The sequence below is a fragment of the Archocentrus centrarchus genome, chromosome 24 (genome assembly GCF_007364275.1).
Source record: "Archocentrus centrarchus isolate MPI-CPG fArcCen1 chromosome 24, fArcCen1, whole genome shotgun sequence".
Lineage (NCBI taxonomy): Eukaryota > Metazoa > Chordata > Actinopteri > Cichliformes > Cichlidae > Archocentrus > Archocentrus centrarchus.
The window spans coordinates 13,610,641-13,682,729 of record NC_044369.1 but is presented as its reverse complement, the minus strand read 5'-3'; the positions used below and the strand labels follow the sequence as shown (position 1 = coordinate 13,682,729).

General features: G+C 39.1%; 1 protein-coding gene across 3 annotated transcripts; it reads left to right on the top strand.

Moving 5' to 3' along the window:
- The first annotated feature begins 28,203 nt into the window (after positions 1-28,203).
- Positions 28,204-69,012, top strand: fndc1 (fibronectin type III domain containing 1). Of its 3 annotated transcripts, none has more exons than XM_030720890.1 (22): positions 28,204-28,298; positions 34,438-34,632; positions 35,888-35,956; positions 42,037-42,288; positions 43,646-43,744; positions 44,642-44,759; positions 44,899-45,086; positions 45,656-45,763; positions 46,167-46,355; positions 47,271-49,934; positions 50,089-50,204; positions 52,321-52,432; positions 52,810-53,166; positions 53,921-53,995; positions 54,943-55,086; positions 59,097-59,333; positions 61,895-62,003; positions 64,888-64,967; positions 65,291-65,320; positions 65,628-65,789; positions 66,778-66,900; positions 68,269-69,012. In XM_030720890.1, exons 1-22 carry the CDS (start codon positions 28,226-28,228, stop codon positions 68,382-68,384), a joined length of 5,616 nt encoding a protein of 1,871 aa, XP_030576750.1. In that variant the 5' UTR covers positions 28,204-28,225; the 3' UTR covers positions 68,385-69,012. The 3 variants fall into 3 exon arrangements, with proteins under 3 accessions (XP_030576750.1, XP_030576752.1, XP_030576751.1); XM_030720891.1 differs by having other exon boundaries at positions 28,226-28,298; positions 34,441-34,632; XM_030720892.1 differs by lacking the exon at positions 53,921-53,995.
- Positions 69,013-72,089: the final 3,077 nt, after the last annotated feature.

The following is a 72,089-nucleotide window of genomic DNA, read 5'->3' as shown; positions in this document are numbered from 1 at the left end:
TATGAACAATATGTTCTTTTAAACTCGCTCACTACAAAGGTTAGGAGAAGTATGTTGCACTCACATTAGGAGCATTTTTCATGCAGCTTGTAGTGTTAGTTCAAACTTTGCAGGCTTGTTGCGAACTAATGATGTTGCAGCCCTCAAAACTTTGATTCCACAGGCTTTATTCTTAAAGGATAAAAGAGAAAAGAGTGGATTGCTGAAAGAAGGCACCTTCTCATTACAGCTGCATTGCCAGCAGGCTACATATGCACCAGCTGCATCTATGTGCTGTGGTATTGATCTTCTCCTGATGTGCCTGTGTGAGTCCACCTCTACATGAGTATATCACTGAAGGCTAGAACTTCACTCACCTACACACACAGTAACTTAACATTACATTTTCAGTATTTAGTTTCTTTTAGTGTGATCCTTCTTTCTTTCCTGTCCATTGTGAATTTGATTTCTTTTAATCAAATATAAGTATTATCATCGTGGAACACGTGAAGCTTATTTTACTGAAAGTTATCTTAACAAACATGTTGCGTAAAAAGAAACTGATGTTTTTTGTAGATTAATGCTAAGCGTATACAGTAGGCTACTTTTTCACAAAATATACCCTGCAGTTTGTATGATTCACTGCTACATATGACATAGTAATTTATATTACTATGACTCTTCAGTAATTAATTAGGTATGAAATACCTGAACAAGTTTAAAACTATTTATGATCAAGTTGGAAAACCAGTTATAGTTAATATCAGCCTCTGCTGCACTTAGCTAAACTAAAATCAACATTTGCTGTGTCTAAGAACGTAACACTGACAGGTATGGCTACCGTGGTTTGATTTACCTAGATCACACTCTTATGGTCCAGGGATATGAGTTTGTAATGTGTCATTCTCTGTGGTTGCCCTTGGAATTGATGTGATCACCAAAACTTTTCCAACCAGTAGGAGGACGATCCAGCACATCCAGCACATGGGATGATGCCAGTCTGCAACTTTTCATCAGGTATTGACATTACTTGTGTTGTAATGATGTCTGGTATTCATGCATGTTATGCTGTTGTCTTCTGAAAATTGTGCCAGGGTGACAACAAGTGTAAACTGTAAAGAGCTCAGCTCCAAGAATGACACGCAGACTTTCCTGAAACTGTAACGCTTGCTTGGTGTTAAAGCTGTTAATCCAAAGGAAATGAACAAGCTTCTTAAAGGAAATGCAATGAGTCACTATTACTGTATATAATATTTAACATACACTTTGGACAAAATAACCAACATGAGCAACAAATTTCAAATTGCTCTTTTGAGCAACTTTTGCTGTTTATTTTCATTTACAATCACTCTTTGGTTAGGTTTAGGCAACAAAACTAATTGGTTAGGTTTCTCTGTATTATTGTAGGGTCTTTACCCACAATACAAAGCGCCTTGAGGCGACAGTTTGTTGTGATTTGGCGCTATATAAATAAAATTGAATTGAATTGAATTGAATAAAGCAAAATACTACATTTTTTTCAAAGCTCCTCTCCTTTCTTTCAGAAGCATCTGTGGTGATGACATGAAAGGAGGTAACGTGACTGGAGAGCTGATGCAGGGATGATAATCTCTGCATCAATGCCAGGAAAACAAAGGAGATGATTTTTGATGGATTTCTGGAGGGGTAGAAACTCCCCTCCACCCCTGCACTTTGGCGTTGCGGCTGTGGAAGTGGTCGCCAGCTTTTAGTACCTGAGTGCGCATCTCACTGAGGACATTTCCTTCCTGGTTAAAAAGTACACCAGCACCTCTACTGAGGCATGCTCAGTCCTGAGCTTATTCTACAGATACATCTACACATAACCGTATTCTACAAACACACTGTTTGCCCCCCTCCCCTTGGGCAGGAGGATGCAGAGCATTAAGAGCAGAACCACCAGACTGAGAAACAACTTCTTCAAAGAGGCTGTAAGACTGTTGGTGCTTACAGCGATTGTAGTCTCTGCTGCTCCCAGCTAAAGGTCAAAATCACGAGAAACCTCTTGTCTTTGCACTATCCACTTATTTATACTAAATGACATTGTAAATAAGCTTTCTGTTCCTTGCTTCTGTATATATATTGTTCTTATGTTTTCTCTTTCTTGTTGGCTTGAGTGTAAAATTTAGTTTCACCTCATATGAATATGAGTGTGTGTGTGTGTGTCTGACAAAACAGATGAAACAGCATCTCTGATGAGCTGGTTCTGCTGAGAAACTCGACCTTGTTGAAATCAGTGACAGCACTCTGCTTACATGCTCTCCTCATCACCACCAACCCAGGCTCAATTTACTTTTTCCAATTCAACCGTCACCAGTTTTCACTTCCACCTCAGCTCATATGTCACTTTCCCTGCATGCTTCAATGTTTCTACATTGATCTCAGTCTAATTTATAGCATGTGTCAAATAAAAATCCCATGCATGTAGACATATTGGCATTGATTCAGTCAGAAAAGTTAATTCAACCAGAATGTATGCATATTTATCAGTGATTCTGGTAGGCTAAAAACATGCCTCGGAAGTTGATGCTGTTTTCTGCTTTAATATATCTGAACTTACCTTTTAATTGGTAACACCCTAAAACTGTCACTGAAAATGTTGCTAGTCCTAAGAGAGACATGTTTTGCTCAATTTGAATTCAACTCTTGCATTTCTCTCGAAATTGAACTAGTCTGCAGACACCTAAGAGACTTTTATCCAGTTAATGCATTAAAGTCTTATTTTGTTTTCAAGCTGGACTCTGATAGAACTGCTCCTGGTTCTCTAGTTTCTGCTGCTGAAAACCAGATGGTGCAGAAATAATTGACCACGCACTTGTCAAGTAAAGGGCTTCACAGCTCCTTAAAAATAGATGCTCTTGTACTAAAAGATAGCACTCACGCATCTAGTTAAAAGTTTCTTTTTGCTGAGATGCAATTTTTTGTTCTTTTCAACAACAGAAACTTTACTCTGTGCTCATTCAGTGCACATTAAATGTGTTATGTAACAAATTGCAAAACAACATTCCCAATCTGAGAAAGAAATCATCATCTGTAATAATTAAAATCAGTGTATTGTGTTACTGCTACAGCTAAGCTGCTATAACACAAATTAATGTAAAATGTGCCTTGGTAATTTATATGGATCATAGTATATCAAATATACAAAATTTTACACTAAACTGAATGTCTGGGACACATGAGTACTGTTAAAACATTATTATACATTTCTAGCTCTCTTTCCAGTGATACCAGTGTAAAAGCAAGTAAAAATCCCTCTATCTCATCTGTCCACTGAGCCTGTTTATTTAAAAAAAAATATAAATAAATAAATTAAAAAAAAAAAAAAAAAAATATATATATATATATATATATATATATATATTAGGGGTGGGACTCGATTAAAAAAATTAATCGAATTAATTACAAGCTTTGTAATTAATTAATCGAAATTAATCGCATTTTAATCGCATTTCAATATTTGACATGAGAAATATTAATTTAAGTTTAGTTGATGAATGAATCAATATACATAAGCTTAAACTTCAAAATTTTGTTTATTTTCCCACCAGTCTACTACACAGACCAATGAAGGGTGGAAGTGCTCCTGTGATAAGCAAACACCTGAAATTAAAGTTAAGCATCATAACTGGATAGTTTTATTCAACATTAATGTCTCACTTGTTATAGTTGGAAATTAATCATTCTCTCAGCTGTATTCCTTGATGCTGAAATGTGTTATGCTTGTTTTAACAGCTTATTTTGAATTAAAGACTTTTGAATTAAACCACAAAAAGGAGAAAAAGTTCGTTCTCCGTTTAACCAGCTGCTTTTACACAGCTGTGCTTCGCACTCACGGTTGCTAGGCGACATGAGCTATGCAGAGGTGACGGCAGCTGATATGAAGGCTAGCCGCTCACTTCCGGCCTTTGTGGTGTTCGTGGGCTGCGAAAGACGTGGGCCGGGTCCTTCGCAGGATTCGGCCCCTAATTTGGACATTGTGCGTCGATATAATCTGTATGCCGGGAACTCGTGCACTGAGAAACGTTCCACGGTGCAAAGTGCGATTAAAATGCGTTAAAATTTTTAACGCGTTAATTTCCCCGTAATTAATTAATCGAAATTAACGCGTTAAAGTCCCAGCCCTAATATATATATATATATATATATATATATATATATATATATAGCCTGGGTTGTGTACAGTGGCTCCCACAGTAAAAGAGCCCTGTTTCGTTCTGCGAGGAGACATAAATCCCTTTGGGGTTGCATCAGGAAGGGCATCCAGTGTAAAAACTGCTAAATCAAACATGCAGAGCCAACCTCTGCATGTTTGACTTGTGGAGGATAGCTGTGCAAATCAAACTTCTTATTCACAAGCTCTCTTGTGAATAAGGGAGCAGCTGAAGATAGCTTCTGTTCTTGATATTGTCTAAATAAGCTACCTCGAGAAAATTAATCCTCAGACACACACAGTAAATGCAATAGAAAATAATTTTCTACAAGGTTAGCACTTGTAGAAAAGTGCTAACCCATTGTTCAGACAGCATGTTTTGTGTGACTTTATTTTGCATCCTTGATTTCTGTTTGTGTTTATGGAGGCACCTTGTCACTCCCAAGAGGAACTCCTTAAAGGAAAGAAGTTAAAAGCTGTAATATAAACAATAAAAGAAAACGAGTGACCATTTATCCTCCTTCTCCTACAGGCTCAGCAGACACTATGCAGTCCTGTAAAAGCTCAGATTCTATAGCTTGCAGAACCACTTTTAGCAGCAAAAACCTGAAGTACTCATTTTCTGTATGACTTGATCAGTGTCCCACATCATTGTGGCCAACTGTTCTTTAAAACAAGTTTGTTTATGCACAGCTCTCTCAAGATTCTTCCATAGCCTTTCAACCAGGTTGAAGTCTGGCTTTTGACTGGGCCACTGCAACACTCTGATTCTTTTCTTTTTATGCCAATCTGTTGTAGATTTGCTGCTGTGCTTGGGACCATTGTCCTGTTGTATAACTCAGTTTAAGCCAAGCTTTACCTGTTGGACAGATCACCTCACATTTGACTCTAGAATCATTTAGAAGACAGAAAAGTTGATGGTTGACTGTGACTGCAAGGTGCCCAGGCCCTGTGGCTGCAAAACAAGCTCATATGCTGTGTTTGGTTTTCACCAAACATGGTGCTGTGCATCATGGCCAAACATCTCCACTTTGGTCTCGTCTGTTATTGTTCCAGAAGTCTTGTGTTTTGTTCAGATGCACTTTGCAAACCCAAGCCGTGCTGCCATGTTCTTTTTAGTGAGAAGAGGCTTTCTCCTGGCAACCCTTCCAAACAAGCCATACTTGTTTAGTTGTTTGGTTCAAATCTCTTGACATCTTGTTTTTTTTTTTTTCCAGTTTCTCTGAGCATTGCACGACCTGAACTTGGCGTGACTTTGCTAGAATATCCACTCCAAGATTATAGCATTGTGTTAACAAACACTCAAATGCTCTTGACCAGTAAACTGCAAATAATTCTGCTCTTATAGAGGTGCACACACTTGATGACGATCAGTTAATCAAGTGCATTAGATTAGCAGCACCTGGGTGCTACTGAACCTCTTAGTTCCTACGGAAAGAGTAAAGGTGTGCTCAGTTTTTCACAGGATTACATAGAGTACTTTCTTTTTTCACATGACTATAACAATACAGCAATTATTAAACAAAATTATGTCTCTGTGTTGACCTACACTTCTTTAATCCAGCAGTTTTATAATTCATTCATATAAAACCAGTATGAATAAATAATGTAATGCATAAATCACACTCAAAACTAAGTCTTAAAATTACCTTCTACACTGTAATTTGCACCTATACAATCTATTTCCTATATTTTGACTGCTCAAAAGTCTACTTTGAGTGTCCCTCCAGCTCTATACCGGCAAAGAAAATGCTCAGGTCATCATTTATTCAGTATACTGAGAGTTGGGAAAGTACCTCCCTGGAGCAGCCCTGAATCTTAAAAACTGGTGAAGTTTATAATCTATTTTTAGATCAGCAGTATTCCAGCTTGTGTCTGCTCCTGGGGAAACTGCTTCTTCTCTTCTCCATACTGGTGAAACAGCCCTGAAATATGATCTTTAGCGGTGGATCACGGTGAATGCTTCAACTTATGTTTTAAGAGTCTTTTATTCTCAGGTGACTTACTGAATAAGAACTTAGTATAGCTTATATTAGTTTAAAAACCTCACCCTGACAGCGATACAGTATACTCTCATATAACAGATAGGCCTTACTTGAATACTGGCTTCCCAAACATGATTATCTATGAGCGGTAGGAAGTGGTTTGGAAATGAGCTCACTGTGGTCTCCTCCTACTCGTTTCAACACACCAACAAATTCAAAGAACTAGTCAGGCTCACCAGGATTTCAGTGGAGAAGGAATGCCACAAAATTAACAGCTGAGATTGTGTGACAGTAGCTGCCATTTCAGCAAACTCCTAAAAGTGACAAATGGGACAATGCCTCCTAGCACCTGTTGAAACTATGACTAATATTCACAGAGTGAACATGGTGGATAAACATAATATCAGAGGAGATACTGGAGTCTGTTCACCTGCATTTCAGCTAATGACCAACAGGGGTCAACTCCTCTGACTGCAAAGAGCAGTCAGGATGCATAAAAGTCTACAGATCTACGTTGGTGACCTGATTGGTTTACATTCCTAATCAGTAATTTCAAGTCTTCTTCAATATTGCATGATGTTCATTTTGAAAATGATGGCATACACAAAGTGCTTTATCGCCAACACCCCTTGTGGTTGGCATGTCGCTGCTGTCTGAGCATGCAGTGTCCTCACGTTCTCAGTCATTCGTCTGCATGGTTCAAATCTCTTGACATCTTGTTTGAAAACATAAAACAGTTAAATCTGCAGGGCCAAAACTGAACTCTGGGGCCATGTACAGTTCATGCAGGACTCACTGTTCTTTGCTCTGCTTGTGTCTAACTAGTCAGGGGGAAGCCCTGATGTTTTGCAGCTAAAAGCCCCACCATATAATGAATAATGAATTCCCATTCCAGTCCATCCGCATACTAGTTCAAAGGCATCTTTCGTTATGCATGGGCCAGGAACAAGCCACACAGCTCTATGCTAATAGCCCTTAACTCCAGGGGCTGGACAGAGCCTACTGAGCCATGCAAATGTTTTACCGCTAAGGATGAAGAAGACAAGGATGTGGGGGAAAAATGCAGGACTGGCCACCAGGAGAAATACAACACGCCCACATTTTCACAAGTGCACATTCACACAAACTACTGTAAGAACAAGCCATCCCAAGGAAAATCTGATCATGTTATTGATGTTGAGTGACACTAACTACCTCCCCAGCTCTGCAAGGCTGAGATGTGAGAACTGGGAGAGGTTGTCATAAGAAATCACATTTCAGCCCAGCCACTTAGTTCATATCAGTTACTGTATTATAGTACAGTCTCCAGAATGATATGCAGAGTCAAAGATATTTGGGGAATTATTTGTCATTTTTTTTCTTATTTCTTGTCTTATATAATACTAAAAAATCAATTTTGCTTCTGCATGGATTGTATATATACCATATGTGTGTGTCTGTGATTGTGTGTGTGTGGGTGTGCCTGTGTGCCTAGGCTGAGTTTGTACAGTTATTTAAGCTTTTTCCTGATTAGACTGAAAACAAAAGCCCCAGTTATCAGGAAAGGAAGCAGCACTCTGCTCGTGAGCCATCAAACGAAGAACATTTTTCTCTGCTAAAACCAGCAGCTCAAAACATGAGAAAAAAACTGATGTCAAACCTCCTCTGGGAAGGTACTGTATATGTTTGAGTGCTTTTCTATTTGTTTTTCATATTTCATTCCTTAGCTTTATCTCCTACCTCTGTTGTGTCTATTTGGCTTCTGCTCTGTGTGGATTTCCTACTGCACTTCTCTCTCTTGATCCCCCAGCCTTGGTCTCTTTTTTCTTTCCCCACCTCTGCTCCTATACACGAGTCTGCATTTGAATCCATCATAATGCTGGTTTCACAGTGCAACAGGAGCTTACAGAAATAGTATTGGGAATATTTCCCAGAATTTCAAAGCAACCAAAATCAGAGACTTACCACCCAGCACCCGAGGGGCTCAGGTAAAATCCTTTGTTTTCAAAGGGACACTCAGACAAATGCTGCTGCTCAGAATAATGCAATTTACTAGAGTTAAAGTGAAACAAAGAAACTTTCTTTTACAAATAAAATGAACTTCTAGGCCTGCTAGAAGAGATATTTAAGGGGCTGGCTTTTTCCTCACTAAAGCAGTGGAGCATGAAATGACCAGTTTAATTGCAACACTGTTCTGTATCATGCATATGTGAAAATCACTTCTGCCTCGCGTCTCTAACCTTGACAGGCTACAAGCGAACAGAAGAGGGTGATTAGCAGCCACTTGTTGAGACATCAGCAGCGCGCGAGTAAGAGCCACTCACGAATGGTTAATGATTTTGAATCAGAACAGTAATGAGGTGGTAAGACATGATCCTCCAACCTAGAAGTTAGCATCGGCACATTGGGAGTTATCTGAGTGTCTTGCATGAACATTAAGAAATTACAGCAGTGCGGTCTTGGTGACCCATTTCTAACTGAACCTTTCCACTGTTCTTGGTTGCACAAATCATGTCACACATTCACAACAATTAGCCTAAACACAAAATAACTGAAACTGAATTACCAATCAGTAAAGCAAACTATTTAGGCCTCACTGGAAGTGTGTCTATCTAGAACAGATAGATTCTAGAATTCTTAAGGAAGGGAGATGGGGAGAAAAGGATGATACGCCAAATTATGCAAGAACTGGGCTGAACATCAGTGGCCACAGGTCTGATGGAGTGATGAATCCAAATTTGAAACTTTTGGTTCAAATCATTTTCAATATGTATGGAGGAGGCCAGAAGAGAGGTATAACACTGAGTGGCTACAGCCATCTGTAAAACACAGTGGAGGCTCTGTCATGTTTTGGTGCTGCCAGTGGTGTTTTTTTCAAAATTGATGGTACTATGAACAGAGATAAGTACTGTCAGATTTTGATCCACCATGAAATACCATCTGGAAAGCATCTGATTGGCAACAGCTTCATTTTTCAGCATGACAATGATCACAAACCAACTACACAGTAAAAACATACCTGGATAGAAAAACACACAATGGAACATTATCAGTCATGGATTAACCTCCCCAGAGCCCAACCTCAACAGTATTGAAGCAGTGTGGGATCATCTTGACAGAGAACAGAACAAAAGGCAGCCAACATCCAAAGAAGAGCTTTGAATGTCCTTCAAGAATCCTGAAAAACTATTCTTAAAGACTACTTAAAGAGAGTTCAGGCTGTGTTGAAGAATAAAGGCGATCAAACCAAATATTATCTTTCAAGCTCATCAGAATTATAGAAGCTCTGTTTTTGCCTTATATGCTGTATTTCCATTGATGTTTGTGTCATGGCTCTGGGTCTTTTTCTTTTTTTTTTTTTGGCTCTTGGTCGTTTGCCCAGTGTTTTGGGTTTTTGAAGTTCTGTTACTGTTCAGCTTCTTCAGGTATGTTTCTTAGTTTAATGGACTTTTGTAGTTTCTTTATATTCGTGATCACCAGAGGTGGGAAGTAACAAAGTACAAATACTTCGTTACTGTACTTAAGTAGATTTTTTAGGTATCTGCACTTTACTTGAGTATTTATTTTTCTGAGTACTTTTTACTTTTACTCCCTACATTTTTACACAAGTATCGGTACTTTCTACTTCTTACATTTTCAAAACAGACTCGTTACTTTTTAACACGTCAGGGAGAAGTTTGCGTTTCCGGTCAGTGCGCCGTCAGTCATCAAGCGATCTGAGCCTAAACGGAGGAATATTAACATATAAGAGACAATCGTACTGGCGTATCCTCCATCACCGGGGCTTATCGGGTACAAAGGGATTAAATACACAAACCCATATAATTAATGTCTCATTTATAGCGCTATAATCAGGGGTCACAGCGGGCCGGACCGAATCCGTAAGTTATGCTCGCAGGACACAAACAGCTTAGCTGAAGAGGAGCGAGCATGAAGGGAGTAACGTGTGGCAGGTAAATGCAATGTTTTTAAATGCTCAACAAATATCAGCAAACACACAAAGTGTGTGCAGTTTGTCACACAGTGTGTCTGCTAGCTAAAAGAAGAGCTGCTGTATTTCAGGGAGAGCAAAGAGAGAGAAGTTCACTCAGAGATGGAGAAAGAGGACAGGAGAGGAAGAAGAGAGGTTAGATTTAAAGGGAAGAACTGCAAAAAATACTGAAGTATGCTGACTTTGTGTTATTCAAAGATTGGATGAAAATACTGCAGTTTAGTACGTAATAAATAGGTTATCTTGTTGTACTGTATTTACAGTAAAGCTCTGTGTTGATGGTCAGAGTTACAGGTTACATCAGTGCAGCAGAGATGAGTCTGAATCAAAGCTGCTGATGCTGAGATTCATTCACTGAATCCAACATTTCTACAGCCTGTATGCTGTCAGTGTAGGGGATGGAGATCAGCTCAGATAGCTGTGAAATACTGGGTTACATCTTTGTGAGTTCAGTTCATCCACACAGAGCAGTAAACCTCAGAGCAGCAGCAGCAGGTCAGCTGATCACAGCCTGCACACCAACATCATTTACTGCAGCTCACAGTAGAAAGTTGTGATTCTTCTCCCCATGCAGAGCCACTACAGCTGATCTTAGGGTTCCTCCACCTTCTGAATCCCACTGTAACCCCTGAGCAGAGGTGGGAAGTAACGAAGTACAAATACTTCGTTACTGTACTTAAGTAGATTTTTTAGGTATCTGTACTTTACTTGAGTATTTATTTTTCTGAGTACTTTTTACTTTTACTCCCTACATTTTTACACAAGTATCGGTACTTTCTACTTCTTACATTTTCAAAACAGACTCGTTACTTTTTAACACGTCAGGGAGAAGTTTGCGTTTCCGGTCAGTGCGCCGTCAGTCATCAAGCGATCTGAGCCTAAACGGAGGAATATTAACATATAAAAGACAATCGTACTGGCGTATCCTCCATCACCGGGGCTTATCGGGTACAAAGGGATTAAATACACGAACCCATGTAATTAATGTCTCATTTATAGCGCTATAATCAGGGGTCACAGCGGGCTGGACCGAATCCGTAAATTATGCTCGCAGGACATAAACAGCTTAGCTAGCGCTACTGAAGAGGAGCGAGCATGAAGGGAGTAACGTGTGGCAGGTAAATGCAACGTTTTCAAATGCTCAACAAATATCAGCAAACACACAAAGTGTGTGCAGTTTGTCACACAGTGTGTCTGCTAGCTAAAAGAAGAGCTGCTGTATTTCAGGGAGAGCAAAGAGAGAGAAGTTCACTCAGAGATGGAGAAAGAGGACAGGAGAGGAAGAAGAGAGGTAAACTGAATAAACTGAAGTATGCTGACTTTGTGTTATTCAAAGATTGGATGAAAATACTGCAGTTTAGTACGTAATAAACAGGTTATCTTGTTGTACTGTATTTACAGTAAAGCTCTGTGTTGGTGCACTTTGTGTTCATGGTCAGAGTTACAGGTTACATCAGTGCAGCAGAGATGAGTCTGAATCAAAGCTGCTGATGCTGAGATTCATTCACTGAATCCAACATTTCTACAGCCTGTATGCTGTCAGTGTAGGGGATGGAGATCAGCTCAGATAGCTGTGAAATACTGGGTTACATCTTTGTGAGTTCAGTTCATCCACACAGAGCAGTAAACCTCAGAGCAGCAGCAGCAGGTCAGCTGATCACAGCCTGCACACCAACATCATTTACTGGAGCTCACAATAGAAAGTTGTGATTCTTCTCCCCATGCAGAGCCACTACAGCTGATCTTAGGGTTCCTCCACTTTCTGAATCCCACTGTAACCCCTGAGTATCCTCATGTTGGTGTTTAGGTGGAGACACAGTCACCCTCTACTATGGAGGACACAGAGAACAGAGCTGTGTTTAAATTCCCTTTCACAGTTTGTGATTCAAGCTGAGTACATTCATTAGAATTAAAATTTAGATTGGAATAACGTTTGTGTTCTCATGTATTATTTTATATTACAATAATATATAATAAGGTTCAGTTAGCTTTACACAAAAATAGCAGGTAGAAACGTCCTCCAAAGAGCTACTTTTACTTTCTTACTTTGAGTAAATTTCAGAGCCTGTACTTTTTTACTTTTACTTAAGTAAAGAAGTTGAACCAGTACTTCGACTTTTACCAAAGTATTTTTTAACACAAGTACTTGTACTTCTACTTAAGTACAGAATGTTAGTACTTTTGCCACCTCTGCCCCTGAGTATCCTCATGTTGGTGTTTAGGTGGAGGCACAGTCACCCTCTACTATGGAGGACACAGAGAATAGAGCTGTGTTTAAATTCCCTTTCACAGTTTGTGTCCTATAACAGATTCAAGCTGAGTGCATTCATTAGGATTAAAATTTAGATTGGAATAACGTTTGTGTTCTCATGTATTATTTTATATTATTACAATAATATATAATAAGGTTCAGTTAGCTTTACACAAAAATAGCAGGTAGAAACGTCCTCCAAAGAGCTACTTTTACTTTCTTACTTTGAGTAAATTTCAGAGCCTGTACTTTTTTACTTTTACTTAAGTAAAGAAGTTGAACCAGTACTTCGACTTTTACCAAAGTATTTTTTAACACAAGTACTTGTACTTCTACTTAAGTACAGAATGTTAGTACTTTTGCCACCTCTGGTGATCACTGATTCATTTTATGTTATATTGTTTCTTGTATTACTCAGTGCATTTGTTTGTTCCTGTTTCATCTTTGGTTTGTGTAATTATATTTTGTGTGTTCTCCTTTTCCCCCTGTGTCTCTAGAGCTTGGTTCTCCGTGTGTTTTGTCCCTTAGTGTTCCTCCCTGCTTGTGTGGAGTCTTTTGTGTCTGTTTTCCTCAGTGTGTCTGTCTCCCTGTGTGTTGTGCCAGCTCTGTGTTTCTGTTTGCTTGTTTTCACACTTCCTGTTTTATTCTGCCAACCTCCTTGTATATTGTATATTGTATATTGCACATTGTATATAGTGTTATTATTATTAGTAGTATTAAGGTTAATATTGTTTGTTGATTTTATATATATTCTTTTCTTAATAGTGTGAATTATTATATCTTTATTTATATTTATAATAACTGCGGCTGCTGTTACACCCAAATTTCCCCTCTGTGGGACAATAAAGGCTGTTTCTTCTTCTTCTTCTTCTTCTTCTTCTCCTGTTCCGTGCATGTTGGCTCTGGGATTTTGTATTTCTCATGTTTTTGGAACTTTACAAGAAGCTTCAGTGTTAAAGCTGTTTTGAGTTCAGTGCTGTCTGCCCCGTCCTGTACTTGGGTCCTATCCTGCCTGCCAAGTTCTACATCTTTCAATAAAATGCTGCACCTTTTCCCCATTTTTACCAGCAAAATATAAAGAAAAGGGAGGGGGGGGTGGCTCAAGACTTGCACAGAGCTGTAACTGTACTTTATAAATGTGCATTTATATTGTTTAAATACTTTTCCTCAAAGGCATCTGCATTCACAGTATTCAGCCGTATTCTCAAAGAAGGGGTATTACTGAACAACATTTTCTCTATTTTTAGAGCAGTTTCTTACAAGTGTGTGTGTGTGTGTGTGTGTTTGTGTGTGTGTGTGTGTGTGTGTCTGTGCAGTGCTTCACTTTGTATCCACCTTTTGATGCAATCTGTATGCTGGTATAGTGTCAAGCCTGGTATAGAAAAAATGGACACAGCACAAAAAGGGCAAAATTTCTGCCTGTGTCACATTGCATTGGCGGCTTTTTGGGGATGAAAGTCTTCCTGGAGAATACAGTTGGCTAGTACACTCAGTATGACCAATGTAAGAATAACTCAGCTGAATCACTTAATTCAAATAATGGCTAGAATCCTTAAAAAGGTTTATTTTGCAATCTCTTTTTTCAATGTTTTATTATACAACTGTTATTGTTTTATATAGAAATGTTTCTGAAGATATTAACATCAAATTACTGATATCCTATACAGAGTCCTGATTGTATTCCTATAAATGTAAAATCTTACAGTACTCATTCACCCTCTATTAAAATTACAGACGCTTATTATAACTTTAATGTTTCATAATTGTGATTATTTTAGTCATTACCTACAATACATCTTTTATTTTAGCGACTTTTCCACCTTAGCTCAGGAACAAAACCTGCAGCCAGTGAAATCAGCTGATTCTTGATGATCATTGATTGGCCACTATTGACTAAAGTATTATTATATCACAAATCAAATCGAGATACTGACCTCATTGAAGTGCGCCACCTCCTCACAGTTTTCTGCTATGCGGCTGTAGAAGGGCAGACCTGAAAGATAAGGATGAATTTAGTCATTAAAACCTGGTTCAGTCATGCCACTGAGGCTGCTGTCATCTCACTTTGAGTGGGTGAGCTCAAAACATGGGGCATGTATGAAGCACAAGAAAGAGCAGTCAGTCCATATTTGCTTAAACCTGCTTTCATTATGAAACAAATCAGCTTTTAGTCAAAGAAATTACAGTAAGTAATTATTGCAGTTCAATAAGACTGAAAATGTCAGATGTCAGCTGTGATGTCTCACACAAGTATACTTGAGTACATCTCCGTCTTGCTGCTTATAACTTTACACCACTAAATTTCAGATGAAAATTAGACTTTTTTTTTATTGTTTGACAGCCACAGTTACTTAATGCATTTATTAGTTATATTAAAATAACCAGTATCAGCTAAAAAAGAAAAAAGAATGCAAAAAAGTGCAAAAAGCTTGCATTTCCCTAACCAATAACCTGTGTGTAGCTAGGGTTTCTTGTTTGATGTTGTCACCAACAACATTACTCTCTAAACTTATCATGTAGGGTTATTAGAATAATTATGAAATTATGAAATTATAATTATGAAATAATTGTCCACTACTTAAATATTGCAAAGAAAAAATTTCTTTAGTACTTCATTAAGCATCTCAGAACTGCACAGAGTCCTGTGAAAAAGGAAGTTTTCATAGGACTCTGTGCAGTCCTGTGAAAAACTAAGTACACCTTTACTGCTTCCATAGGAAATATGAGTTGAAGTAGCAGACTGGTGGTACTAATCAAATGAACTTTATTTGGTCATCAGCAAGTGCGACCACCGTTATAAAAGCAGATGTTTTGGTAGTTTGCTGCCCTGAAGTATTCAGGCATGTGTTAGCAAATGCATCTTCCCCTGAGTGGATGTTCCAGCAAATTCACCCCGAGGTCAGACCGTGCAATGCTCAAAGAAATTAAAAACAAATCCAAGAGCTACATCTCAGACTCTATAGGCCTCCGACAGGATGTTAAATAATAAAGTGTGTGACAGTACAATTAGAAAAAGACTGCACAAGTATGGCTTGTTTGTGTTGTCAAGAAAAAGAATCTTCTCTAAAAGCACGTTTCCAAAGTTGCATCTGAACGAATAACAAGACTTCTGAAACAATGTCCTTTGAACAGACTAGACCAAAAAGGAGACGTCTGGCCATAATGCACTGCACCACACTTGGAGAAAACTACACACAGCATGGTGGAGGAAGGGTGATGATTTGGGTTTGTTTTGTAGCCACAGGATCCGGGCACCTTGCAGTCACTGAGTTGACCATGTAAAGCTTGGCCAAAGTTGGGCCTTGTAACGGTACAACAATCCCAAGCACAGCAGCAAATCTGCAACAGCTGAAAAAGAAAATAATCATGTACTTAGTTTTTAACAGGAGTCTATGCTGTCCTGTGAAAAGCTTTTGTCTGGTAAAGAATGAGCTGGGAAACACTGAACTTAAAGACAGGGCAGTTAAAACAAGCTCCACTCCTACAACAATAAAGGTTTTGCTTTTAAACCAGTAAATAACAGTCCTGCAATGTATAAAATCATATGATGCCAATTTATATATTTAAAAAAAAAAGTTTCTGGAGAAGTACATTAAGAACATTAGGCTGATAATAATTTTAGGATCTGAATGGCTGTCAGATACAGGTTTATAATGGTGACATAAAATGAGCCTAGAGTACATATCTCAAAAAAAAAAAACTGTGAAAAAGACAAATTAAATTTTAAGTACCTGATAAACATAAATATGAAACAGCTGTCTGGAGTCACCAGAGGAAGAAACAAAATGCAGGCAATTAAATGATTACAGTATGACTCACTATGCAACACAGACAGAGAAACGGGCGAACAGAGACTGCAGAATTTAAAGTATACGAATGAAAATGGTATTGCTCCTTGGTTATTGCCAAAAGAATGATTGTGCATTGTTTTTTAGTATTCTCAAAAGCCCATGAAAGCTGTTCTCTATTCAGAGTTTATATAGGGAGAAGAACCTTTCACTGCACAGTAACCTGACTCACTCGCTCTGTTCTCACCTGGTTGCTTTGTGATGCTTATGAATGGTCCTGCACCACAGTGTGCATTCTGCTTTGTGCTGATAGTTTGCTTTGTGCATCTGAGCCTTTATGAGGGTCTGTTGATGTCTATTTGTGTGCTTGTGGGCACATCAGCTGCCATATACAGAGAGACACACACGCACGCACACAGAGACCTACAATGTTAATTACAGCCCCTGTCATTTTGGATGTAATAATAAGGGTAAATGGAGTAGATATATTTTGCCGGGCTCTGATATTTCAAATATTACATGTGCTGAAAGTATATTTTCACACATTCAAAAGCACACAGCCTTCAGGTTTAAGATATTATGCTTCATACAAGCTCATGTTATAATTTTACCAATGCAAGATGACAAATTTGACTCCAGTTTATAATCCCTCTTCTAAGTGTTCCTGTCTCTCTGTGCCTTCACTCCTACACTCCCTCAGACCTTATAAATCCCCAAAACCTTTGAATTTTTTTTTTTTTAAATAAACACCACTTCAGTGTCAGAGAGGGAGAGAGACAATATACCTCCTACATTATTGAAAACAGCCGCACTGCTGTCATACCACTGTTTTCATCCAACTAGATGTGGGCTTAGAAAAGTAGACCACGTGATGCTTATGTAAGGTGCTCCACACCAAACTAAAACAACATTCTGCTAATCAGGGTGGCTTTTGGCCTTGATGAGACAGTCAGAAATAAAGATTTAAAGAGCTGCAATGAAAGAGCTGAGCTGTAAGAAAGGAAAGGAACAGAGAGTTATTTTTCTTATCTCAAGCAGGTCGCTGAAAATTACAAGCATGTAAGATGGAGGACATAGTGTATGACTCAAACCTGCATGAATGAAGAGGGCACAGAGGCGCATTTAAGCTTTTCTTAAGTTTTGCGGGAATCTTGTTAAAGCAGAAAACTTGAGAGTTGAATAGAAACATGGAAACTTTTTTTTTTTTTTTTTTAAATCTAGTCGTATCTCTGCAACTCTGTACTGTGATTTAATTTTGCCTTATTTCCTGATGCATTAGGGGGCAATAAGTGGTATTACAAGTCAAATAGGTGCTGTAATTTAAAACTAAACATACCAAATATCTGTTTGTAGAATAAACTGCTGCATGGAGGAAAGGAATTTAAAAAATATCCACAGGATACAAGAAATTGCCCGAACCCCTGTTCCCGTCCTGTGAATCAGGAAGACTCAGAGTTATAAACACAAGAAAGAAAAAAAAACAGCTGTCCAAGCAGCAGTGTTAAGAACCTAAAGTTTAAAGAGAAGTTTGTTAAGTGGCAATATAGAGGAAGACAGCTTGGCTGAAAGAAATTGAAAATTAATATCTTAAAGCATGAAGATAAGGCTTAATCCATTCTTACATACAGAATGTAGCCTTGAACTGCGCCTGTATCGCTGCAGGCTACTATGCAGAGGGGCAACAACAGCCGAAGTGTGGCTCTCTGATAAAGCCAAGAACTGCAGATAACATAACCAGAATTCATCAACGAGTTGTTGGGAAATCAGTTACATTTTGAAGCCTCTCTTTTGAAGGGACTTGACTTCATTTATTGTTTTTGATATAAAATAATAACAACTAGATCAGACAGAGAACATCATAGTCTTCTTTAATCCATTTTACATGATGTCTTCATTGCACTGATTTATAGCTTTTATATTCTGAGAATTTTCTTGAATGTGTAATTCCAAACTAACATGTGCTGTCATATCATGCTACCCCCCCCCCCCCCCCCCCGACTTTCATACATTTCATGTGGATTCAGCTTCACATAGGTGAGGAAAATAATTTGTATAATTTGTCTTTAACATGTTATGTAGTAAGCATATATATATATATATATATATATATATATATATATATATATATATATATATATATATATATATATATATATATATATATATAAACTGGAACATGGTTGTGTGTTATAGTGCTATTTTAAAATAGAGACCTTTAAAGACCTTTGAATGGTAATTGTTAATTTCCATAAGCTACAAAGAGTTATTAAGAAATATCAAATAGTTTAGATATATTCATACCCTGCCCACAAAAGGCTTCCTAACTGGGCTTCCACACTTCCTAACTGTGGGTGCCAGACAACAATGCATAAAGCTGGGGTACCAAAAAAACAAAACAAAAAACATCCAGAATAATGGCTGAATGCTTTAAGGGGTTGGTCAACATCTCTTTTTCAGAGTTTATCATACCAGACGTCCTAAAACCACAGGTAAACAGAAGCTGTTCTGTAATGAAAAGTGGTCCAAAAGTCCTTCTGAACAAAGCACAGATCTGCTTCACAGCTACACAAAATACCAAAGGAGTTATTTTCCTGTCTGAGTGCTTCCTCTCCAGACAGGAAGTGTTCTAAACTCAAAGTGCTCAGGAAACTCCACTGACAGCCTGCAGAGAGAAGCATGACTCAAAAACCCACAGCAGTGGAGGATACTAGGAGATGCAAGACTGACACGCATACTGTGATATGGCACACAGTTGGGAAGTATAAAAAAATATTTGTCTTAAATAAATGAAAATCAAATGCACTGGAAAGAATGAAGAAAATTGTAAATGGGGGAAGAAATGATCTACAAATGGAAATGAAATTTCCTTTCAGTGGCTGAGTGGCTATTAATAAATCTGCATGAACTCTTTAATTGGAGAATTTTGAATATGCAATTACTCAATAAGAAACAGCAGTCAGTTTTTGGATGAAACCAAAAGATAGGTGCTACAGTGATTCACTGTATCATGGTTTGATGCTTGATCATACTCATACCCATCCTCATCCATCGTTCCTGTGTCTGCACTCTTCCTTCATATCTGTTTACTTGACAAAACTCGCACTAAAGGATCACAACAGAAATTCCTATTCAGGTCACAGACTGTAATGGGTAGCAGAAGAGGCGTAAGATCCTAGTGCAGCTAAAATTCATTTACATACCTTTTATGGGAGTGTCTTATGTATCACTGGCCAGCAACCAGAGAGAAGATTGGCTGTATTTCTGCTTGTTCGTTTTTTTTTTGTTTTTTTTTTAAATAGAAAACCCTCAGAGCTCATACAAAGTTCTGAATTGATGAAAATCCACAAAAGTCAAAACTAGAGCAATAATACTGAAAGTACAAGTACAAGATGTTCACACAAACTGAGTTATTTCATCTTCTCATAGAACTTTGAACTGGCTAAGTATATTACCTTCCAAGAGGTTTAGGTAAATAAAATAACCTTTAAACTATCACAATGACTGGCTATCTCTGAGCCCTGTAATGTGACTCTCTAATGTATGTCCTAAAAACATCCAAATGAAAACACATACACACAAAGATTTACTTTAACTTTTTGAAATTATAAACAGATGAACTGCATCTACCACGCTGACAGTTGGACTACTGGGGAAAGCGCAGACGATCCAGTCCCTGACTTGGAGGACACAGCTCATAGAATATCCAGACCTTGGTGCAATCACTGCAGCACAGAGCACAACACTAAAAGTTATCCTTTTTTCAGTGCACACACACACACACACACACACACACACACACACACACACACACACACACACACACACACACACACACACACACACACACACACACAGAGGAAAACACAGAGGAAAGGAGAGGCGGCCTTGTAAGATCTTCTCCAACTGTGATGCTGAGATCAACAGGGATTGAACACCTGTCATTGGACTGATCACTGTCCAGGGTGCTGAAAAGCACACGTTCCTCCTTCCTGTCTCAGTTTCACTCATATTATTTTACACACACACACACACACACACACACACAAAACCCCAAATGCTGAACATATGAACCATATGAATAAATCAGCTGAAATCTTTACAACTCTTTCTTCTTCTTCTTCTTGTTCTTCTTCTTGTTCTTCTTCTTCTTCTTGTCTCCTCTGAGACAGTGCAGGTCATGACTGTGATTCTGATCCTGTAGGAGCTGAATAAATATTTTTTAAATGCCATGGAGCTATAATGGATTGGTTATTAGCTCAAAGATCTGACACAGAAGACTCCATCTTTAGCCCCATCTTTAGTAATCTATGCCATCAGCTTAGTCAACAATGGTCTTTTGCCCTCATTGCTATAGTAAAAGTAAGTAAATAAAACAACTGACAATCAGTAATGCAAAATCAATGTTTCAGGGATGCCAAGAAAGTAAGTTTTTCTCTTTTATGGCACACTTAAAAAAAACAAAACAAGAGATACTGGATATATAAGCTGTGATTTTACATCCACCATTCTTGACAGAAATGTCAGCACAGTCTGTTTTTGTAGTACTTAACATGATGTCAGAAAGTTTTAGATCATACAATCATAACAGAAAAAAGAGAGAATGTCATTTATAAATATTTCACCATGTCAATAAATATAGTGAAATAACATGTAGGGTTTGGAAACTCGATGTATATATTTCCCTGTTTGTAATATACACCAATTTTTATGTTTGCCTGCAAATAAACTCTTTCTCTCTCTCTCTTCCAACTTTTTATGCAGTCTGGACGGCTAATTAGTTCTCGTCACATTGTGTAACACAGCGCAAATCAGGGCACAGCGCGACACACAGGCTTCAACACACAAAAGAAAAAAAAAATCCTTACCCCTGAATGTAACTTTGGCGATCCTGTCACCTTTTCCTCGCAGGTGAGCGACCGTCTTCAGGTGAACCATTAGAGCCATCATTAGTCCAGTCTGGTGGGGAGGGGAGTTATTTTACTCCACACAGATTAAACTTGAATCGATTTGGTGCAATCTGCGTTTAATGATCTCTAGGTGAGCCTTTCTTTGCGGCTGGAGTCGGTGGACCCAAAAAAATCGTTTTCTATCCGGGTAACATGAATACTTTACGTGCGTTTCTTTAAAAGAAAGAAACCAAAAACAGAATTAATCACAGGCTCCAGTTAACATTTCCTCCTACTCCGTGCTCCGTGGCTGCTGGGTCTATCGCACATCTCTGAGCTGGCTCTTGGTTTTACTCTGCTCGTTGCGCAGGAAGGGCGGGGGTGGGCTTCAACTACAGCGAGATGATGCTCTAATTGTTAAAAAATAAATAAATAAAAAATCAGACCAGGTTTGGGATTTGGAGAACTGCAGCCGACGTTTGAAGCACATAAAAAAAAAAAAAAAAAAAAAAAAACCTCCTGGCCAAGAACCCAGATTTAATGTACTTCATGCTTTTCGCTTTGCAATAAAAACGAAAATGATCATGTTGTTACAATAAACTATTTCGGAGACTTTGCTTCGTATGTTGCCAAACGTTCATTATAACCTTCCGTTCCCTTAGTATAGCTGTGGGTGAATACGGCCAATATGAGGGTGAGGTCAGCATTGTCCTTTTCTGACTTTGGCCCAGCAGTCACAGAAGAGGTGTTAGGATAGCCTCAAACAACACAAACATGCTGACTCACCTACCACCCGTTTCAAACCTACTGTAGGATATACACTCACCGGCAACTATATTAGTTATACCTGTTCAATGTGCTCCTTAACGCTCATATCTTATCAGCCAATCACATGATGGCAGCTAATGCCTTTAGAGATGGTCATTGTCCAAACCGACCATGAGAAGAAAGGCGATGTAAGTGATTTTGAACGTGGTTGTTGATGCCAAATGGACTGTTTTGAGTATTTTAGAAACTGCTTATCTACTGGCATTTTCCCATAGCCATCTCCAGGGTTTACAGAGAATGGTCAGGAAAAGAGAAACTATCCAGTGCGTGGCAGTTCTGTGAGTGAAAATGCTTCATTGATGTTAAAGGTCAGAGGAGAATGGCCAGACTGCTTCAAGCTGATAGAAAGGTGATAGTAACTCAAACCACTAGTTACAACCAAGGTACGCAGAAGTGCATCTCTGAATGCAAAACACATCAAACCTTTGAGCAGATGATGGCTACAGCAGAAGACCACACCAGGTGTCACTCCAGCTAAGAACTTGAAAATTGGACAATAAAAGATTGGAAAAACATTGCCTGAGCTGATGAGTTTCAATTTCCTGCAGGGCCTGTTTTGTAGGCCAGACATCAGTGTCCCCAGCTCCAAGGGACCCTGTTGGGACCATTAAGGTGCAGGGCCCGCAAGCACTGCATATATCTGGAGGGGTTATGAAATTGGTGGTACAGTACATGCTCTGAGCAATTTTCATGTCAGGCCGGCTCTTTGAGCCTCCAGAGTCAGATTTGCCATATGGGTTACTAGCCTCACCATTCTAAGTGCAGGTTGTCAAGGGTACCATTTACCTCCCAGTGATTAATGTAGGGACAACAGAGGTTCTTCTCCACCCATGAACAACCCTTGGGACATTAAGTGGAGTATCACTTGTCAGTCTCCCTGCAGGTGTCAGTGAGGGAAGTTCCTCTCCTGTTACAATCTCTACCCCAAGATGCTGCTGGCCCCATTCAGGATAAGACTGACACAACTGATCTGTCTGTAGTGGCAGAGCCAGAGCAGTGTGAGGTGAGATCTCTTTTTCAGAAATGTAGTTCTGTCTTTTGTATCATGATAGAGACTGGGCATCTAGTCTACTGGATGTGCTTTTTTATTACAACAGCATATCCCATCAGGGTACTGGTGAATCATTGTTCTTTTTACTGTTTGATAGAGAACTTAGACCACTGATTGCATTCTGGGTCGGGTTCAGGACCCTGTCCCTGGAGAGCTACAGGATTGGGTGGCTGAGCACCAAGCTAGGCTGAATATGGCTTTTGAAAGGACTCGTGAACGGTTGTTACCGGCTGCGCCATGACCATGAGGTCCATGGTGCACCTTTGCAGGTAGGTCAGTTGGTCTACCTTCAGGACCATAGTTCCAGAGGTCGGCACAAGACCCAGGACATATGGAGTTCAGTTGTGTATGGTGCTGAGGGCACCTCACGGTGAAGGGGCTGTGTACACTATTGCCCATTGTGTGAGACTTGGATAAGGAATAACATGTCCATCGTTACACATTGAAGGCACATGTCGGTCTGGGTTACCTGCACTCTGCCCTAGGGCTCCACCTCTACATGTTCCTGCTGAACTAGAGCGTGGCTCCCTCAGTGAGAACAACTTATGGCTGCTGGTCCTGGAAGTTTTCTTGCAACCCAATACATCAGCGCCACCTCCTTCTGATACCCTGGCACCTGCTGCTACATTAGTAGAGCTCATCCCCAGTGTACTAGTAGTACAGCCAAGCTCTCCCTCAGCAGTTCCTTCAGTCTTCTCTTGGTACAGGCAGCCTGCCTTTCACGGTGGGCCACCTGCAATATAATTGTGGGGTGGCATCTGCTGCAGCATAAAGTCACCCGAGTTTTGCCTTACACCCATTATTCCTTTGCCTTCTCCAGAGCGTGAGATGGCTGGCAGTGACTTATGAGATTAACCCAAGTGATTTGAATCAGGTTTTGCAACAGCTAGAGTGTGGCCAGCTCTTAATGTCGCTGAGAAAACAGCCATATAATTATCTGCAGTTGCAATACAGCATCCTTTCACACAGGTGTTTGACAGCTCTTGGCATTCAGGTGTTGTGCCAAAAGTTAAGATTGCATAACCTGCAGTGGCCACCATTGTGGCTGCCTGTTCTCTGAGAGAGCTGCTGTCTTGCCTGTGGAAGTTTGCTTACGAGGCTTGCTGATAGAGCTGTGGACTTCTGCACCTGTTGTTTTGTCTAGTGTTTCCTTCCAGTGGTCCGCCTATGATGGCTCAATGAACTGCCTACTTGCAAAGTTGCCTGGCTTGAGTAACTTAGTGTGGGACCTTTGCACGGATTTGTTCTGGGGACCTCAGCAGGCTTCCCATTCAAGTTACCCTATTTCCTGTATGGAGTGATTGTTGGGCCAGAGCTATTGGGTGTGAAACTGGCTTTATCTGCTAGTGTTGGTTTGTTTGTTTGTTTGTTTGTCTGTTTTTTAACATGTGGATGTTTCTATATACAGTAAACACATGTATTTATGATTTTAGGTTTTGAATACATTTTAGTGTTTTTGTCTGAGGTAAGACTGTTAAGCACTTGATCTTGGGCTGAATGTTCATGACTGTAAAGTCCAGCTTTTGTGAAATACTAATTGTCTTGTTTGATCCTTTTTAGTAGCTGGATTTGGCTGGGGAAGGACGAGCCAGCAGCAGTGTGGCCTCCTTGGTGGTGGGTCCCCCTCCTTCCACACTTCCTTAATTGTACAGCACTCCGGGTGTAGTCATAGTAAGTCAATCCCACCCTCTTTTACTTCTTGTTTGTTGATTTGAGGACACAGTTGGGCCAATAGACAGTGCTACAGTCATTTTTATTACTGCATCATGGTACATTACAAATGGGGAACTACACACTTTGAGTTTCCAAACCCTACATGTTATTTTACTATATTTATTGATAATCTCATTCTGGTTTCTTAAACATGGCAATGAGCTCACTGCACACAAACGACTTCTGCAGTCACCAGGTCTCAGTCCAATAAAGCACCTTTGGGATGGAATGTGTAGCCGACATATCTGCCGCAACTGTGTGATATCAATATGGACCAAAATGTTTCCAGCACCTTGTTGAATCTATGCCAGAAGGAATTAAGGCAGTCCTGAAGGCAAAAGAGGGCCCAACCCAGTGTTAGCAAGGGTTCTTTAATGAAGTGGCAGGTAAGTGTATATTTATCTGGAACAAGAAAAGATCAGGTTTCATTGGGTTCCACTTATCTGTACTTTTTGAATTTGACAAAGAAATTGATTCAGCAGGAGATGGTGTGATAAAAACAAGAGTACAACTGTATGAAAACATTTGGTTTGACGTGTGGGAGTTTTTTTTTTTTTTTAAATATTTAAGTATTTAAGAATACACATACTAAACTAAACATGCTTTAGATATGTGCAACTCTACAAACAATAGTTGAGGAACTCTACAAATGCTCAGCTCAAACAACGCTCCTCACTGCAGAAAACCAAAACCTCTGTGCTCCTTCTTCAGAAATGTCACTGTTTCTTGGTTGCACTGGTAGCAGTTTCTGTGACAGCACTGTGATGATTCTGGTCCTCAACATCCCAAGAGAAGCACTGAGCACACTCAGTTTTTGACAACTTTTGTCAGAAGAGAGTCAAGTCCTCCGCTAAGAATGGCTTACAAACAAATACATATATTGTATTATAAAACTGACAAAACAGCATCACTGTATCCTAAACTCAGAGATATGAAAGATTACTAAAACACCAAATTTTAAGCAATATCCACGACTGCTAAGTAAATGTTTTTTTTGTTTTTTCCCATCAGCTCTTTCAAAAAAATTATGGAAAACACAAAGACAATAGCAGACTGAAAGGGACAGTTCACTAATTCATCATCTTTGTATAAGAGTGACACAGATTCCCTAAGAAGCACCACCCAACATGTCATCTTTTATTGTGTAATAAAACAGGGTTGGAATCCTTCAGTTGACAAGATAATGTAACAAAGTTGACAAATGACAAAAACTATAAAGAAAGTAAAGAGAAGATAATGATAGAACTGGGACACTTATTATGTTTTAACACCCACTGATATAAACCTTACTGGACAGTGAGTCTCTGTGGATGCAGTGAGAAGGAGAGATGGCTGACTGCATTACGAACATCCTGCCTCTTCATGTGGCGTAATTGGCAGTACCTGGCAAAAACAGCCTCAGGCGTGTGTATAACAAGAGAGAACACCTTTCTACCACATAGGTTGAAGTAGAGTCTGAGTAGGAATCCAACATATCGCTCTGGTGTGAATGAGTGACAGTCCATAAGTATTTTTTGGTTTCAATTATATATTGTGGTTTGTACTGACTCATGCATGATAGACTCAATCACTAATAAAGAAACTAATACTGAAAAAAACAACTTAATCTGAGCAAACGACCCACAGCAGTACAGACATCAAAGCTGCACCTTGTTAAGAAAAAAAAATCAGATTTTTTTTTGTGCCACTGCTTCTTGACATCGGAGTGTGGTGAAAACCTGGTCCCTGTTTAAAACCCTATATTTCTCATGTCTTTTCCTCATGGGGCAGGGTGTCCAACCCATTCCTAGCAAGGTTCTGGATGAATAACTTTGTCTTTTACATCAAAGCCATTCATTCATAAATCGAGTCGTTTGCAAATGATAGACATTTTTTTTTTTTAGCAATATAAGCTTTAGCCAGCAGAGGGAGCTATTGGTCAACTGTTGGTTGGGCCCATACTGGTGCAGGTGGATACGATGATGTTTTCCTGATAACAGAATAACCTGCCAACCACTCAAAGAAACAACTGTGAATTTGGTAACTGCTGCTGCCATTATTGCTGCAGGTCTTAACGGGACATTTGCTTTTATAGCATTAAAGGTCAAGGGGATCTACAGCAAAACCCAGAGGACCTCTGGGAAATCTGATAAGCTCTCACATGAAAAAGAAATGATGCAAAGGCGTCCACTGGAGCAGAAAATCCTCCTGACTTCAGTGTGGCTGGCATGAAATAATTAATTTTAATTGTTCAGTTTTAAAAGAAAATAGGCATAAATTAGTTTACTGCAGCATGACATCATGTATATTACCTACACATATATTTTTAAACTATTCTGCTCACTGAAGAAGAAAATCAGGCAAAACATGTAGATTATATTTATTTAAAAAACAAACAAACAAACAAAAAATCGATATAAGACACACTATTACTAAATTTGTGTTTACAAAATGTAACAACTTGTTCCAGTTTTGTCCTCGGTGCATCATTTCACTGATAACAGCAGTCTGCTCCATCTAGTGGTTAAATTAATTCTTCGGAAAATTGATGTAATTATGAACTTAGTCTCACGAATTAGATCATGATGTGTTGGAATTTTGCTTGGCCCGCAGTTCTGTTCCTTCACACCTGCTGCACGGATGGTGTCATGGAAAGGTTTAATCGTGAGGTGGACCAGAAGAAGATTGATGGAGAACAGCTTCCATAAATGGTCGCATACAGGAAGCTTGGGAATAACATCCTATACAGTCTTAAAACAGTAAAAAAAGGACTTGATATAGTCTGTTTTTAAAAATGAAGTATCCATAGGTCGGATTTAATTTAGTATTTCTCAACTCCTCCCAGTTTTTCCATCGCTGTAGCTGCTACCAGCCTTTAACCTCCTGAGACCGTGCGTCCACATATGGGGACATTACATTTTGGCTTTGCTGCACCTTATACTTCATTCTGCTCAATAGTGTTTTATACTTTGTTAAGTCATGTTGTTTTTGTTGTTATGCTATAAAATAATCCCATTGTCCACATCTGAGGACATTTTTTCTCAAAAGTATGTAACAACCATGTAACAAAATACAGCTTCCTTTTCAAAGAGCAAGCTTAGTTTATATACATATCAGGTCCATCTAATCACAAATATCTAGGAGAAATTAAAAATGCATCGCAAACAGGAGCTCAGGTCTCAGGAGGATATTATGCTTTGGGTGAAATAATCGCCGTTCCCTCTAGAGGGAGACATTTTCTGAATTTTATTTTAGTATTTTTATATAAAAAAATAAATAAAAAAAAACATTAGCTGAACAGCGTGTATATTAAAAAAAAGATGAGAGCAGGGAAGGCCCACTGAAATATGTGAATGAAAAAAAAATCAACTTATAGGCATTCATATATATAAACAGTACTCTGGCCACAGTCCACCCTTTTTTCTGCTTCATAAGAACACTTGTTTCAAACTACAATCGACTAATAATACATTTAACAATGCGTTTATGTGTAGATTTACCGATATAAACGAGACAGAAATGAAACATTCCCATCGGCAGATGGGAGGGAAGAGGGCTGGTGTGTCCCAGCCCTCTGCATCCAGCTGGTGCGTCGCACCACAGCAGTAGTGCGCCACACTCACTATGGCTTTAGCCGCAAGCAGGACGCTGTTGGCGCTATTTCTTACGTTTTGTGGGCCAGGATGCAGCTGGACAGGTAAAATATTGATTTATTCTCTCTTTTTTTTTTAAGCAAGTGAAAGTTTTGCACTTATGTGTCATGTAATTTGATGCCAGTTTTCTCTGAGTATCCAGGTACCGTTGCTTTCTCGTCCATTCGTAAACAGAGAGAATTTAAACTGATGACAAAGTTCATGTGGTTTGCTACTGGATATTTAGAATGCGTTCAAAAGAATGTGGTCATGCCTAAAAAGAAGTAAAAAAGAAAACTAGAATGTGCGGATATCTGCATGTTTACATATCTATGCCCATATTTCCATTTGCAGAAAACAAAATAGAAAAATAGATTAAATGCAGTGACTTAATTCATTGGAATGTTTCATTTCAAGTGTGCAGTTTGAGTCATTCAGATATGAAGGATTTCATTTGAGAGCTATTATAGAAAATATGGAGTGACAGCATTTTTCACCCTTGAAACTTTGTGGGGGGAAACTATGATGCAGGACCGAGCAGTTATGGAACAAGTCCTTTCCTCAGTGGCCACATGCTAAAGTAACTGTGATGCATGGCTAGAAGATGATGACAAATTTCTGGCGACATCATGAAGTGCTGTGAAAAACACTGTGAGTGGTGTCATACCAAATTGGTGACTAATTTAAGTGAATATGGGGATAAATCCTTTAAAATGGACTTTGATCAGTGACTAGAAGTGAAGGAGTTGATACTGCATCCTTTGAGATGTCACATCATCCATCAGGTTTAGTCAGGAATGGATGGACAGGGAAATAAAGCCGATTTTGAACCCACAAGAGTATCAAAGGCTGGCAGGATTTTACTAGAAAAGCACAGTGATATATCAGATGTGCAGCACTTTTTTGACAAGCACAGAGGATGCAAACCACAGCAGCACATATGTTTTTGAAGTTTCTTAAGTGCTGTTTGTAAAATCAATTTTCAGGGAAAGAATTCAACATCCTCCAGACAGTGAAAACATTCAAAATATCAAAAGTGCCATAAAGCTCAAGGAGTTTCATAGAGGAGGCAGGTAATCCTTTTGGCTGGGTTTAAAGGCAAGACTCCCCCCTTGCCCCTTCCTCCTCGATTTTATTCAGTTCACTTATTTTGTCAGTTGATCTGTAGGCTTCTATATGCCTCCTTCTCAAATGTAAGCACCTAGTGCATGAGCTCATTGCTTTCACTGAATACAGGCAGCTGCTATTTGTTGTGGTCCTTTCTCTGAGTCATTTTCTTTTCCATCATTTTGGGAGCTTTTGCAGAGCAGGCGTGCATGTCGTCTCACCCTGCTTCACATTTATTCACTTCCACACATTTACACCTGGGAGCCACTGCAACTACAGCTCACTGCTGCAGCAGATTGTAGCAGTTTGGAGTTACTGTAAATGCCTCCCTCTGGGGCATATTGACAGCAGTTGTTAAGAGAGAGTAGAGTGTTATTCATCAACTTTCTCTGCTCACATGTCATCAGCTCATCATTCTCAAATTATTCATAAAAGAGGATGAATTGGCTCATGGGAATATCTGAACACCCAGGCAGGGGCAGTGCAGAGGGAATAGAAAGAAAATCTGCCTATCAACTTTTGGAATTTGCACAAAGTGCATGGAGAGTACGAGGGACAGTGAGTGAGGAGAAAGAAGGAATCATGTCCTTGCAGGCCACTGGAATTTCATTACTCTGCTCCAGTTCACATGTCAAGATTCTTCAGGAAACCCCACATGGCAGATTTCACCGAAACCTTTTAGGTGAAGACTTTCCACTTTTTTTTGCTTCAAGAAAACAGAGACTTAGTGAGAGCTGTTTTTTTTTCCTGCATATTTCTAATATTGCTAATGCTTTCCATAATCTTTAATCACTTGACCCTACGCCACTACTCACCTGCACCTTGGCTGCACATCAAACCTGCCAGCAACGGCATGTCTTGTGTCATGATGTCATCTCTGAGCATCATTCCACTTGCTTTAACAAGTACCACCTGGGCTAAAACACACCTGTCAAAGCTTGGCAGATTTGAGCATACCAAGTGTGCTGCAAGAAGACGGGCAATAAACTAACACTATAAGATGTCAGACCTCATCAGTGACTGCTTAAAATAATTGCTTAGAATACAGAGAAAGTTAAATACAGTATGTTGTTTGATCTTAAATGTTTGCTTGCTTCTGATTGTAGATGTCATATGCCATAAATGTCTTATATGGACGCATGTAACCTGCCCGAGCTAAGCGCTTACTTACTTCAGGCCGTTGTTTTAAATAAAATCTCTTCTCAGTCACAATTCAGTGGCAAATTAAGCTCAAGTCAAAACAATAAAGCGGCTGCATCAAGTCAGACAGTTCGGTTATTGGTGTGACCGACTGCAGTCAGAAGGCAAAGATAATCTTGGTTCTCAGTCTGCTGTTGGCTTTATAACAACGCTGATTACAGTAGAGAATTTACTGATCATCAGAGGTGAGGGAGTGCTGAAGCCGGTAAAAGAATAATGTAGCACTAGGCAAGATTTCACACCTCCCACATAGATAAATGTATTTTCACAGAGGCATCTGAAAGTCCTTTTAAACGTGTAAGTTCCATTTACTGTCTCAAGACTAACTATCAAAGAAAACGATGGTTAAAGCAATCTTCGGGCTTTCTGGGCAAAAAATCAGCAGTGACTTGGATAAGAAAACCAGTATTACACACGTATCTAAACACCATGTGGAAACACTTTTTGATACTGGCTCTATCCAAAGGTTAAACATCTAAAGACAAGAGAAGCAAGAAAACACTGTGTTGTTTAACTCCCTCAAATCTCTGCACACGTAAACACTTGTAAAAGAGGTTTCTCAGTCTTGAAGCTAAGCTTAACCATCTCCTGACTTTAGCTTCTTATTTAATCTGCAGGTTTGTGTAAAGCTGAACTTTTACACAAATATAAGAGTTGTCTTCCAGCTTACCGCAAGTGCCAACCGTTGGGTGGCTGTTGCCACAATTTTACACTATTTACTGCAATTTTTCGCCTCCACCCCAGAACAATTTGGATAACTGGAAATTTTGTTTGCGGTGCTCTCTCAGAATTTAAAAATGACATTAAACAGCACCTTTCCAGAATCAGCGTTTCATTTGTTGTGGATAAAACACAGAACCCACTCGAACAGAAAAGCCTTTGAATAAAACCTCTCACGGCAGGCTCTGTTGATTATTAACAGTTACTGGGACATTGTTTCTGAAAAGGCATCTGGTGTTCTTTTTTTTTTTTTTTTTTAATGCACATTTTCTGCTTATAAAATGGTATTTAATTTAAGTGGCATCAGAAACCTCAGAAGAAAACACTTGAAAAACTGGGCAAAAAAAACCCCCAAGCTACCTGCACGGCTCATTGTGATGAAAAATACTTTTTTCTTTTTCTTTTCTTTCTTTCTTTTGTCATTTGAGTGAACCAGTTGCCTCTTCCCAAACTATTTGAGCAACAGTTTAAACATGTGACTCATATCCCAAATTTGAAAATACAGCTAACCATCTAGACTTCACCTCAAACTTGAGTTTTGACTGCCACTTTCATCTGGCCATTCACTAGCGATTTTTGCTGTTGGCACAAGTTTGTGGAAGGAGACATTTAGTAGAAGTTAACAGCAAATTATTACGGGGTGAATGTGAGGTCAGGGCCTTCGATTTTGATGTGAGGTGAAAAGGTATTCTTGTAAAAAGTGGAGCCGGTTGCAGGTGTTTGAGCACAAGTATTTTATGGAATCGTTTTTCAGCAGTCATTTGACTTCGGGGCTTACCTGCGTATGCTTCTACACATGCTCTTACACGTGTGTGCGTGCCTGTGTGTGACTCTTTGAGGGTGCATGTGTACCACGCATCCTGTATCCATCTAACACACTCGTCCACTCTCTTCTAGACAGACAAACATCAAGAAGAAGACAGCGACATAATGACCCCAGGCCCTGCCCTCATTCTTCACATATTTAATACTTTCCACTGTCTAACTCAATCATACTCTTTCCATTTCACATTAACAAACACAGCACAGACGATGCTGTTTTATTATTGCTCCACTCTCCCATGGCAACTCACTGAAACCAAGCCTTTGCTCAGTAAGATTATGATGTTACAGCAACTATTGCATAGCTACTTCCCAAAGTGTTTATTCTTGGATAGCAATTGTGCAACTGCTGTCTTTGAAGGAGTCTTGATTTCCTGAGAGACCAAATCAAGGAGCGATGTCTGGACAGAGGAACGGATCCCTTTCTATGTAATACACAGCCTTATTAGAAGCAGCCTGTGTCAGTGGGGACTACCACGAACAGCTGATGAAACTAACTCTGTAAGACTGCATTAATGAGGAAATAATGAGTGTGTGTGCGCGCGCGTGTGTGTGTGTGTGTGTGTGTGTGTGCGCGCGCGCGCGCGTGTGTGCATGCCTTTTTTTAACTTGAAAAAACACCCCACTATCATTCTCATTTATGCCTCAGATTGCAAAGTGATACAAGCCTTTATTTCAGGACTTGCTGCTAGAGTAGTAATGGTGGAACTCAGTGAAAACAAATATGAGACTATCTTTTAGCACATGATAAAATCCCATTGAAGCTGAGACAACGCTGCAGGCCCCTGAACAGCTGTGGCCATCTGGATAACAAGAGATCAGGAGGTCTGAGTAGCAATTATGTCTGAATGTGAAAAGTGAAGATCCAGCTGGGAGAGGTGAATTTGTGATGATACTAAACCAAAAGCGCTCCTGTAAGCCTCCGCAGCCAGGACCATCATGAGAATAGCATGCCATCTATGTAGCAAATGCTCAAAAAAGGATCTTATGATATATTTTTAATAAATATTGCATTAATGACTGTGCATCTCTGAAAGGAGAATCTCTTTTTTTGTGTTATACGAATGTTTAGGCAGTTTTGCTTCATGCTCACTGCTCTCAAGTTTATAGCATCAGAACAGGCAGCTGATTTCACTGAAACCTGAATGAATGCCACCTGCCCTGGCTCAAACAGCAGACAGACAACACAGGTGTACACAATGAATTTTAGAGCTAAAACTTCCCTGACAACTTGGTGGATGCCAGACCTGAGCTGGAACAGGCTTGCATTTATTGGGTGGACAAAAACACTGCTCAAAATAATAGAAACTGTTTGTTACCATGCTGCCATGAAGTTATTAAAATATGATAACTAGTCAGTGCTGTACTTCTGTGTTCAATAGTTAGGATTCTAGATTAAAAATAAAAATCAGAATTCAGCTTTTGCAAAACAGCCACTGGGAGGTTGCATTTGAAGATGATGGGGTTGATCTGACTGAGAAACAGGACACTGTACAGTCAGATCCATAATTTGTTGGACAAAGATACAGTTTTTGTTCTCTCTGTACACCATCACAGTGTAACCAGTGGTTTGCACATTGTTGTAAACTCTGTATTTCCATTCATGAAGGCGTCTCTTTGTCGAAGACTTTGACATTGATATGCCTGCCTCTTTGAGAGTATTCTTGACTTGGTTAGATGTTGTGAAGTAGTTTTTCTTAAACATGGAAATAATTCTGTCATCATGCACTTTAGTTGTCTACAGTGGTCTTTCAGGTGTTCTGGTGTCACTGAGCTTGCCTGTGCATTAACAATTTTTTAAATTTCTAAAGTTTTTGCTATCTCATACTTACAGTGAAAAGCTACAAAATACAAATTCAGTACTTTGAACCAACTTCAGATGTTTTGTCTGGTTCATTAAGACAACAAGAGAGCAGGTCTCACCTGGCCGTGTCCAATTAATGATCAGCCTTTTAAAATGGGGGACTGTGTATAGAAATGGCTGTAATTTCTAAATAGTTATTATGAAATTTTTGTAAAACGTCTTGAATTCAAGCTGAAAATCTACACTACACTCTTGTATTGATTATGAGCTATGCCTGTTTTATTATGCATTTGATTCTAAATATAATACTAAATATATGAAATAGAAATGCTGCTTTAATTAAGACACCAGCAACAGAGACCTGAGTTTGTTTCTCGAGTTTGTAAATTAGGTGATAGGAAAGGATATTTTCTTAGGGAGACTTATTTTTGCTGGCCATTAAAAAGAATCCAAGTTCAAGGAGCTTCCACATTGACCGAATGCCACATGCTAAATAAACAGTGTTTATATAAAATTCATACAGCCAGAAATTGACATTGTTTGTGTTGCAGCAGAGAAACCCCTACGACCCCAAAATGCGAAACAAACATCTGTGGAGAAGGGCCTGGGGGATAGCTGGGAGCCTTCTATCCATCTGGACGGAAGACCTGTGGACCGCTTCACAATCAGCTCCAATAAACCCACAAAGTCTCATCAATTCACTAAAGTGAGCAAGGACAGTCGCTCTCCTCTGTTGGAGGATGTAGGTAAGACTCAATCCAAAGAAGTCCAGAAAGAGCTGGATGAGATGTTAAAATCAAGTGGTCATGATTCCATAAACCATGTTGAAGTTATGCCAGAAAATTAACTGGAACTAATGGGGATGTGAGTGTTAGTAGAGCTGCTAGACAAAAAAAAAAAAAAGTAATCCAGAAGGATGTAAATGGACACAGAGGACACAAATAAGGTTTGCCTTAAACCGTGAAGTGAGCTTTGAAATTTCACAGTTCTGCACTTTCTCAAGACAAGCGCCAAGAATGAAGCAGGGAATGAGAAGTAAAGTAGACAATCAAGATGGTGAAGTGTATAAACGCGCATGTGTATGTATACTTGATTAATGATGATTAATCTCTATCTGTGGATTAGTTCATAATTGGATGTGCTGTCCTAAAAGTTTGCCAGAGGGAAAGCACACCGGGAGTGATGTGCGTGACAGGCTATCATCATCCTAGCTCAGTAGGCAGTTGTTCTTTAAGGCTTCGGAAAAGGACCTTATTTTTAGGTCTTAATAGCTTCTTCTTGTAATTTCTAATCCCACATTGTAAACCTTAAGTCAGGTCCTTATGTTTCTATATACATACATGCATACACTATGGGTCACTGACACAGTCTAGCCTGCTTTTGTCATTATTTCATTTTCCTCTGTCCTTGGCACCGTACTTCATCAGCGACTTGAAGTCTGTAGCCAGCCCAGCCCTGCTCCTATAATCCTGTGTTGTGGCCACTTATTGTGTGTGTGTGTGTGTGCAGCATGTGTGTGTCTAGTGGTGGTTGTGGTGAAGGATAGGGTGGTGCCAAGTGATGAAGTCATGCGTTGTCTGTGTGTTTTCAAAAAAGCATCTACAGATGCCTGTGTGTTTGTGTTCCCGTGTGCTGCCCAATACAACTTCTGGTGGCCACTGTGGTCTCTCCAGCTCCAGCGCAGTTCACCATAAATCTAAAAAAATCTGGCAACCGAGCCGAGTCTCACTGTTGCCTTTCCAGAAATTCCTTGCAGATCATGTGTTGTTCCCTCAGGAGCATATGAGAGCTGCATCAGCTGTCATAAATAACCCCATACTGTTTGCTTCCACATCATTAATGTGTCTGGTTGGCCGCAGCTAGAGCAACAGAGACTAAAAGTTGACCTGATATGATATCGACTCTGTAAACAATATTTAGAAAATCTGTGTTTTCTTTTTTATTTACAAAATGCTTACTTACTAGATAATTTATCCAGATACCCTGTGTTTTTGTTTTTAGACCCTGAATGGGTTAACCTGGATGGCTTTGCTGTGTTGGGCGGTGCACCTGTCAGCAATTTATCAACAGGTAAACCTGATCTCAGAGCATTATTACCAACATAAAATGGGAATGGTGCATCTGAGCTACATACTGTGTATCAAATCATTTGGTAAAAATCCTTTAGAGGCAACTTCCGGTAATTATTAGCTGGCATTGTATCTGTAAAATAAACCCTTGAATTCTCTGCCTTCAGGCGATTGTTCCCTCTTCCCCATGGGATCAGTAGAGGAAACACTCAGTTGTCTCTGACATGCCCATTTAAAGCCATATTTAAAATCTGTTTTGTGGCATGTTAGATTTAATGATGTATGCCATAGTAATTATCAAATATTCTTATGTGTCAGAGAATTCAATAGACTGAAATCACAAGAAATCAATAACAGACAGACTGCTGTAAGCCAGGTTTGCCTGAATATACATAAAGTGAGCACTTTAAGTGTTAGGTATACTGTAAGTGCTCTGTCATCTAGGCAAAAATTAACTGCCACCCTTCATTTTTTTATATTTTGCTTCCAAGGAGGCAGATTTTTTTTAAGCGGTCTTGAACAACAGTTCTCCAGGTTTCCTGTAGGTCTTTCTAAGTTCTTTCTTTGGACATTGGCTGCTTTTTCACTAATTTTCAGTCCAATCCATTGTCAGAGGAATCTTTTTTGTTTGTTAAATCCCTAAACACTGATCTATGAATCATTCAAGCATAAAAAGGCACCTAACTGTGAACCAGTTAACAGCTTAGCAAAAAAGCTATTTTAAATTCTACCTTGTGGCATTTTGTCACTAGCAGGCTGTCACAAAAACACATAATTTGTTCCCATTTCTTTAGTTCAATCTGTGAAAAATGCCAAAGATAACACATTATGACAGAAGAACTGTTAGCTGAAAACCCAGCATATCTCAACATAGTATTTCGTGTGTCTGTAAAAAAATATTTGTGGAAACTGGACGAGTGGAGGACAAAAGAAGTGGCAAAAACCAATCTACAGCAGATGAACAGTATCTGAAAATCATGTCCTTAAGATATAGTAAGAAATAGGAAAAATCCAAGACCTGACACAGGACCTGATGGATGCATCTGACCCTTCGGCTGATCCATTTACTCTTTGCCAAAGTCTTATCAGAAATGGTCTTAGTGGAAGGGTGACTGTCAAGGAGCCATTCTTTAGGAAGGGAAACAGGGGGAAAAGGCTGACGTATGCCAAATTACACGAGAACTGGACTGAAAATCAGTCGCAACAGGTGTTATGGACTGATAAATCCAAATTTAAAAGTTTTGGTTCCAATCGTCATCAGTATATACGAAGGAAGCAACAGTGAGTGTCAGCAGCGACTAGTACAACATGGTGGAGGCTCTGTCATGGTTTAGGGACGCATTTCAACCAGTGGTGTTAGAGATCTTGTTAAAATTGATGGATTTATGAATCCAGAAAAATGCTGTCAGATTTTGATCCACCATGCAATACCAGTCTGGTTGCAAACAACTTCATTTTTCAGCATGACAGTGTTCCCAAACACACTGCCAATACAGTAAAAGACAGAAAAACAAACAATGGAACACTATCAGTCATGGATTGGCACCACCCCCTCCACCCCCAATTGCCTGGACCTCAACATTATTGAAGCACTGTAGGATCATCTTGACAGAAAAGGGAACAAAAGGCAGCCAAAATCCAAAGAAGAACTTTGATTATCCTTCAAGAAGCTGGGACAACTAATCCTGAAGACTACTTAATGAAATTACAACAAAGCTTGCCTAAGAGAGTTCAGGCTATATTGGGAATTAAGGTGGTCATGAAATATATTAACTTTCAAGCTTGTTGGAACTGTAAAATCTCAGTTTTTGCCTTACATACTGTGTTTCCATGTATGTTTGCACGTTTCAATAAATCACTACACCAAATTCTCATTTTCTTAGGAAAGAATGAAGAAATGAGGGTGGCTCAAGACTTTTGCACAGTACTGTACTTTCTTTTATGCAGCCTTATGGGGGATTTGAGCTTACAGTATGTCATGTAAATACTCTCTAGTCTGTCACACATAGACATGCGTCATACTGTTTCAGTGGACAATTTGGTCTCTCCAAACCACTTAACCATGGCAGGGAACATGGAGAAAACCCATTTAAATTCCCTACTCAAGGGATGAGAAGCAACAAGGGAACCCAGGACCTCCTTGCTGCAAGTCAGCAGTGCTAACCACAATACTGCTCTGGAGTTTCAGTTTTATTTGTTTGAGGCAGAGCTGCTCCAGGGACATAGCTAATCATATTTGTTGATTTACTCTGGTGAACAGAGACAAAAACAAACTCTCTGGAAAAGCAGAATAAAGCCAAGTGAAAAGTAAGGGTCTAAAGGAGAAGTAGCAAATGTTATAAATGATAGACATCTCATTTTCTATCAACTAAAAACTTATTATTACTTGATAAAATAATTTCATTATTGGCTATCATTAATAATTCATTTCGTGTCATTAACCTGTATTTTATAACTAATGGATGACAAATAATAAGCAACTTTTTTTTTTTTTTTAACCAAGCATATAGTAGCACAACAGCTATGTTGTGTTCATGTCAGTTTATACCAACCATAGCTAATGACCAAGATAAAAGATTTTTTTTAACACATTCACTTTAGATATAAAATCAGCTGTAATGAGCTAGCACATGTGCAAACTGAATGTTGCTCTTTGGTGAAACAGTTCAATGTAAATACTGCCATGTAATTTCTGGCAACTTCCAACTGCAATCTGATATGGGTCTTACATTTAGACACTAATTTGCTCACCTGTGTAAAAGTCAGTTAAGGTTCACGGTTATTTAACAGCCTGGTATGCTAATACATAAACTATGGCACCAGCATTGGCACTAGAGTTGTATGTTTTGATTATGGGCTAAATTGATTACCTCTGCTGGCAGGAAAAATTTGCCATTGACGGGGAATTGTTTGTATAAATTAAACTGTGGGTAAAGTGAGCAAGTATGAGACCCAAACATACCAATTTGTTTGCAAAGTTTAGACTTCTTTTTTGAGGTTGCGAAATGTCAGAGACGGTGGTTAAAAATCTGGCTTTGTTCAGATAGTTTTTGAGGAGCGTCCTAAGACACAACAGTGACATTCTGGGGCATTTCAGTCTGAACTCACTGAGGTGTCTGTTGTTGCCGTGATATGTCTGTCAGCCGGCAGGCCTCATGGCACCTCGGTCCACTGAGCTTCCAGGAAAAGACATAAGGAATCTGGTATTAAGAGCACTGTCAAGTCGGTGGTTTAGTGGTCCATGGCATTGTGATCTGGGCCAAATTATGCAATGTGACAGTTTTCCAGAAAGAGAAAAGGGGTGACTGATTAAAACCAAATGGGGATCTTTCTGTTTTAAGTTATCCTCGGTATCAGAAGAAACAAATGGATATGGACTGGGATGAGATTGAATTGGCAAAGGATACTGGCCAGCTTTCATATGGTGAACAATATTTACGAAAAAAAAAACAAAAGCAATGAATCAGACTCTAAAAAATGTATTTATTTTTTTTAATTTTTCACTTATTGGGTTAGTGCAGGTAGAGATACATGACCATGAAGTGAATGTGAACACATGTTCATTCTAGTTAGCTCTTCAGCCATTAGGCCTTTTAACAAGTTAATAATTTAAGTGAATAAGCATTGCCTTGTGTATTGTATCTGTGCTTTCACACACCTGATACAGTCAGTTCTGTGAAAAACTAAGTATACCCAAACTGCTTCCACTGCAATTAAGACAATAAGTAGGAGCCAGGTGCTGTTAATCAAATGCACGTGATTAATTGATGATCAGCAAGTGTGAACAGCTTTATAAAAGCAGAAATTTTGGCAGTTTGCTGGTCTAGAGCTATTTGAGGAAAGATATCAGCAGTGATCTTAAAGAAGCAATTGTGGCTGTCCATGAATCTGGGATTGCAATAGTTAAAAGGCCATTTCCAAAAAAAGAAAATAGATCCATTATTCTGCAATGAGAAAGATTACTCACAAGTGGATAGCAATTAATACAGCTGCCAATCTTTGCAGGAGTGGACATTCCAGCAAATTCACTCCAAGGTCAGACTGTGCAATGCTCAGAGACACTGCAAAAATCCCAAGAGCTACATCTCAGGCTCTGCAGGCCTCAGCATGTTTAATGTTAAAGTTCATGACAGTACAATTAGAAAAAGACTGAATAAGTATGGTTTGTTTGTAAGGGTTGCCAGGAGGAAGCCTTTTCTCTCTATAAAGAACATGACAGTACAGTTTACCTTTGCAAAATTGTAGTTGAACAAAACACAAGAATTCTGAAACAATGTCCTTTGGCTAAACCAGACCAAAGTGCATATATTTGGCAATAATGCACAACACCATGTTAGGCAAGAACCAAACACAGTATATCAGCACAAACCTCATATCAACTGTCAAGCACAGTGGTGGAGGGGTGATGATTTGAGCTTGTTTTGCAGCTGCGTGACTTGGGCACCTTGCAGTCATTGAGTCGACCATAAACTCCTCTGTATACCAAAGTATTCTAGAGTCAAATGTGAGGCCATCTGTCCGACAGCTAAAGCTTGGGTATCAATGAATCATGGAACAAGACAATGATCCCAAACACAGCAGCAAATCTACAACAGGTGTTTCAATGGCTCAGTCAAAGTCGAGTGGTGGGTCCTTAAAAGAGCTGTGTATAAATGAATGCAACAAACCTCAATGAACTGAATCAGCATTTAAAAGAAGAGTGGGCCAAAATTCCCCCACAATGACAGGAGAGACTGATGAAGTCATGCAGAAATCGATTCCTTCAAGTTACTGCTGCTAAAGGTGGTTCTACGAGCTACTGAATCATGTGGTGTACTTAGTTCTTCACAGGACTTCATACAGTTCAATGAAAACTTTCTTTTTCACAAGACTGTATATATGATTGTATACTTTTATATATTAACAATTTCATTTCCAAAGCCTTGATATTAAAAAAAATCTGTAATCAACAACAGTGTAGAGAGAAAGTCCAACACAACATTTGTCAACATTAAATCTGTGACTTGATCCAGACATGACACAAATTCTTATTTTAATTTCACAGTTTCCTTACTGGAAATATGTGAAAACAGTCAAAGCTGACAGGAAAAGCGAGGATTCAGAAAGGGGCATTACTAAACAAATAGTCAGTGTTCTCTAAATCCAAAGGGAAGAAGTTTATTCAGCTGTGCTGGCAGGACAAACAGGAGATACAGACATTAAGTAATAAACAGTGATCCAAGTTGAACCAACCAAACAAACAAGCAACAACAAAAAAAAAAACCAACAACCAAACACAAAAAACACATGTATTTTCTTCACGGTGGTCTTTATATTGTGTTTTTCCTCATCACATCTTCTTTGTCCAAGTCACTTTTGGATATGGTGGGCTCTCCTAGACAGCTATATTCTCAGTTGACTCATCCTACATGTTGAATAGGAGATAATAGCTTACATTTAAGTGTTGTTTAAACCTTTGTAATGCATCACGTATACCTTTTAACATCAGCTGATTTATCTGTACTCACCCAGCTGTGCATGCAGCTGTCCTGATGGGAAACAGAGCAGATCTTTTCCATCTGAAAATGATTATGGGAAATAGAAAAGGGAGGAACAGACGGAGAGAAGCAAAGAAGACAAAAAAAGAGGGAGGGGCAGATATTTTTTTGTTTTTGTATTGGAAATGCTATCGCTAAGCACTGCCGCCAGATGAGGGGGATTGTCTGACTGTATGAGTCAGTGTCTGAGATGTTGTCCAAGATGGTGTGACTGCTAGCATTGGACTGAAGCAGGGAGCAGAACACCAGAAGTTATAGCAGATGACAGGGGACATGATGCAGTTCTTCAGCATTTCTCTTCTCTGACAACTGGCCATGCTTACAGGCGGTGTTGGATCAGTGTGACAAGTAATTATATGTTTATCAATAAGCGGATGTGTCTTGAGTGGAACAGTTAAGTTGAAACATTTTCCATGGAAGATAGAGTTTCAAGGAGGCCCCAAAGGCAAACCTAGCAGAAAACACAGATTATGAACAATGGGATTTTAAGAGTAAAATGAAATCCAGTGCACTCTGAATTTTTCCCTTCATTATCATCCATCAGCAGGTCCAGTAAGATCTTCACAAACAGTGGCACCCCGCAATCACTCCTCTGTAAAGCGGGCAACCAGGATGGAGAGGAAGGCTCAGCTGTCAGGTGTGCCTAATACCAGGAAACACAGGAGGGCACCTCAGTCTTCCTCAGGGCCCAGGCAGCCTGAGAGAGTTTTTGCAAGAGCTTCTGTGCTGGAAAGGAGACCCCAACACCACACCAAGCCTCAGTCTGATCAGAGAAATCGACTTGCGCACAAACTAAGTAAGAGGGCCAATATCTTATACTACTAATCACTAAACGAAATGGAAAATCTTTCGTTTTTTAGTAAAGCATGATGCTGAGGCAGAGATGTGAACATGATTTAGATGTGCTGACAGCTTTAGAAGTACAGTTGTGGTCAGAAGTTTACACACATTTGTCATGGGCAACTTTTCAAGGTGTAATGATTGTACAGCATACATCTTTAATGACTTTAAGAAAACAAGAATTGGGTGCACAAGTTTGAATTTAATTTTGGATTTTTTTCGAATCCACACAGGGTCAAAACTATACGTACACCCTCACTAATATTTGGTGAAATGTCCCTTAGCAAGTTGCACATTTAGCCATCAACGTGCTTCTGGCATGATTCTCGCTGGATATTTGACCACTCTTCTTGGCAGAAATTATAGAATTTGTTTAAATTGTTTGGGTTCCTGGCTCGAACCCGGCTTTTAAGCATAGTCTACAAATTTTCAATAAGGTTGAAGTTGGGGCTTTGGAAATCCATTCCAGAAGCCTCTCATTCAAGGGTAACAGGTTTGGTCTTCTTCCAGGCAAAGTGGTAACACATTCAAATAACTTGTACTTAAATACAGTTGTTTGAATTGATGGTCTTGGAATCCGCAGTTTTTTTTTTTTTAGAAATGGCTCCAAGAGACCTTCCCAGCTTGAGGGAATCTACAGTTCTCTTACTTAGAGCTTCTCTGAGTTCCTTGTACTTTCTCATTGTTCTGAGTATTGGGCAATCTAATGACTACTGTCAAACAAATTAATTTTATGCTGCCAAAGAAAAACTACCAGTTGTAGTCAATCATGATCACTAATGAGAAGTTAATAGGCCTTGGCCTTGTCAAGTTAAAAGACACTGTAAAGACTTCAGCACCACTCATTAAAAGATTTGTGTGAGTACATGTATTTGAGTATGTACATATACTTGTGACCCTGTGTGGATTGGAGAAAATCTAAAATAAATTCAGACTTGTGCACCCAATTCTTGCTTTTTAAAGTCATTAAAGATGTATGCAATACAATAATTACACCATGGAAAAATAACAGTTCAAAGAAATTATTAAAAGCCCAAAATTATTGTGAAATTCATGCCCAGAAGTCTGTGGGCATGAATTTCTGAGCACAACTGTGGTAGCTAGGTAGCACACAATGAATTATAGTAGTACAATTACAGCAATCAAACCAGCAATAGAAAGGCTAGCAACATCATTTTGATTGATCCAAATTTTTTTATTTGTTTGTTTCTTATTGAAGATAATTTAGCTAAGAGGATACATTTTGTTTGTACTATCTTTAGTTTCCAGAGTGTAAACCCTGGCCGTGCCTGGTATCCCTTTTTTATTCATAGCATCTGAGTCCGTTCATGTGGTGTCACTGCAGGCACAGAAGGCCCAGGGCCAGAGTGCACCCGCCAACAGAGCAGGCACAACCAAAACAACCACACCAGGTACCTGCAGGTTTATAGACGATTGTCTATAATTCTGTCTCTTTCCTGTCCTTTCCTACTGAATATATGTAGCCTGGGAAATTAGTTGCCACACAGGTTCTTGGAGCGCTTTAATGGCACACAAAGATACAAAGAGTAAAAAAAAAAAAAAACACACATACAGAAGAAATATGTGAAAAATACACATAAAAAAATATGGCAGTGGGTCTAGCTACACAAAATTACATTTCACAGCAGTTTCACTAACTTTAACTTAACTTTTTGGATATTCTGGAGACTGCACACTTAGTGTCCTTAAGTGCCCGCTCACCAGATACTGTATCAGTCACTAACACTAACAGTAACAAACATATACACCCTCTTGTAAAAATATTGCCTGATAACCTTTTTAAAGTATTAACAGAAGAATATTTCAATGCATTATCGGCATATTTACCAAGCACTTTACAAAGCCGTTTCACATCACCTCTCTCCATGCATCTCCAGCTTGGTGCAGACCAAACGCAACACCAACGTTAAACCAATGCGACACAAACCAGAGACCAAGATGCACTTGGCAAAATCTTGAAGGGGTAACCATTGTTCTTCGCGATGTTGCCACCTTGTGACCGAAGTTTGTAACACTAGGTGAACCTCTGCCAGTGCATTTACAATGTACCTCACAGCCACAAATTAACAAAAAATGTCATATTCAAAAGAGACTGACAAAGAACATGTTTGCTGGCACCCCAACATCCCAGGGAGAAAAACTTATTTAGTCCAGATGGAAAATTCCATTATGAAATTAAGTTATGGGTTTTAACCAACCGGCTACATGTAAATTCTTTTCATTCTGCAAAACCGAATTGCCAAAGTTTAGGAGGATGACCTATATCCTGTATCTTCTGTATCGTCCAGCACCACCTGAACATGAGGCCCAGGACATCAGTGTCAGGGTCATGTCTCCCAAATCAGTCCTCATCTCCTGGATTGACCCCGCTGTCGAGATGGGGAAGGTTGCCCCTGGGGCATCCAGGTGGGCTCTGTTAAAGTGTGTGTTAGTGCATTTGTCGCTTAACAAAGAAGAAAGAAAGAAATTTAAAACAGAGACTGAGTAAAAATGAACACTGATCCTTCCCAGTGGAATAAAACATTTTCTTTTATTCTTAACTCAGATCATACACAGTTAGGTACAGAGAGAAGGGTGAATCAGCACGCTGGGAGTACAAGGACAGCACGCAAAGGAGAATTTTGATAGACACCCTGTCTGCTGACAGCATGTATGAGTTCTCTGTCAGAATCTCTCAGGGGGAAAATCACAGCAAGTGGAGTGTCTCCGTCTTTCAGAGGACTCCAGAGTCAGGTATGTATTGACCCTGTATGCTGAGAATTGCTTACAACATATCTTGTAGTGCTGTTACTGATGCAGTGAGGGGCAGTGACTGTGTAAAAAAAATGAGGGGACAGCCAAAGCCACTGAATTTTTTCTAGAAAAGGAAAAGAGAAATGATTGTTTTTACAAAAGGCAATTCATTCTTGCATAACACTTTTAAACTTATTTCCTCATACCACATCACTTCACATTCACTGCCTATTATTCATTTTTGATATATGACTTTCTAGGTTTGGCTGCTGTGCTCCCATTATTGAATCTTTTAGACCACGTTTCAACTCCTGAGCTGCAGTTCATTGGAATGTCAGCATTTACTGACTGGCTCATAGCTCAGATCTCCTTCATACACGATCTCAGGGGGCAATTTCTGACAATGTATGGCAGTAATATTTTCCTCAGTTAAAGCCTTCTGGCACAAATATCCTTACTGTTTTTACATGCTTTAAGCAGCAGTTTCCTCACCCTTCATAGTTTCTGTTGCCTATGGTTTCTTTCTTGCTACTCGTTTTCCACCATGTCTTTCCATTCATTTTTACAAGCACCATCTGGGCCACCTGAGAACTTTGAGGTCAAGCCATTAAGAGGAAAAGGGACTGCTGTTGTAGCAACATGGGATCCACCTGAAGAACCCAATGGGAGGATAAGAGGTCAGGCCAGGATAATAAAAGTCAAACTTAAATAAAAGCTTGTTTTTTTTTTGTTTTTTTTAAGAACTAAATAGACCCTTTTGATGAACTATTGTGATCATCATGAAGAAGATATATAGACAGTATTTACTTTTCTGGCATGATTACACCCCTTACATTGGTGTTCTCCATTGGCCATAAAATTTTTAACACAAAATGATAATATCTGTGTGGAGTACACAGTATCTATGGGTATGTCAATACTGATGTCACAGGACTAATCTTTGCTGTGAGTTTATGGTCACTGTTAGAACCACTAAAGAAAGACAACTAATGCTTTCCAGACTTGTGTTGAAATAGCATCAGTGAGACAGTATTTTCTCTTGAATGAGCTCACTACCAGTAATCCTCTCCTTTCAAACAGAGTACATCTTGTCTTATGCTCCCGCTATGAAACCTTTTGGAATGAAAAGCTTGACGTACCGTGGCAGCACCACAACTGCCACCGTAGATGGCCTCACACCTGGAGACCGTTACATTTTCAAGATTAAAGCCACCAACAGGAGGGGACATGGACCGCAGAGCAAGGCCTTCAGTGTTGCCATGCCAGGACGTAAGCATATTTGACTCTGTAATGTTATAGTCACACTAAGGAAACAGTGCTTGGAGACCACGGCACAACCAAAATTACTGCAAGTGTAAGAAATTAACTTGCAATTTTGTTGTCTTTGAAGACCAGTTCTGAGATCACTTGTAGCCAGGTGTCGAAGCGACTTTGGTGCAAGACAGTGATAAAACAGCAATAAGATGAGGGTTAGTCTCTTATTAGTCTTCTATCAGTTTGTGATTGAATTGGGTCAAGTTGGCAATTGCATCTAATATGTTTGTGATAATATGGCGATTAACTGTGATAAATCTGCAAAAATCTATTGCCATCTTTTGCAAATCTGTTGCTGTCTACATGCACAGAAATTCACAATAAACAAAAAATCACATTAACCACTTACAGTCAGAGTCCAGTTAGAACCTCACATATTTGAAACAGAAATTCCTCCACAAATGGTGATGTATTTGCTACAGGACAGTGATTTAGCTGCAAAAAGGGCACAGGCAAGCCCCAACCATGCTTTTATTACAGAGATATAACCAGAATACAACCAGGTGGTGAGCAGTTGAGCCAAGTATCACAAATGAGTTGCAGTCATTGGTGCAGACTGACTCAGGTTGATTGCAAGGTGCTGGCTATTTGTCTGCGGTTATAAATTAGATGGTTATTTCCAAACCTTTGCCAATCTGTCTTGCTGATGGTCTGAGTCAGACCCTGATTGTTAGGAGACAGATTGTCCCCCACCAGGCAATGTATTCAATTACTTCTGGGCATCTAGTTGGTCAATCATTTGCTGAATACTGAATGGAGATTGGCATCCTATTTTTACACTGTTGCAGCTGAGATATTATGTGTGCATGTGAGATTGAGACTCATGCATTCTAAATTATCATTGCCATTGCAATTTTTGTCTCCTGACAGGCAGCAGTACAGCCTCATCGTTCTCAAAAAACAATGACAACCGCAGGACTGAACTTACGCCTTCCAAACAGGATACCGACCATGATGAATCCAACCTCCAATCAACAGAAGTGCCAGAAGAACCAACCACACAAACCCAGCCACTCCATGAAGCACCGGTCAACAAGCCTTTTCGTCCACTTTCCCAGACACGCTCCTATCACAGCATCTTCTCTTCTGTCAGGGGGTCAATCAGGGATACAGCAAACACAGGCTCTGTGAGAAGTAGAGGTAAGAACAATGACGAAGAGGAAAACAAAATTCCCACAACGCCACCTCCAGTAGAAGAGACAACACCCATGGAAGTTATACCAGAGCCTAAAGAACCACATAATGATGTTTCCCCTGAATCTGAGGATGAAGAAAAATATGATGTAGAGCCCCTGACTACTGAAACCCCCAGCCTCAAAGTTTTGACACCTTCTCCAACTAAACCTACATCTGGTCGTCATTATCCACCAAAAAGAAGGCCAGTAAAGATCAGGGTCCATCAAAAAGCAGGATCCAAGAATACTTCCTCCTCCTCATCCACTGGGTCATCTTCATCCACTTCTGCTTCATCATCATCATCATCATCATCATCTTCTTCTTCTTCTTCTTCTTCTACTTCTACTTCTACTTCTTCTTCTTCTACTCCCAATTCATCTTCTTCTTCCACTTCTTTGGACTCCTCCTCATCTTCCTTATCATCCCCTTCTACAACCTCACTGTCCTCTACCTCACTTATTCAAGAATCTGCAGCAAGCAGAAAGGACTATGTAGCTCTCACATATCCAGAGTCAAAAAGCATTTATGATAAGTCCAGCATAACACATGCAAAACCCTCCACATCATTTGCACAACCAAACAATTCACAGCAGACACACATTACACCTGTAAGTAGAGGTTCTACTTCAGCAGGACGCACCAGTGGTTCCCGTTATAGATATGATTTAGGCCGAAGATACCCTGGAAGCTTGTTAAGAGGTAATTCGACCCGAATGTTGAATGGTCACAAACTTCCCGTCACCTCACAGTCAAGTTCTCCAAGCAGAACTCAGAGTCAAGTAACTTCAAGGATACATACTTCAACAACATCACAGGCCGCTTTACCAGAAAACACTCAAAACAGCAAAAAGTCAGATATTTTAAATCCATCAACATCAAATTCAGATTCAGGGAGCTCTTCCAGCAGCCAAGACACCTCAGATTCCTATAATTTTGACAAGTCACGCTCCACATTAGAATCTAGGTCTCATGGCTCAATATCTTTGCAAGTGACAAATCCATCCACTTCACAGAGAAATGCAAACCACCCTTCCATGGCAGATACATCAGGATCTTCTCAAAGAACTTCACAAAGCTCTGCAAGTTCACACAACTCACAGAGTTCGCACACGTCACCTGAGCGAGACATATCACACGCAGAGGGAAATGATGACACTAATTACAAAAACACAGAAAGAGAATTAACCAAAGTTGAGGTGCCTACTTTAACTACTAGAACACAACCCACAGAGAAGCCGATGAAGAAGGACGAGGAAGGGGATGAAGGAACTAAAGAAAAACCAGCAGTTTCTCGTACCAGAATCAGCACTTCACTTATTGAAAGATTCCCTTGGCTAGCTAGTCGTTACCCAGGCAGATTCAATTCAGATAAAATGATATCATCTCCGAGACAGGATAGTAGGGTTCCTTTGACCGGGGTATCATCCTCTGTTGGGGCTGGCAGACCAGTTTTGAGGGGGACGACTACAAGGGTCTCAGGAGCTACAGGTGCTGCTGGAGTGCCCTCAGTACAGGAGACCAGTGAAGATCCAAATACCCGTTCTACTCATGACTCACTAAAGAATGGTTTTGGAGCAAATTCAGTAAAACCATCACTGACCAATCAAAATATAGGAACCAGTGGCACTAGAGACCAAACTACCTCATCATCAACATCTTCCTCTTCACCATCGACCTCTTCAAATTCTGATCCTCATCATTCCTTAAGTGGACACAGAGACTCCAGTGAGCCCAGCCACAGAGAAATTACTGATGAAAAAAATAACAATGAGGATTATCTCAGTAAAAAGAATGGAGAAATCAGTGGAGAAAATGATAAAGTTGCAGACCCCATAGTAGCTCAGAATAAGCCTCCTATCATTCCAGCAGAGACCCACAAAAATGCAGAACATAATGCAAGTGTGGATACAGGAGAAACTTCATCCAGGACCAGACCTGGCACTACTTCTGGAGTCTCTCCAACTCAGCGTCGTCCTGGTGTAGGGGTGAATGGAAGGGTTCGCTCTCCTCTCCTACCAAACAGGCACTTTGGTGGGTTTAGGCTTCCCATAAGAATGCAACCAGCACCGAACTCTAGGTTGAGTTCTTCAACAGCTGACTCTACCTCATCATCATCTGATTTCGCTTCTTCCTCAAATTTACCCCAACCAGTGCTGACCTTGGATCGTGACATTAGCAGTGGCACTGCTGTGACAAGGACAGGGGGCTTAATTAGAGGCAATTCCCGTTCTACATCATCCTCATCATCTTCATCTTCATCTGGAGACAGCTTTAGGAACAATGGGAGTAGGCCTCACTATTCCATCATTAGAGGGAAACAAAATAATGGCAGAGGAATCAAACCTGGCAATGGAAATGGTAACATCAATTTGTATCTGCATGTGATTTAAAGTTTTACTCAAAAGAATCGCCTTGACCAAATTTTTACATTGATTTAAAAAACACAATTCTGTGACATTAAATAGTTTTTTTTTTTAACATGATGACTCTGCTTTTATTTTGCAATGATCAGGTAAAAATGGACGACCCAATCTGACAGCAACAAATGATAAAGAGTCATCGTCCGCTCATGGAACCAGCAAGGCTGCTGGTCAAAGGTTTATCACTGGACCAGATGGAACAAAATGGGTAACTATGTTTAATATGGTGACCTTAGTTTCATCTGTTTTTGAGTCTTTGAGCTGAAGCATGTACACTGTAATACTTCCTGTTGCCATTTATTTAAATAATTACACTTTTAACTAGAGCCTGACTGATTTTTTTGGCAAATTGATATTATCAGCTGATATTAGTTACTTTCAGTGTCGTCATGTATAATGGTTGACAACTGAAAATTTAGTTCAACTATGTTTCGAGTGGGGATGTTCCTAGCAGCTAATTTGCAAGCCATTTAAAGGGGAGAAAAGAATCAGAATAGTCGAGTAGTCTAAAGACCAAAAATCCTTAGATAACATTTAAAACGGAACATGATTTAAACAGGCAAAGTTAAAAACTGGCCAACCAAATATTTCATTTGTATTTTAGGAGCAATATGAAAGCATTATTTGTGTTCCTTATGAATTAAATTGTAATTGTCGCTGAAATGTTCAGCACTTTGTGAAGCGTAGCACACACAGTGTCAGATGAATTTGCCAAGTTAGTCTAATATTAGCATTGCTAGCGGCAGTAGCCTTGATTTCTTAAATGGTACATTCCAGTGCAGAATGTGGTTACACATTGATTAGTTAAATTCTAGTTTATTTATTATTATTTTTTAATTGTTAATATTATTAATTTTTAAATCAAAATAAAGCAGAGCTGTATAAGTTAATTTCCATCGTGCTAATTTACAACTTCCATTTATAGAGAGAACAGAGAGCGGGACACATGTGGTGGTGTTGTAAAGTCTTTGAACCAGTAACTGCCATTATACATTAATAAAATAGGAATAATACATTTAACCAACTAGTATTTCTGGCCTTAACTAGCAAGGGCAGGGACTTTTAAACATTGGGTTGAGTAGTTACGCACATTCTTGGTTATGAGCGTTGACATTGCTTAGTTTGTCCACCAGAGGGCACTCTGCAAGTTCCCTTTTAGCAAAACATGTTTGTAATACCATGAACTCAAGAACCAGGTGATCCGAGCAGAATCGGGGGAGCGCTAACAAGTAAATCAATAACTACACATAAAAAACAGTAGGAAAATTTGTTTCTATTTTGAAAGAAAAAAAAATGTCAGCCAATATATTGGAATATCAGATTTTTTCAATCATCAAATGTCAATCTTAAAATATGTTGGGATTGAATTAAAATACCACAGCTTGTACTGCAGTTTCATCATTTTAAATCATTTTGGAAATGTGTTTATTTGCTTTCATTTTGGGAGTTAGATTTGGTTGATACCGCTCTCCATGGTAAAAATTAAGCTTCAGCCAAGTGAGTGTTCAGTTAGCTTAGCATAAAAACTGGAGACAGGGTGACACTTATCTTGGCTCTACAAAGGTAGTTAGACTTCCTTTTCCACAAAATGTTCTGGCACAGAACAAATAAAGCACAATATGTTTTTGTACAAAAGTGATTAGATAAACATATTGTTCGTGAGATGTATCATGAGCTGTGCCTGTGGTTGGGGTGGCTGTAGCTCAGTAGGTAGAGCAGGTCACCTACTGATCGGAAGGTCAGTGGTTCGATTCCTGGCTACTCCGGGCTACATGCCAATGTATCCTTGGGCAAGATACTTAACCCCAAGTTGCTCTCCGACCGTCCCGTCGGAGTATGAATGTGTGTGAATGTTAGCTAATTAAAAGCACTTAGCTTAGTAAACATGGAAGTGCTTGTATGAATGGGAGTGCATGGGTGAATGTAAAACGTGTTGTATAAGCGCTTTGAGTGCTCAGACTGAGTAGAAAAGCGCTATATAAGAACTAGTCCATTTACCATTTATATTTTGTCACCATTGCACTTAGGCAAAAGTTGCTGGTGGCTGATATTAATTTTACTCTCAGGAAAAAAAAAAAAAAAGTAAGAGCATGTTGTCCAAATTGTTGTCTTTCAAAGCACCAAATGTGGAAATGTCTTAATCTTTTTTAAAAAGTCTTTGAAATTCCACAAACCAGTTGTTCCCACTTAAATTGTTGACTGAAGGAATATGTTTATGAGAACAAGTTTTGAATAGGAGTATGACTTCACTAAGTAACAGTCAGGATGAGGCATAGTTTTCACATGAGGCGCCATAAATTTTGCCAATATTTTTCTCTCTTTAGGTGGTAGACTTGGAGCAGGGGATTCTTATGAACGGGGATGGAAAAGTTCTCCAGGACTCCCAGGGCAAACCCAAAAGAGTGGTCCTCGGAGAGGATGGGCGCACTATTTTTGGTGAAATACTTCAACTATTCTTATTGTAAACATCTACAGTTGGATTATTATTATTATTATTATTATTATTACAGAGGCAAAACTACAGAAACCTTGTCTTTGTTGACCTAGCTACTTATTAAAATGAAATATCGACAAGTGCTTTAGAAATTTTGCCCATTCTCAGCTGTCTGCATGCAAGTTAACAACAGAACAGCATACTTCCATAGTTGTCACTTTCAAATATTTGCAATATGTATCACAATATTAATCTTTTGCATTAGAAGGGCCACATTAGTGTTCAGCACTTTTGTGCATTTTTAGGTGCAACTCTAGTTTGTGTCTAAGACACGGTATTTAATATTCAGCTTCATTTCTATCCATTCACGCACCACCAGATCACATGGGGAGTCCCTTGGTAAGCCAGGACGGTATTGCTCTGTTTGGCCATGGCAGAGATAGCCAACCTGTGGTCAACCCTAAAGACAAGGTCCTCATGGTTGGAGGGAAACCTGTACTTGGTTTGGACCGGCCTCGCCTCAGGACCATCACCTCCACCACCACCACCACTACCACTACTACTACCACCATGGCTCCCACTACCACACCTGAACCCACCACTGTTGAATGGACCACAGAGGAGTTTACCACTGGATTTCCATACCCAACGTGTCCACCTGGAACCTTTTCCAAATCAGATGAATATGGTTATCCAGTTCTGGATTCAGAGGGAATTTTGAACTGCTATCCAGAAGGTAAGTTTTTGACTGAAAGTTTATATGTAATAAAGTGCTTATCAAAACAGAAATATGCACGGCATGAATAAAAGAATATACTGCAGTACACCTACATGCACTATTCTTTGCTTAATAACTTTTACACAGAGCTGAAGTTCAAAGCCACAATGTTCACATAAAAAAGTATGACTTCACTAAATCTCTCAAATGCATTATTTGCCACATCCATCTAGCCCAAGGCCAACAGTGCTTCCTGTCTGCACCCACAGACTCCTATAACTCTATAACTGTGTATATAAATGTGTGATCGGATCAGTTTGTGTGTCTAGATGTATATGTGTGTGTGTGTCTGGGTGTCCATGTGAGACCACAGAAACCACATGTAAGTCTGGAGGCTGACTATAGCCAGAGTCCTGCTGGTTTAAACACACTGTGAACCGTCAGTTGTTATTACACAAACAAAATCAAAGAAACACACTTAGACACATGCATAGACACAAAAGAGGAAAGCGCACGTGTGTGTGTGTGTGTGTTTATATATATATATATATATATATATATATACACACGTGCTCTTTTATATATATAATATTCAAACTATTGCAAAGATACTATACTAGAGGAAATTTGCAGATACAGTGCTATGGTCCCAGAATTGCCATTATCAATAATAATTTTGCTGTATTTTGCTTTCCATTATGACCAATGTATTTAGAAATATGTCTGGAGTCATGTGAAATTGATGCTATAGCCTGTTCTGCTTCTCTAACAGAGGACTCCTCAGGAATGGAAATGGACCTCATGGTTACAGTGACCATGGTGCCTGATGCTTTAGCTCTTAAGAAAGGTATTGGCTGGGTTTGGCTTCGGACCCTCATACCGCCACTGGGCTGGGACTGTTTAAAGTGCACTGTATGCTTATTGTTTGTTGACTATTACACTGCACTTTGTTTATTGTCTGTTTATTTCTCAGTGCATCTGTTTGCTAGCTTCCTGTCTCTTCTTATTTCCTGGCCTGTGCTCTTCTTTGTTTCTCCTCTTGTTTGGTTTGGTTACGGTTCATTGCTCGGATTCAGGATATTTTCCATTACATTGCTGTATCTAATCACTTTTATTCTTGAACACACGCTGCATGTAAACTGACTTGCTGAAGAGAATGCCCTGATTAAAATTTAATGCAATACACTTGCTGTTTTAATGTTGTTTTGCAATGTAATACCTGAACTCAAGCTCGAGCTGCGGCATTTGGTTGCCATTAGCATTAGCACTTTTTATTATTTTTATTACAGGTATTTTGAAAGCTAAAGGAATCACTTGCATGTGATATTTTCTTTCTTTCTTGGATTTGCTAGAAACAGCACAGTATTTTCTTAGCATTTCCCTGCCATGCCTCATAGCTGGTTGCATGTGTGTGGACCGTGATGTAATGCTAAGGTCCACTGGTGCAGCGCAGGAAAAAAAAAATGTGATGAAAGAAGAAGAAGGCCCCTGAATCCTGCCACATTTGTTTACTTTGGAGACTTATGAAACAGTTGTTGTCCTCAAGCCCCCAACCCCAACCCCGGACCCCCACCCCTACTCCCCACACATGGAAAATATGGGTAGCAAATGTAAAGCTTCGGGTGTTGGGTCACACATCTGCCCTCAATTAATTAAGTCTGACTTTCTCATTACACAGATCATGGCAACTCTTACAAAGGATTAATGAAACACAGCAGCAGATTATTAAACTAGGATGTAAATAATATAAATCTATTTTGATCAAAACCTCACTGGCACATGTGTTGTTGCTAGATAAGTTTTTTGTCCAGACCACCCTGCCACCAACCACCACCTCCACCACCACTACAGAGATCCCGACGCCAGCGCCACACATCAGACCCTTTAACAAAGGCCCTTCAGCCGAGTTCGACCTGAGCGGAAAGAAGAGGTTCACAGGTACTTAAAGCCTTAATTTCTTCTTACAAATCCATGCTTGTACATATATGTACTCTTGCCTTAATGTGATCCATGCAGTTGTACAACATACCACTCTTTACTGTCAAAAAGGCTGAGTGATATGACTACAGAGAAAGATTCACACAGTGGCCTTAAAATGGCCACTGCATAGTGTCTTTCAGCTCACTGTTTCAATTTGCAGACCCCCAGGTACAAGTACTATTTGGTTCTCATGGTTTCAATTAAAAAAAAATAAAAAACACACACTTTCTCATCACCAAGAACAGAGATAAGGTGTGTGATTAGATAACATAATGAGGCATCTGGGAGCTAAAGATATTGTATTTATATTTTCAAGCCAGGTATTTGCATAAACCCACAACAGAGCTATAATGAGAGTGAATATTTGACTGACATTTGCCAAGTGTCCCGAAACATGAGCTGTATAAACAAGCAATGATTTGTCAATGTCATGTTTACAGCTATTTTCTGGTGCCCCAAGCAGCCAAAGAAAATTATATTGTTTGTTTATTACAACCTTTTTAATTAGCCTTGAGTTTCTATTCTCAGGTTTCAGGTTACCTTTGTGCATCATCTACAAACATATACTGTATGGACAAAAGTATTGGGCCACACCTTTTAACCTTTGAATTCAGGTGTTTTCAGTCCCTTTGCCACAGGTGTATAAAATCAAGGACCTAGCTACGCAGTCTACCTTTACAAACATTTGTGAAAGAATGGGTCATTCTTAAGAGCCCATTGAAATCAAGCCTGGTGTTGTAATAGGATGTAACAAGTCAGTTTGTGAAATTTCTTTTCTTTGTTCCACAATCAACTGTAAGTGGTATCATTGCAAAATGGAAGTGTATAGGAACCACAGCAAGTCAGCCACAAAATGGCCATGTAAAGTTACAGAGCAGGGTCACTGAGTACTGATAGTGTTGCACAAATCAGTACGTAATCACTGTTTCAAACGCTCTGCTGATTCAGTAACTGCACACTTCCAAACCTCCTTTGGCATTAGCATCAGCACACTGCACCGGGAACTTCATGGCATGGGTTTCCATGGCCAAGCAGCTCCTGCAGGTGGGCCAGTACTTTTGTCTACATAGTGTGTATGAATTAACAGAATTTTTCAGGTAAGGAACTAGATTTTTGGTACCAGAAGCTCTACGGTTTCCATTTTTAGTGATCATTTTGATTGTATTTCAGGATTTTTTGGTTGCACGCAGGGAAACAATTCATGTAAACAGCAAAAGGGGAAACAGATTTGTTGAACTTCAGTCTCAAAATCATTAGTGACCATCTATCGATTATTTCGCTTATTTAAAATTTATCTACATTTTTAAACTGTATCTGGAACAGAAAATTTGGTGTTTTGGCCCAGATCCACTCGCTACACCAAAATATTTCCATTGCCACAGAGGTTCAAAGACTTTACTTTAATTACTTTAGGTTCTCCCATATTTTAGGTTTAATATTACAGATTTTCATTATACATGATATTACACTGCACCCTGATGTATGAGAAGCCGTGTGCTTCCTATTAGCAGGTGAGCATGTCTTTCTATGGGTTACTGTGAGTTCAGTCAAGAAACAACTGGATTTCTTTCTTTGTGAGTATATTTGCATGTTTGACGGAGGTCTTACCCTGTTGTAAATAATGATTGGAACACTGCTTTATGTTGTGGAGGAGTAATACATTTTGGACCTCAATCTTGATTTTTCTAGCAATACCTCATAAATTTATTACTTTTTCAGTGCGCATGGTAACAATATGCCACCAAAAGAAAATATACAAATACACCTTTATTGGATCATAATAACTAAGTTCACCAAGGCCACTTTATTCAGGGTCTCTAGACTTCATCTTTAACTATAGCCCCCCCAGTCTTTTTACTGGTCTTGTGTGCTTACTTTGGCCTCTCGTGCCCCATCACCTCATATGGTTTCACAAACAGACTGAAATGATCTCTTGACAGAAATAAAAGCAGCATCTACGTTATTATTCCAAAAACTACGTAATGTCAGAGGTCCTTTAATAGTTGCCTTTTTGTAACAACACGTAGACTTTGGCTACAGGCTTTACAAAATAAATTACAGTGTTTCCAGAACATGATCAATAAGCTCTTTTAACTGTGGACGTTTTCATTGTGAACATATGGAGAGTTTGAAAACAGACTGTTTTGTGATTAGTGCAAGACAGACTTCATAAAGTGAGACCTATTAAGTAGGATGACTTACGATAGTCAAAATCAGTGCAATATTCAAACAGTAAAAAGCACCAGACCCTACATATCAATAAGGTCCCTGCTTGCCTGTGAACTCAAGCTATGCCCAAGCTTCTCCAGAGTAACAGAAGATGCAGTTTTCCTCATGGTGAGTCAGTTGACTTTGACACGTAAAATTGCTGGGAGTCCACCTTTAAAGTAGAGTTGTGGCAGCATACAGTTATTCTGGCCAATCAGAGTCGAGGTTTATTCAGTCTGCATATAAATGAGCCCAGAGCGCCATGAGATTCTATATAAGACACGAGTAACGGCTTTACTTCCACTTATTGACAGATTAAATGCAACACGTCACCATCATTTAGACTGATCCGTGTGAGAAACATTGTAAAGGGGGAAATTTATTGCTGTGTTTTTATCAGCTGTGTCATAAATATCAGTGTCATGTTGCGGCAGAAGCCACAGTCAAACAATAACGCAGCTTCTCTCTCAGTACACGACGACTTTCTTGTGACTACACACCTCACGTAGCCATCTGAAACCTATTACTCTCCCAAATCCAAAATGGAAATCATAAAAGTTAAGGGTGCTGACCTCAGCAGAGAAGGAAGAGTCTTCTGGCTCAATGTGGAGACTTCCTCTTTCCTATTTATTAGTTTAATATATCTTAGGTCCTCTTTAGCAGCCTGCCAGTCTACTGATATGCATGTCATGAACGGTCCAACACTGACTTCCCCTTCCTGCCTTTGCCCAGACTTGGTTTGTTTTGTATTAATCTGGCAAAAGCAGACATGGGACAAAAAATATTAACTAATAATTTTCAGCAGTTGTGTGAATGTGCGTTGCACTTACTTCCAGATGGATGGAATTTGCCACATTGGACAGGATATTTGGACCATTAGAATGCAAATTTATGCCTTACTAGACTAATATTACGACTGACATTATGTGAACTTTCCTCATATGGTTTTTCCAGTGGCTTTTGATGCACGTCAGGTGCACACACTTCAGTTTTTGTCTGTTTTTCTATTTGTTTTTCAACAAGCAAAAGATGTCAGTGTGTCTCTGTAGGGAAGTGCTTTAAGCACTGAAAAATGAATACATGACAAAAGTAAAGTATTTGGATCTTCCACAAGCATGGACCTCCACAGATCCCAGACATGTGGATACAGACTTACAAGCACCCTATAGGCACATAAATCTGCTCACCCTGGTGGCAGATGATGTATTTCAGTGTATGAATGCAGAGAACAAAAGCCATATGACTGAGTATTGGAGCCTTTACCAGCCAAAATCTATGCAGCTTAACTGTCTGAGGGTTGATGAGTTGATCCTGACATGTGTTAGACTCTCAGCATTCAAAGATGTCCAATCATCTGGGGAGGTGGGAGCGAGGCCAGGCTTCAATGGTTCCCTCCAAATCCCAGTCTGAGTACGAATCTTGAGATATTTGAAGTATTCACAGCTGTAGGTTCAGCTCTTATTTCCAGAGTCACTGAAAACAAGTAAAATTATAAAAAAATCAAGAGGTGAAGAGAAGGGGAAAAAAGGTGGAGTGACAGTCAGATGGGCGGTGAGGCATGCATAAGGAAAATAATAAATCTAAATTGGATTACCTGGAAAAGTACTGTTATTCTTTCATGTTTTTCTTGTGTACATTTAAAATAAATATGTTAAACAAGAGCTCTTTTTTTCTAAATTTCCTACATTATGAAGATATGGTACTCAAATTTATGGAATTAAAATAAATAATTCCATTCCATCATGTTTTCTTGCCATCAGCTCCATATGTAAACTACATCCAGAAGGATCCAGGAACACCTTGCTCTTTAACAGAAGCTCTGGAGTACCTTCAGGTTGACATCCTGGAAGACTTATTGAGGAATGACAGCTTGAGAGCCAATCATAACCAGCCTCCGAAAAACAAGCCTCATAACCTCACTGTGGTCGCCATGGAAGGCTGCCACTCCTTTATCATCCTGGACTGGGCCCGCCCTCTCAAAGGTGATATGGTGTCAGGTAAGAAATGTTGTTAATCAAACTAATTCATTATTTTACAGCAATTATGCATCCGTAGTATTGTTTTTGGCATGTGTACTTATTTTACCAGGGACATTTACAGGATCTTTTAAAAATGGGGTGGCACAGAGAGCTTCCTCCGTGGTTGCTATTTTTGGATCGCTCTCTGTAAGCAGCATTCTGATCACTTACTCTGTTCAGTTTGCTGAACAAACATAAACCCTTAGCTTTCAAACTGACCTCAATTTCACGTGCAAGATCATCACCAGTGACGACCAAGGAGTTTTAAGTAGTGTTGAGTTGAAGAGCCAAGTGAGGAGCTGGAACACGAGCTTGCAGGTGATTTTTTTTCCTACATTCATGGGGTTGTGCACCTTCAATTAGTCTCCCAGAGCGAGACTTTTAATGTGGACTCCTCCTGTGCAGTACTGAGGTGTCTGATGGAGCAACACTAACAACCAGAGCTGTTCAGATTGCGACTGCATGGCAGCTTTGAGAGCACTGTAAATGCAGGTGTAGTTTTTTTTAACCACACCAACCACTCGGACCACTCACCACATCGATCAGATCAATCAAATTCCAGGAGGGTATTCCTGTATTCACATTTCTCCGTGACCTCCACACCTGTTTAATATATATTCTGTTTCATCAGCTTCTCGTCTGTTGTGGTTCAGCAGCTACCTTGAACATGTTACCGGCCTCCCTCCGGACTCACATTTTAAGAACCAGCAACTTATTGTGAATAAATCATGAAAATGCAGACAGCATAGAACACTTGGAATAGGATTCCTCCATTCCTACTGCTTCTCAGACAAAAGCAGAATTCATCTGACCTTGAAATTGACACATGGAAAAAGGGAAAGGAGAGGACAGTGGAGATAACGGCCTTCTGTATGAACTATCAGAGGTAGCAATCTGGCCAGCTAGAGAAGCAGTACGTTTTCTTTGGCAGGCAAACACAGACTCCTGGTCATGCAGTGCACTGGTTCATCATCTAATGTGTATAACAGATAGATGGTCTGTGCTGTTACTGGTATTTTCTTCCTTTGGATTCTTTCCCTCTGTTCTTGGTTACTTAAATTTTTATTAGAGTTTTGTGCCTTTTCTGTCTGCGCTTTTAATTTTTTTTTTTTTTTTTTGCCATTACTGATTATTATTTCTGTCATTTAAACTGGCTTAAATCATAGCTTTAGGTATCATCATATCATATTTTAATCATAAAAATAAAAATGTATTGATTGAATTGATGAAGGATTTTCTGTGTGCCCAAAATCTGGTGTTGGCTCTTTTGTACTATTTGTTGACCTCCATTGCTGTTTCCTGTGTGAAATTCCTAATGGACTAGACTTCTGGAAACAAGTATCCAATGTAAGATATATTCCTCAAGATATACAATATATATTATCTGTCATACATATGCAGGTTTTGTTCACACATCTAGATCTAATTACAAAGGACTGTTTTAGTAATTAGGCTGTGTTTGCACAACCATGCCTTGTGACTTGTGGGTCATGGCTTTTTTTTTTTTTTAATAACGATTGCATGGAAACAGCTGTTAGCATCTGGTTTTTTAAGTTTTCACCTGAAACCAACTTCTGGTTCCGTTTACTGCAATGCATTGAGGGCCTTTTCTTTGAAGGTTTAAGACAAAACATACATTTTATTCACTGAATACTTTAAGTGTTGTTTTTGGCTCAAAGGTCCAACTTTATAAATTTATACCCATAGTGAAAGTTACTCTACAGCATAGAGGAAGATAGCAAATGAAAGGATACTACTCTATCAAACCTCAATTTAACTATGTAAAGGGAATGAGGAATGAAAACCCAAAAGGAGAAAAACAAAGTAGCTAATATTTCCCTTCTCATCTGTCAGCAGCCATCTGTGTTGGTGCAGCTCCAATAAAAATACAAAGTCCTGTTTAAAAGTCCAATAGAAACAGTTAGTAGTTTGACGTGCAGCTGAGCTGGTCTCCATAGTTTTAAAGTGAGTGATCGAGGGCTGTGTGACCTCAGGTATTCACCGGATTCGGAGGGTTTGTCTGTGTGGCTGAGAAAAAGAAGAAAACAGACAGAGAGGCTGGCTGGGAGACAGTCGGTATGAGCTCCAGAAAATGCGAGAACTGCAGTTTTTCTTTATAGTACGGGAGACCACCTACTCCCACAAAGGAACAGTTTGACATGAACTGTAAATATGAGGCTGCCACCAGCCACTAAAAGGCTTAACCTCATCACCGCAAGGTTGGCAGGGCTGCCAGTGGAGACTTGAGGAGCTTATTGCACCCTGCCAAGAAATATTTTGGTATATAACCCTTATTTTTACACCTTGGCTTTGACTGGTGTCAGGCTGGCTGTTTCCATATGTTTCAGTCTTTGTGCTATGCTAAGGTAACCAGCTTCTGGTGGCCAAAAGAAAAACCAGTAAATAAGTGTATTTCTCAAAATGTCAAACTTTTCCTGTTATGCTGATTCTCAACTTGATATAAACAGAAAATCTACATCTGCTTTTCCATTTTTAATGACTAAGGAGCCCTGCAATTTATTTTGTATTATTCTCTGCAGGCTACATGGTCCAGAGTGCTTCATATGATGATGTCCTCAACAATAGGTGGTCCTCTAAAGTCTCCACTGGGACACACCTGGCTGTGGAAAATCTCAAGCCCAACTCTAGGTAACATATTTTAATTGTGCATGTTTATATTAGCTAGATGCATTCGCATGTACAATGTGCGAACATCCAGAATACTTTCCAGCTGGAGTAGTTTACAGTATCATCTCACATGTGGGAGTCATAAAAAGCAAAAAACTTATTTTACAAACAAAGATTTGCTTAGCTGCATGAATCTTTTTACCCTGACCTGTGTGCGTCGGAATATGCACGTTGACTGCGTGTTTCTGTGTGATTGGAGGTATGCATGCAGTGTTTATTGTCTGTCTTTTGGAATGTGGCCTGAATGTGATCAAATTAGTCTTATGCTTTTCAAAGCAGACTGTAAATTGGATACTGTAATGCTAGGAAAACCCTTTAAAGTGAAAAAGCAGCAGTTTGGTTAACTGGGGTGAGGTTAAGAAACAGATATGAATCTTATGCGACGTGCAGTAAAAGTGAGTTGAGACCTTGGAAAATTCAGCGGAACGTAAATATAGCACGTATTATCTGACACTTGCACAGAGATACAGCCATCTCGGTCTGTTTCAGTTATTAGAGCATGTTTCCACAGCTGTGTCTTACGAGACCTGGGTCATGGCTGTCAAAATGAATGCATTAAAACATGAAGCCAAACGAGAGAGAGAGAAAAAGGGGAGGGTCCTGTGATTTCTTTGTTGTTCACCTGTGTTTTAAGGATTTCCTGCTAAAGGAATTTAAGAAACACTAAATGGTGCAATAAATTATTAATAGCTGCAGTAATTTGAACATGGATTAATTTTTTTGGAAATAGATATTCGACACATAATGTGTAGGCATTTATGTGTCATTTAGTCAGTTGGCACAATTAGGCCTTCCAGATTATCTTCAGCAGTTCTCAATGAAAACAGTGATTACGTACTGGTTTGTGCAAGACTATAAATGACAGACACAAAGGTGGAACTGCTTTATATCGTATAGTAGTGGGTATATCATAGTCAGCAGTGGAAAAAACATGCATAGTTCAGCTGGTTGCCATCAATAAACAGTAAGGGCCTTTATATAGTATATTGCACAGCATAAAGCAAGAGTCTATTTGGGTGTTGTGAACTCTTAAAAAAAGCTACCGTTGAACACAAACACTGGGATAAAGTTTTTCCAAGAGTACGCAAAGAGGGTTTCTCTTCCCTGCAACTAGTTTATATCCAGGATCATGGGATGGCTTATGGGATAGTGTTGGTATTTCCCATGCTGGAGGCTTCGGAACTACTGAGCAAATTTGTCCAGCCCCGACTAACAGAATATCTACATACATGTGGAATTTATTTATTTATTGCATCCACAAGTTTCCCTCTTTCTATCAGTGAGTCACATGGTGGGTAATACTTTCTAATAAGTACACAGCAATTTTAGCAATACATTTTTGTATGTTCTGTATCACTTTGTGCTTTGTTTGTGTCTTTCCTGTGGTGATAATAGCTGAGACTTGTTTGAATCGCTGGCCTTTCAATTTATTTTATAAATGCTTTGTAAGCCATAGATGTTCCTCACTTTAGAAAAACTAGTAACTGAATGAATTAACCATGAACTGGTGATGTAATGCTTTATTTAGAGATGGTGAGGCCACCATTTATAAAGTATAAATATGAGCTTATTTATCAAGAATAAGCCATTTATATGTGTTTATAGATTACATATTAATAACATGTAATAATTTAACTACATTTTATGCATATAAATTGACTGTGATTGTTCCAGCTTCCTAAATGTAAGAATTTACTGGTTTCTCTATTTTACTTTGATCCGTATTAAAATATAACTGTATTTGCAGCCCTCTCCTTTTCTAAGTATCTATTTTTCCTGTTATATGTAAGTGTACATAATACAAATAGGTTGTGAATTTCTTACATATGTGAATATTTTTGAAAGCCTTTAGAATTGACTTCTGTGGGCTCATCTTGTGGTTTAGCCGTCATGTATTATGAAAAGCATATTATGTGGCCAGGCCAGATTTGGCCTGAAAAGGTACAACATGTGCAGTTGCCAGATAGAATTTCTTTCTGAATGAAGATCTCTGCATTGAAAGTTTCAAATAGCAGGTCACTTTTGTCCTCGATACTCTGCTTTTAATTTCACTTTTTTTTTTTTCTTCCTGCCCACTCAGATTTCTTTTTCACTTTCTTCTTTCATGATGTCATCTCTCTGCAGCTGCATTGCTTTCTTCTCTCCCGTGACATAATTTGGTGAGAGTCTTCATATAGCCGTGGTGATTGGATCCAGGGTTCATGGCTGTATGTGGTGAAAGTTTTTAGACTAGAAATTGACAGACCATGAGCTTACTGTGTGTGACCTTGCAGCACAGATGAAAGCTCATACGCACACATCATGCACAGTGGAAAAGTTTGTGATTTCTCAGCGTTGTCACTGCTGTTTTTTCTATTGTGACAGGACTTTATAATTCCTCAACCACCTGGAGATGAAATGAGATCACTGTTTGGCTTTGTTTTGTGACATCTAGTAACACTATAGGTGACAAATTTCTCTTCTGATTAAAGTACTCCCTCACTTTCTTTACTTTTCCACATCCTTCCTTTTTGCTGTCGTTCATTCTTTTACCTTCCTCTCAGCTGTTAACCTTTGCTTTTATAGATGTGTCTTTTTCCTCTCAACCATCCTTTTTCTTCTCTCCTTAACCCTGCTCTCCTTTTCCCTTCATTGTGAGCCAGAGAGCCATTTTATTGTGCTGCGCTCACTTTGGATTCATACAAGCATAAATCGGGCTACTCTTAAATCTTAAAGGGTGTCACGTCATCTGTATGTTCATTATGATTTTCCTCACCTTTAACCAGTCACAACAAAACTAGTGGAATGACATATAAACTGCTAAATCCCTCATTAAATCAATACTTTGTGCACTGTTTTCATTCAGGTACTACTTCAGGGTCCAAGCGAAGAATGTGTTTGGCGTGGGACCATTCAGTGAAATGCTCACTTATGTCACTGAATCAGGTTGTATATCCTGTCATCACCCACAAACATAAACATTGTGTTACCCTAATGATTAGAGTTCAACTTGGTTTGACATTTTCTTTCCTTACAGTATAAAAATAGTACAACAAAAATGTCACGGTTATATTCTTTTTTTCTTTTTTTTTTTGCAATGCACAACATTCACATAGAAAGTCATCCTTGAAGAGAAGCCGACTTGCACATGTAGACTGCATTACACGCTCTATTGACATTTCTTTCCCATCATCAGGTGAATGCATTAAACTTGATATGTGGTCTTTTTCACCCCTGGTGTTTACATTCTTTTTTTTTTTTTTTTTAAGATGACCCTCTCCTCATTGAAAGACCACCTGGTAAGTCTGCACACTAACTGCACATCTCCAATTTAAGGTCTTTTTTTTTTTAATTAGTAACACAGCTAACTTTGAACTCCAGCTTTGATCATTATTAACTAATCATTATTAAGATTTTTACTTGGTTAAAAGAGAATAAGTAATACATTTTAATGTTTCTTTGTGTAGGCAAAGCATGTATACACCACGTAGTAACTATATGTTGTAACACTATAGATATAAAGAAAAAGAAGAAACTAAAGTGCATAAATTTCAGGTAGAAATGCAACTTGATGTCCTTCTTCCTCTATTCTTTAATGCTCCTTAGGAGGCGAGCCAATCTGGATTCCTTTTTCTTTCAAGTACAACCCAATCCACAGCAGCTGTAAGGGCGGCCAGTATGTCAAGCGGACATGGTACAGGAAGTTTGTGGGTGTGGTTCTGTGTAATTCCCTACGATACAAGATCTTCATGGGAGATAGTCTAAGAGGTAAATGCATTTCTAATGCTTAAAATTAGAACTAAAGGTGTGGCAGCAACCACGGACTAAAGTGTGACCACACAACCAATGGTAAAGCCCATTAGGAGGAAAAGCATGTAATCAAAGAACTGGAGTTATAGTTGGTAACAACTGTTTTTTTACTAAACCCTTTCAACATTGGTTGTTGCTCCCACATGGATACATTTTAACATTCAGTTCAATTTCAATTCAGTTTTATTCATATAATGTCAAATCACAACAATAGTCACCTCAAGGTGCTTTATATTGTAAAGACCCAACAATATTTCAGAGAAAACCCCCCAAATCAGACAATGTCCTATAATCAAGCACTTGGCCCTTATTAGAATGGATACCAATGAAAATGTATGCTATGCCTTCTAATAATACTGGCTAAGGTAAGTATTTATAATGTAAATAGAATTGGTCTCAGCACAGAGCTCTGTGGAACTCCATAATTAACCTTAGTGTGTGAAGAAGACTCCCCATTTACATGAGCAAATTTGAGTCTATTGGATAGAAATGATTCAAACCACTGCAGCACAATACCATTAATAACTATGGCATGCTCTACTTTTTGCAGTAAAATATTTTGGTCAACAGTATCAAATGCTGCACTGACGTCTAACATCTGTTGCACTTTATCCAAAAGTTTAAAAAGCTTTTCATTCACTTTTTAAAATCAATTTAGGATTATATAAAACATCTATATAGCAGTCATGTCCACATAATCAAATACTGAGTGACTGATGGCAAAAAGACAAAAAACACCATTTGGTCTACAATGATTTGCCATGCAAAAAAGAGGAAAAAGTTGTTGTACCTCCTTAATGTAAGTAATAGTCTCAGTCTGGCCACCCCTATAAAAAATTGCCTGGCTCTGCCACTGTTATTACACCATCTGGCAAGATTTGCTATGACTCTGCTCCCACCCTAGTGATGGGAAATGTTTTAATAAAGATATCCCTTCCCCCCACAGAGCCTTTTTACAGTATAGGAGATACATTTGGCCAGGGAGAGGACCATTGCCAGTTTGTGGACTCCTACAGGGATGGAAGGACAGGACCACACTACATGTCAAATAATCTGCCCACAGTACAAGGTAAACAAAAACAGATTTTGCACATTATTGTAAATTTGCAGCCTGCACTATTAGCCCTTACTTATGAGCATTTCTTTCTATGCCGTATGCCTTTCTGGCTCTGTCGAGGACCAGCTGGTTGATTTTTATCTATACACCATATACAGATGTAGAATATTGTTTGCATGAATGCTTGTTAAAGGGAATTTTGTGTTGTGTTTCACCACAAATTTCACATGTGTTTCATTACCCCAAACAATTTTGCTAATTAAACCATAACTTCTTAGATTAAAGTCATGAGTTCCTGGCAGTTATTAGTTTCAGGTCATTTTAGTACACCATGAAAATGCTCCAAATTTGCTCCAGATAAGCAATGAACTACATTATGTTAAGCAGGCAATGTTCTAAGGACATGTTCTTATTTGTGTGTTTAAGGCAGTTTAGCCTTGTGGCATCAGACAAATGTACAATCAGTCTTGAAACTCTGATCTGTTTTGAAATCTATTAGGAGATATCAACAGGCACAGTCTAAAATGCTTGTGGACACAAGCGGATTGACCATCACTCTGTGTGTGTGAGATGTGGCGCTGAGCAATGGCAACATGTAAACAGACCACAGCATGCAGATGTCAGCCATTGTAACAAACACACCCAGTATTAGATATACAGCTGTGATTGGCCTGGCAAGGGAAAGACCAGTTGGGATTATGTATGACTGGGAGAAGAGCCATTGTGCTGGAGCAAATGAAACATGAGGTCTCAGATTTGTCTAGTTCCCACACTAATGGCAGCTATCTCTGAAAACAGAAAATTTTAGCATGCAAAAAATGACCAAAATCACAATTTCCAGTACAGCAGCTTCTCTGTGCTGTGGAGCAGTCAATTTTTATTAACCATCACTGAAGCACAAGTAAATAGTGCATTTGTTGGGGAATATTTCTATTACTACTGTGCAAGGAGGACCTTTGCAGCAGAATTGGGTATGTCGGATGAATGAACTGAACTCACAGTAACCTGATGTGTTATTGTGAGTGTTTCTGATGTTTTCACAAAATCTCAAATCCACAGAAATACATGCATTTGATAAATTCTAAAATATTTTTGCAATAAAAACAGACTTAAATGCCATATACCATAAATTCATGTCCACTAAATCTCTACTGGTGAAGTGCTTTTCTTACCTCTGCAGGTTTGACCAGCACACTTTCATTATTCATACATTATAGCACATTATCTCTTTTTTTTTTTTTTCTTTTTGCAGTGGTTTAATGGCACCTAGTATAGCATCACCCAAAACAATGGATGGAGATACTTTTATTTTTATGTTTTTGTCTAAATTTGGATAGCTTTTAGCTATAAATAACATTTGCAATATATTCTGTATTGCAGGATACTATCGTTCCTACAGACAAGAGCCAGTTACATTTGGGGTTATTGGCCGACGCACACCCCATCCATTTGTGGGCTGGTATGAATGCGGGGTGCCCATCCCCGGAAAATGGTAACACAGTGGGAAGAAGAGACATTCTTGGGCAACTGCTCTGCATCCTGCTGCAGGCTTCTACCCTTGCTGGTCCTGCCCTTAAAAAGTGACTTTTGCCTGCTACCACAAAAAGACACCACTACGAATTTATTACAGCTTCACAGAAAAGGAGAATATATTACTTTTAAACAACTCAATGTATATCTTTACAATGCACATTTTATATAAAGCAGTCTGTATATGAGGGGGAAAAAAAGAAGCATGTGTGCTTTTGCTTAGTTTAACTCTTTTAGTGCCCTATTTCCAACCATCCCAGTGACAGGTCCCACCCAGTGTTATTTATCTCACCAGTAATGCAGTGACATTGGACCAAAGAAGAAGCTGCAAAGCAAACTGTAAGAATGGGCACTTGAGGTGTGTATAGGTCATTTTTAATCATGACATTTGTATTTCATAATGTAATAGCTTCTGATAGCTACTTTCTGTTTGTTTACTGTGTTCATAAACAATCATACTGTTTTTACAACTTTTGGTATTCACCAGAATTCATTAAAGGTTACTGTGTAAGTTTTGTATGTATACGGACAAAGAATAAAAGACCAAATATTTGCTCAGGAACTGTGGTAGATTTAATAAAGGTGATATGGAAAACACAGCAATCCAAAAACATGAATCATATCATACTTTCCTCTGCTGCCACATTCTTCTCTAGCAAAAGCATTTACACATGATCCAGAGCCACTTAATCAACTTAATGGAAGATCGGCGTATCAGATACAGTTTAGCTTAGCCAGTTGGAACACCAGCTACTATAATCTGATGGAATGTCATACTGAGGATAGCAGCAGGTGCAAGAGACAAAGAAAAACTGAGAAACATTCATTTGTAGTCATTATAAAAGAAAAAAATCAGCTTGAACTATCGCCTCTATGTATTGCAAGGTTCTGATAATGTGATTTTACTTGAAATTCATTTCTGTATGTTAGTACTTAAGTACTGAAAGCAAACCTCAAATGAAGCGACGCCTTCCATATAAGGTATTGAGATATATATGGAAATATATAAGCTGCTTAGATATTTTGATTTTATGCTATTTTATATTCAGATGTTGCACATTGTCTGCCATTAAATGTATGCGGTAAATTTAGAATTGAATTAAAATAAGTCAAATAAAACTCACATAAATTACAATCTGTTTAACATATCCACTAGCTGTAAAATTTGCAAATGTAAAAGGACAGTTTAAAAGAAAATATATCTGTTGGGATGCAATAGGGAGATAAAGGTCTTCAAAGTTGACTTAGACTTAGATGATGACAAGAATCGACGTTGATTTCCCACAAAGCATCTCTAAACTGCTTTGCCACGTTTACACTCACCAGCCACTTTATTGAAATACATAGCTAATACTATATTTTTGTCTTCAGAACTGCCTTAATTCTTTATGGCATAAGGTTCTCAAAACATTCCTCAGAGATTTTCCTCCATATTGACATTTCACACAGTTGCTGGAGATTTTTTTTCTCATGGACATCCATGATGCAAATCTCCCACCAAATCCCAAAGCTGCTCTATTGAACTGAGATCCGGTGACAGCGGAGACCGATTGAGTGAACTCATTGTCATCTTCAAGAAACCGGTTTGAGCTGATCTGAACTTTGTGACATGGTGCGTTATCCTGCTGGTAGCAGCTATCAAAAGATGTGTACACTGTAGTTATAAAGAGATACACACGGTCACCAACAATACTCAAGTCAGATGTGGTGTTTAAACAATCTTTACTTGGTACTAAGGGACCTAAAATGTGGCAAGAAAATATCACTCACATGACTAAACTACCACCACCAGCTTGAATCACAAGGCATGCTTCCATGTTATTTAAGCCAAAATCTGACCCTACCATCTGAATGATAGTAATCAAGGCTCATGAGGCCAGGCAAAAAAAAAAAAAAAAAAAAATTGTGAATTTTAGCCTCATTTTCCTGACAGGAGTGCCACCCAGTGAGGTTTTTTGATGCTGTAGCCATCTGCTTAAAGGTTTGGCTCGTGTGTTCGCAGTTGCTCTTCTGCATACCTTAGTAATGAGTGGTTTCTGAGTCACTGTTCTTATCAGCTCAAAGCAGTCTGGCCATTCTCCTCTGACATCTGACATCAATAAGGCATTTTCACCCAGAGAACTGCCGCTCCCTGAAAATTATCTCTTTTTTGGTCCATCTTCTGTAAACCCTAAAATTGTTGGGTGGGAAAATCCCAGTGGATCAGCAGTTTCTGAAATATTCAGGCTAGCCTATCTAGCACCTAGCACCTCTAACACCTTTATTAAATAAGCTTTCTTCTCCATTCTCAGTTTGAACTTTAGCAGATCATCTTAATTAAGTCTACCTGCCAAAATCCACTGAGTTGCTGCCATGTGATTGATGGATTGAATATTTGAGTCAACTAGTAGTTCAACCGGTGTATGTGCATGGGGAAACTTTTATATGTGTGTGTGTGTGTGTGTTTGTGTGTGTGTGCGTGTGCATTAAATATAATTTCATTATGATTATATTTATTGTCTTTGGTAAACATATACAATACTTTTTTCACATCTGCGGAGTTGGATATGGGAAGGCTTTCAGGGAGATTTTGTTGAACCAATTATCATAGGTATATTTAGATAATGTGAAAATAAATATTAATCAAATTAACTGCCTAACTTGTAAGAATTCACTTCTTGTTACTAAATTCAGATAAAGTCATTTTCAAGGAATCAACTTTATGTTTATACTCAAAACCAGCTGTGATACTCATATTTTACTGTGTTATTTGAATGGAAATAATTCTTCTGGGTAAAATAACCGACAAAAAAAGTTTAATCCTAAGTGGGTCAGTGCAATAATAAACCTGGTGGAAAATATTTCACCAATTAAGCTGAATGACTAGAAAGTTTTCCTTGTATTTGTTGCTCATTATTCACTGCTGCATTTATTTTAGATTGTGAAGTGACTTTTCAGTGGTTAGATTTATTTCCCCACAGCAGAGCCACAGCTGCTCTTTTGAGAGCTTGCCGAAAAGTCATTACAAACATTTTTCAGTCAGTTGTGATTCTGAGGAAAATTGATGATATTAAGTAGCTGTTCATTTTTCTGTGAGACACACAAGAAAAACCTAACATTACTCTTAGAAATCCCAATCATTCCTATGAAAATGGAAAAGGCTTTTTCTAACCATGCAAGAACTGGGAGCCTTTTTGTGTGATATTAATCAATCTTAACTATTTCTAATACTCCTAATACTACTTTGCTCATCCATCCATCCTCTGCTGCTTATAAAGGGGTCAGGCTATGAGGGCAACAGTATATAAAGATATATAATCTTTCTAGGGTGTCCTGTAGGACATTCTCAGAGCACCTCAACTGACTTCTTTCAATGTACAGGAGTAGCAGCTCTACTCTGAGTCCTTCCCAAATGACTGAACTCCTCGCCCTATCGCTAAAGGAGAGTGAGCCCAGCTACCCTTTGGAGGAAGCTCATTGCACTTGTATCCGTGATTTCACAATCCACAGCTCACAGCAATAGGTGAGGAGAGAAACAGTATATCAACAGCTCTCACACTCAGCTCTCTCTTCACTACAACAGACTGATAGAGGCCTCTCTGTCAGTCTCCTGTTCCACACTCTCCTCACTCGTGAGCAAGACCGCGAGATACTTAAACTCCTCCACCTGGGGCAGCAACTCGTCCCTGACC

What these genes read in the sequence shown, in the direction of transcription:
- fndc1 (XM_030720890.1), top strand. Translation starts at nt 28,226, where the DNA reads ATGGCTTTAGCCGCAAGCAGGACGCTGTTGGCGCTATTTCTTACGTTT. An exon ending in TGCTTTAGCTCTTAAGAAAG is followed by an intron (nt 53,996 to 54,942) that starts GTATTGGCTGGG and finishes TGTTGTTGCTAG; the next exon opens with ATAAGTTTTTTGTCCAGACC. An exon ending in TAATCTGCCCACAGTACAAG is followed by an intron (nt 66,901 to 68,268) that starts GTAAACAAAAAC and finishes TCTGTATTGCAG; the next exon opens with GATACTATCGTTCCTACAGA.